Source organism: Heteronotia binoei, chromosome 14 (assembly GCF_032191835.1).
Source record: "Heteronotia binoei isolate CCM8104 ecotype False Entrance Well chromosome 14, APGP_CSIRO_Hbin_v1, whole genome shotgun sequence".
NCBI lineage: Eukaryota > Metazoa > Chordata > Lepidosauria > Squamata > Gekkonidae > Heteronotia > Heteronotia binoei.
The window spans coordinates 64,171,637-64,234,496 of record NC_083236.1 but is presented as its reverse complement, the minus strand read 5'-3'; the positions used below and the strand labels follow the sequence as shown (position 1 = coordinate 64,234,496).

At 47.6% G+C, this 62,860-nt stretch overlaps 1 protein-coding gene and 1 non-coding gene across 2 annotated transcripts; one reads left to right on the top strand and one right to left on the bottom strand.

The window, feature by feature from the left end:
* Positions 1–6,102: 6,102 nt before the first annotated feature.
* On the bottom strand, positions 6,103–57,119 carry LOC132582321 (calcium-transporting ATPase type 2C member 2-like). The gene is made up of 26 exons (XM_060253855.1): positions 57,090–57,119; positions 55,967–56,083; positions 54,985–55,074; positions 51,810–51,845; positions 51,665–51,726; positions 46,321–46,429; positions 42,801–42,950; positions 41,623–41,691; positions 41,251–41,326; positions 40,185–40,251; positions 36,756–36,880; positions 35,642–35,739; positions 34,322–34,423; positions 32,967–33,056; positions 29,451–29,552; positions 28,051–28,219; positions 23,494–23,664; positions 19,928–20,025; positions 19,768–19,818; positions 18,130–18,296; positions 12,021–12,089; positions 11,813–11,929; positions 11,137–11,284; positions 8,432–8,527; positions 7,418–7,559; positions 6,103–6,224 (listed from the first exon to the last, which is right to left on the bottom strand). The coding sequence occupies exons 1-26, from the start codon at positions 57,117–57,119 to the stop codon at positions 6,103–6,105; spliced, it is 2,673 nt and encodes an 890-aa protein (XP_060109838.1).
* Positions 39,512–39,578, top strand: TRNAV-CAC (transfer RNA valine (anticodon CAC)). Its single transcript has one exon. It is a non-coding gene; the product is annotated as a tRNA-Val (tRNA).
* Positions 57,120–62,860: the final 5,741 nt, after the last annotated feature.

The window sequence follows — 62,860 nt, the reverse complement described above, 5'->3', positions numbered from 1 at the left end:
CTGTAAGCTCCAGGAGGTTTGTCTACATTGGGGTGTGTGGCCTAATATGCAAAAGAGTTCCTGCTACAAAAAAACCCCCCTGACAATTATATTTCAAGTTTGTCTATCTTGAAATATAGAGGCCCGTGGCACAGAGTGTTAAAGCTGCATTACTGCAGTCCTCTGCTCACAACCTGAGTTCGATCATGGTGGAAGCTGGGTTCAGGTAGCTGGCTCAAGGTTGACTCAGCCTTCCATCCTTCCAAGGTGGGTCAAATGAGTCCCCAGCTTGCTGGGGGGAAAAGTGTGGAGGACTGCGGGAGGCAACGGCAAACCACCCCGTAAAAAGTCTGCCGTGAAAACAAAGCAACGTCACCCCAGAGTCGGAAACAACCGGTGCTTGCACAGGGAACCTTTCCTTCCTTATCTTGAAATGTCTGAGGTGTACTGGGCTTGAGTGACAGGCAAGACCTAAGTTCAAGACCCCTCTTAGGATGACTTTGGGTTAGTCTCCTTCTCTTTCTCAGCCTGGCCTACCTCACAGGGCTGCAGGATAAAATCCTGGAGAAGAGAAACACGTTTGCCACCCTGAGCCACTTTGAGAAAGGGTGGGATGGAGGCTTGCCAACTCCTGGCTGGGAAATTCCTGGAGATTTGGGAACAGAGCTTGGGGAAGGAAAGGCCTTTGCAGGGTATAATGTCATCAAGTCCGTGCTCCGAAATAAACCTTTTCTCCTGGTGGTCAGCTATAATTCTGGGAAATCTCTAGGCCTTGGCTGGAGGTTGGGAACTCTTGCAGGGATAACATGTGCTTGAAAGAAGTAGAAACTTTTTTTTTTAAAGGGGAACTTAGAGAGTTGAGGCTCAGATTGGAAATCCTGTTATGGTGCTAATCGCATTTTCACTTCTCCTTGGAATTGTTTTCTAATCATGTGTTTCAAAATCCAGGCAGTGCAATAAATAAAATTTTGGATGCTTCCTGTAACATTCTCTCCCCTGCAATTTCTTGTTCGGTTCCTTTCTCTTATTTGTGTGCCTTATGACACAGCCGGTGTGAGCCACCTGTGAAATGGGTGCAGTTCTTTTTGTCTTTTCCCGGGGTCTCTTCTAAAAAAAAAAGAAATGCACTGGTTATGAAAATGGCAGGAGCCTGATCTTATGCCGTGTTTTACAATCTGAGTCAGAGGAAACCAGTCGACCGCATGGGGAAGCGGCAATCACCCTCCGCTTCCCACACTTGTCGAGCTCTTTCTGCAGTCCTAACCAAGGTTCCCGCTAAGCTGCGGAGTCATGTGAGCAAAAGTTCTACTTCGGGAGTTACTGAAGAAGAAGAAGACGACCGCAGATTTATACCCTGCCCTTCTCTGAACCAGAGTCTCAGAGCGGCTTAAAGTCTCCTTTATCTCCTTCCCCCACAACAGACACCCTGTGAAATGGGTGGGGCTGAGAGAGCTCTCACAGAAGCTGCCCTTTCAAGGACAACTCCCATGAGAGCTATGGCTGACCCAAATCCATTCCAGCCGCTGCAAATGGAGGAGCGGGGAATCAAACCCGGTTCTCCCAGATAAGAGTCCGCACACTTAACCACTACACTCAAATGGCTCTTTCAGTCACCCTTTCAAGGACAACCTCTGCCAGAGCTATGGCTGACCCAAGGCCCTTCCAGCCACTGCAAATGGAGGAGCGGGGAATCAAACCCGGTTCTCCCAGATAAGAGTCCGCACACTTAACCACTACACCAAACTGGCTCTTTCAGTCACCCTTTCAAGGACAACCTCTGCCAGAGCTATGGCTGACCCAAGGCCCTTCCAGCCTCTGCAAGTGGAGGAGCGGGGAATCAAACCCGGTTCTCCCGGATAAGAGTCCGCACACTTAACCACTACACCAAACTGGCTCTAAGTCCTAACCAAGGTTCTCTCTAAGCTGTGGAGACGTGTGAGCAAAAATTCTACTTTGTGAGCTACTGAAGAAGAAGAAGACTGCAGATTTATCCCCCGCCCTTCTCTCTGAATCAGAGACTCAGAGCAGTTTACAATCTCCTTTATCTTCTCCCCCCATGACAGGCACCCTGTGAGGTGGGTGGGGCTGAGAGGGCTCTCACAGCAGCTGCCCTTTCAAGAACAAATACAGGAGCTATGGCTGACCCAAGGCCATTCCAGCAGGTGCAAGTGGAGTGCACACTTAACCACTACACCTAACTGAGCTACTGCATAAATTAGTTGGCTCTGGGGCCATTTTTCCTGAGCGAAGACAAAAATGTGTGAGCTGGGAGGCTAAAAAGCTGTGAGCTAGCTCACACTAAAAGCTTAGAGGGAACACTGGTCCTAACCTTACACTTCCAAGGCATTTCCCATCAGCCCTTTGTGCACCCTGTCATGTCCGTGATGTCCTTGAAAGCAGGAAAGAGGTTCCTCCAGCAAATTTGCTTGTCAGGAAGGAGGTTCCTCCAGCAAATGCTGCTGCAGTGATGATCGTGAGACATGAAAGTAGGGCTGGCCGGGCATCGGCTTTTTTTGTAGCAGGAACTTTGCGTATTAGACCACGCCCCCCTGATGTAGCCAGTCCTCCAAGAGCTTACAGCAGGACCTGTACAAAGAGCCCTGTAAGCTCTTGGAGGATTGGTTACATCAGGGGGGCGTGGCTTAATACGCAAAGGATTTCCGGCTACAAAAAAAGCCCGGCTGGACATGAAAACCTGCCTCTTTGTAGGAGCCATATTGGGGACAAGATGTTGACTCCCCGCGTCGGTGGGAGAGCTGAGCAGGCTTGTCTTGCTTCTGGCTTAAGGCTGTCCCTGCCAAACTGAGAACACACAGAGCTTCTTTTTCCACGGGGCCTTGTGTGGGAACCTCCTCCCTCAGTGCTGAGGGTTGCCAACCTCCAGGCGGTGTTTGGGATTACAACTGATCTCCAGGCGACAGAGTTCAGTTCACCTGGAGAAAACAGCCTCTTGGGACAATAGCCTTTATGGCATTTATGCCCTATTGTGAACATCTGAAGCTACCTCCTACTGAATCAGATCCTCGCTCCATCAAAATCAGTCTTGTCTACTCAGACTGGCAGCAGCTCTCCAGGGTCTCAAGCCGAGGTTTTTCACGCCTATTTGCCTGGACCTTTTTTAGTTGGAAATGCCGGGGATTGAACCTGGGACCTTCAGCTTGCCAAGCAGATGCTCTACCACTGAGCCACCGTCTCTGCCCTAACTGGCAGCGGCTCTCCAGGGATCTCAAGCCGAGGTTTTTCACGCCTATTTGCCTGGACCCTTTTTAGTTGGAAATGGTGGGGATTGAACCTGGGACCTTCTGCTTACCAACCAGATGCCCTACCGAGCCACCGTCCCTCCCCTAAAGTTGCTTTCTTCCCACCTCTTCCCCCCCATCTCTTTGCCTTCTTTCCTGACTCGCAACTCTCAAACATCTGATGTTCCTGCCTTGTGGCTCTCAAAAGTCTGATGTTTATTGGCTCTTTTGTTAAGCAAGTTTGGCCACCCCTGGTCTACTCAGACCGGTGGCAGCTCTCCAGGGTTTCAGGTGGGAGTATTTCGTATAACTCGCTTCCCGGTCCTTTCCACTGGAGATGCTGGGGATTGAACCTGGGACCTTCTGTGCGCAAAGCAGAGGCTCTTCCACTGAGCCACAGCTTTCCCCTCCCCAAACCACACCCTCCTCAAGCTTCACCCCCCCCCCAAAAAAAAAACCCACCAGGTACTTCCCAGTCCAGAGATGGCAACCCCCTTGTCTGCATTTTCCCAGCAGCAACTCAACGGCACGGTTAAAGAGTTGTCTGTTTGGACAAAATGCATGCTGGTTTGGCACAGGTTCGTAGCTGCTGTGGGGCCTGGGAGGGATCAGGGCCATCCTTTCCATCCCTCTTCCAACTATATATAGCAGGGGTGGCCAACGGTAGCTCTTCAGATGCTGTCTGGGGCTCATGGGAGTTGTAGGCAAAAAAACATCTGGAGAGCTACCGTTGGCCACCCCTGATATATAGGGTGTTTTTACATTCAGTTTGATCCAGAGTTTTAGAGTCTTCAAATCGCCTGCCACTGCCCCACTTTAATTATTTCTCTTTTACATTCAAGCGTTTCAATTTGACCGGGGGGGGGGAGCAGGGGGGTGGTCTCTGATCAGAGGGCAGCCGGAATACCAGCGCTTAGTTAACACTGCGAAAACAATACAAATTTAAATCACTAGATGAGGCAAGCAATGATATGTAAACATTTCAAGTGCTGTCAGTTCTCGTGCCAATTACTGCACCTTGTGGTGGCTTTTAGAGGAGTCTTTTAAAACGCAGGAAAACTTTTACAATGCAAGTTTGAAACGCCCGTAGAGAAAAGACCAGACCAAAACTAGTCTCGAGAAAAACGCTTTTGCGTCGTCGTCGAAACCCATCTCACTGAAACAAATGTACATGCCTCGAGAAACGACGATGCGAAATGTAAATGCCTCGAGAAACGACGATGCGAAATGTAAATGCCTCGAGAAACGACGATGCGAAATGTAAATGCCTCGAGAAACAACGATGCGAAACAGTTATAAGAACGTTATGTAACGTAAAAGGTGAGTTTACAATGCGGAGATAGAGAGTCGCAAAGTGCCAGTGTAAAAACACCCTATTGTGCTCAATTTTATCAGCATCTCAGCTTCAAATGCTCGTTACATTACAATTGCAATCATAAAACCTGACCCCCCCATCCTACTTTTTAAATGTTTTTCTGCTATGGGGACACAGCAGCATGATGAAGATTTCCATCCATCTGCTTTATACGTTTGGGTTGTTTTCCCATTTTTTGCGGAGGAGAAAATATCAGGAAGTTTGTCCAATCTTAAGAGTTCAGCAACGTTCTGCTTTAGATGGCCATCTGACAGCGAAGATCCTGTGAATTTAGGGGGAGGCGTTTGTGGGTTTCCTGCATTGTGCAGGGGGTTGGACTAGATGGCCCTGGAGGTCCCTTCCAACTCTAGGATTCTATTAGGAAGAACTTCCTGACCGTTAGAGCGGTTCCTCGGTGGAATAGGCTTCCACGGGAGCTGGTGGGCTCTCCTTCCTTGGAGGTTTTTCAACAGAGGCTAGATGGCTGTCTGACAGCGATGAAGATCCTGTGAATTTGGGGTCGGTGTTTGTGGGTTTCCTGCATTGTGCAGGGGGTTGGACTAGATGGCCCTGGAGGTCCCTTCCAACTCTAGGATTCTATTAGGAAGAACTTCCTGACCGTTAGAGCGGTTCCTCGGTGGAACAGGCTTCCACAGGAGCTGATGGGCTCTCCTTCCTTGGAGGTTTTTCAACAGAGGCTAGATGGCCATCTGACAGCGATGAAGATCCTGTGAATTTGGGGTACGTATTTGTGTGCAGGGGGTCAGACAGACAAGATGACCCTGGAGGTCCCTTCCAACTCTATGATTCTATGGGCCCTCCGTTGGAGGACTCCCAATCTGTCCCCTTTGCTCACTGCCACTCTGAACGAGTAGTAGCATTGTTGCTGGCCTTTTCGCTTTTCTCTCTCCCCTTCCCTAACACACCTTGCAGAGCAAAACGGGGGGGGGGGGAGTCAAGAGGTCTCTGTCTCTCTAAGAGAGGGGCACATAAGAAAGGGGTGGGGGGAGCAGAGCTGCTGTGACTGCCCAGGCACAAAGGGGCGGGGGGGGGCTAGCTTGTGGAACTCAAGGCAGCTTACAAAGCTAAGAGCCCTGGGCTGCCAAACCGGGTGGCCCCCCCACTCCTCCCAAACAACAAATCCCGCCGTGGGTCCCCTCCAAACATGAAATCCTGGTTTGGCATCTTTCATACGCCATCTTTAAAAAGAGACACGTTTTATTAACAAAAAGGTGCGTTGCAGTTAAAATAAATAAATGGATGGAGACGGTGCCCCGCTTTCTCTTTCCAGGTGACCCGCTCCTTTGTCTTCCAGGAGATGACAGTTTGTGGCTCAGGAATGCCCTTCATGGCCGGTTTTAATTGCTCCATGGTGCAACGAAGACACTGTCGGTCTGCAGTCATTTGAAAGGGATCAGAAATGCGAAAAAAGGAATAGTAGGTTGGACAGGTCCCACGTGAATCCTGCAACCGTGCAGTTTCACTGAAATCGCGTCCCAAACGTAGCAGAAGTGGGACGGGGTGCGTCGGTCACACGGCCGCTTCTTGTGGGCCCTTGTCTGCCTTTCTTCGGCAGCAAAACTTCTCACACACTTTGATGAGTTCCGAGAGGATGAAAACGTTGGAGGCCAAGCCGGTGAGGAACAACAGGTCTGCCCAGGAGGGAGAGGAGAGTAAGAAGCCATGGTCATTGCAGGGAAGAAGGATTTGTTGTGTGCCTGGATGCATTGTTACTGCAAACTAGCATCAATAGTGTTCCCTGATTTATCTGCCCTGTGCATCTTGGTGTCCCAGCCCATAAACAGCAAGTGATAAGAACATAAGAGAAGCCATGTTGGATCAGGCCAACGGCCCATCCAGTCCAACACTGTATCACACAGTGGCCAATAATTTTTATATATATATATATATATATATATATATATATATATATATATATATATATATATATATATATATATATATATATATATATATATATATATATATACACACACACACACACTGTGGCTAATAGCCACTGATGGACCTCTGCTCCATATTTTTATCTAACCCCCCTCTTGAAGCTGGCTATCCCTGTAGCCGCCACCACCTCCTGCGGCAGTGAATTCCACATGTTAATCACCCTTTGGGTGAAGAAGTACCTCCTTTTATCCGTTCTAACCCGACTGCTCAGCAATTTCATCGAATGCCCACGAGTTCTTGTATTGTGAGAAAGGGAGAAAAGGACTTCTTTCTCTACCTTCTCCATCCCATGCATAATCTTGTAAACCTCTATCATGTCACCCCGCAGTCAACGTTTCTCCAAGCTAAAGAGCCCCAAGCGTTTTAACCTTTCTTCATAGGGAAAGTGTTCCAAGCCTGTAATCATTCTAGTTGCCCTTTTCTGCACTTTTTCCAATGTTATAATATCCTTTTTGAGGTGCGATGACCAGACTTGCACACAGTATTCCAAATGAGACCGCACCATTGATTTATACAGGGGCATTATGATACTGTATAAATCAATGGTGCGGTCTCATTTGGAATACTGTGTGTGATATATAATATGCTTTTCGGTCTCCAATAGTTATTGCTGCTAGCTGTCACACCCACCCTGCAAATTCCTGAACAACTTAAATCCCGTCCACCACACGTTACAGCAAATGCGCATACATCCTACATGCATGTGTTTGTGTGTACATCTCTTTATAAGAAAGAGCGGATGTGTGTTCACTTTATAAATGAAATAGGGGACCAGTTCTGGGACATTCAGCTGTACATTTAAGAATTTAAATCCTCAAATTGCCACCCTCAGCTCTGATTTTAACTGTCCGTTTGCTTATTATCCCCTTCCCCCACTTACCCAGTGCCCCTAAATTCTCCGTCTGGAAGATCTTCTGCAAAGGGGGTACGTAAATGACAGCCATCTGGCCCAAAATAGATCCCAGCACAGAATACAAGAACATGCGGTTGCGGAAAACACCGATCTCCATGATCAGTTTCGTCTGGGGAAGAAGAAAAAGAGCAGAGGGAAATGAAACCACTTTCTTCAATGCCAGCTCAACCTGTCCCTCTTAAAGATCTTTATTAATAGGAAAGGGAAAGGAAAGGTCCCCTGTGCAAGCACCAGTCGTTTCCGACTCTGGGGTGATGTTGTTTTCACGGCAGGCTTTTTATGGGGTGGTTTACCATTGCCTTCCACAGTCATCTACGCTTTCCCCCCAGCTAGCTGGGGACTCCTTTTACCAACCTCAGAAGGATGGAAGGCTGAGTCAACCTGGAGCTGGCTACCTGAACCCAGCTTCCACTGGGATTGAACTCAGGTCGTGAGCAGAGGGCTCCGACTGCAGTACTGCAGCTTTACCACTTTGCGCCATGGGGCTCCTTCAATGTAGATAGGGAAGGAAAGGTCCCCTGTGCAAGCACCAGTCGTTTCCGACTCTGTGATGATGTTGCTTTCACAACGTTTTTACGGGATGGTTTGCCATTACCTTCTTCAGTCTTTTACACTTCCCCCTCCCCAGCAAGCTGGGTACTCATTTTACCAACCTCGGAGGGATGGAAGGCTGAGTCAACCTGGAGCTGGCTACCTGAACCCAGCTTCCACTGAGATCAAACTCAGATCGTGAGCAAAGGGCTCCGACTGCAGTACAGCAGCTTTACCACTTTGTGCCATGGGGCTCCTTCAATGTAGATAGGGAAGGAAAGGTCCCCTGTGCAAGCACCAGTCATTTCCGACTCTGTGATGATGTTGCTTTCACAACGTTTTCACGGCAGACTTTTTACGGGATGGTTTGCCATTGCCTTCCCCAGTCATCTACACTTTCTTTATTAATAGGAAAGGAGTAAAACCTACTTAAGACAACCTCTGTCTCACCTGCGAACGACACGTCAGGGCGTTGAAGAGGTCAAAAAACACGAAGCAGGTGAAAGTCATCGTCGTAGTTCTTGGTGTTATGCCGCTCTTGGGGATCTGACAGAGAGAGAGAGAGAGAGTCAGTTTAGGCTTTGGAGAATAAGTGAAGTCAGCCCTCCGGTCTCACAATAACCCTCTTGTCTATAAAGTCACAGATAACCCGGCCTCTCTTTTACAGAAAACTCAGCAATGTCAAGGAGCATGCATGGCCTTAAATAGGGTGCCAGATGGCAGAGAGGCTGTAGGAATACTGACTGTAGGGTGAGGGAGAAAGGAAGGTATGTTTTGCAACTGATTTCCACTCCCTGCAGTGTTGAGGAAGAACACTGTTGCTAGGTTTGGAAAGGGCATTAAAAGAGGAGGGCTGCGCAGCTGACTACCTTTCCTACCAAGGCTATGTTTATACGTTCCAGAAGACACACACCAGTTACTTCACAGTCAATGACCCACGTAGCACTGGAACAAGACTGCAACATTAAAGTGTATGTTGGACACTCTGTGTGGCTTCACCCAAGGAATTAGGAGCAGAACTAGATGTGGGGAGAGATACGTGGATGCTGCTGAAAAGGGCGTCTCTGCGGTTCCTCTTTTTCTTCCAGGAACCTTAAAAGGTAAAGGTAATCCACTGTGCAAACACCAAGTCGCTACCAACCCATGCGGTGATACCACATCGCATGTTTTCTTGGCAGACTTTTTATGGGGCATAATCTACACTTTCTCCCCAGCAAGCTGGGTACTCATCTTACCGACCTCAGAAGGATGGAAGACTGAGTCAACCTTGAGCCGGCTACCTGAACCCAGCTTCCGCCGGGATCGAACTCAGGTGGTGAGCAGAGCTTAGGGCTGCAGTGCTGCAGCTTTACCACTCTGCGCCACGGGGCTCCTTCCAGCCAGGGACATTGGTCCTACAAAATCTATGAGGTCATGTTAATGGATTGCAAGTCTTCCCACCCTTACGAGGAAACTCACGTTATGTTGGAATTCTGGTCACGAACCGGGTAGCAAGCGTCAGGACAAAAAGAGAACGATAAGACTCAGAGCTGCTGTTTTCAGCGGTAGCCTTGCGTCTCTTATCACATCTAGTTCAGGCCTAAAGGAGGAGTGTGACACAGAGCTCAGTCACCCCAACAGGAAAAACACCAATTGGCAACGAACTTTATTACCCATGGCGCAGAGTGGTAAAGCAGCAGTACTGCAGTACTGTGATCTGAACTGTCTGCTCACGACCTGAGTTCTATCCCAGCGAAAGCTGGTTCAGGTAGCCGGCCCAAGGTTGACTCAGCCTTCCATCCTTCCGAGGTCGGTCAAAGGAGTCCCCAGCTTGCTGGGGGGAAAGTGTAAAAGACTGGGGAAGGCAATGGCAAACCACCCCGTAAGAAGTCTGCCGTGAAAACGTTGTGAAAGCAACGTCACCCCAGAGTCGGAAACGACTGGTGCTTGCACGGGGGACCTTTCCTTTTCCTTTCCTTTCCTTTATTACCTTTTATGTCTATCCAGACCAAATGCCCAAGCCACACTGTTTTATCACGTGACCACAGTTTGCACTCTTAAACAACAAACTGCGTGTATTTCAGCCCACAGTACCTGATCCCCCTCGCCTGATGAAGCGTGCTTAGACAGCACACGAAAGCTGACGTTCTCAATAAAACGTGGTGGGTCTTAAAGCTGCAACTTGACTCCTGCTTTGTTCAACTGTTTCAGACCAACACGGCTGCCCTCTTGGATCTATCCCCAAAAGGAAGTTTCCTTTACCAGTTTTAAATCCAATCATGATGAAGACAAGACTGTGCAAGGAAGGTGGGGGAAAATGTAAGTAAAAGGGGGGGGGGGGGGAAATCCGCCTGCAGTTTTGGTCCTCACCCTGCAGTTTTGAAAGCATTTGGCTACCACCAGGGCTTTTTTTGTAGCAGGAACTCCTTTGCATATTAGGCCCCACCCCCCTGATGTAGCCAATCCTCCAAGAGCTTGCAGTAGGTCCTGTACAAAGAGCCCTGTAAGGAATTCTAGCAGGACCTCCTTTGCATATTAGGCCCCACACCCCTGATGTAGCCAATCCTCCAAGAGCTTGCAGTATGTCCTGTAAGAAGAGCCCTGTAAGGAATTCTAGCAGGACCTCCTTTGCATATTAGGCCCCACCCCCCTGATGTAGCCAATCCTCCAAGAGCTTGCAGTAGGTCCTGTAAGAAGAGCCCTGTAAGGAATTCTAGCAGGACCTCCTTTGCATATTAGGCCCCACCCCCCTGATGTAGCCAATCCTCCAAGAGCTTGCAGTATGTCCTGTAAGAAGAGCCCTGTAAGGAATTCTAGCAGGACCTCCTTTGCATATTAGGCCCCACCCCCCTGATGTAGCCAGTCCTCCAAGAGCTTGCAGTAGGTCCTGTAAGAAGAGCCCTGTAAGGAATTCTAGCAGGACCTCCTTTGCATATTAGGCTACACCCCCCTGATGTAGCCAATCCTCCAAGAGCTTGCAGTAGGTCCTGTAAGAAGAGCCCTGTAAGCTCCTGGAGGATTGGCTACATCATGGGGGTGTAGCCTGATATGCAAAGGAGGTCCTGCTACAAAAAAGCCCTGGCTATTACTGATATATTGCAGGAATGACAGCAAAGGATCTCGCAGAAGTGTGTTCTGAAGTGTTCTCCTGGCTATGGTGCCTCTCTCTTCCTCACCTCCTTCCAAAACACAAAGAGGGTCCCACTGATGATGACGGCGGCTGACAACAAGATCTTTAGAATCAGGGACTTGCTGAGAATCGTATCCGTGACGTTCCTGGGAGGATGTTTGATGGCGTCTTTGTCAACTGGCTCGACGCCCAAACTGTTTCCAGAGAAAGGCACATGGTTTCGTTAGAGCAGATGAAGGAGCATTTGAGAGCCAGTGCGGCAGAGTGGTTAAGAGTGCTGAGAGACCCGAGTTCGAATCTCTACTGGTACCATCAGGGGTGGGATTCTAGCAGGAGCTCCTTTGCATATTGGGCCACACGCCCCCCTGATGTAGCCAATCCTCCAAGAGCTTACAAGGTTTTTATGTAAGCTCTAGGAGGATTGGCTACATCAGGGGGTGTGGCCTAACAGTCAAAGGAGCTCCTGCTAGAACTCCACCCCTGGGTACCATGGAAGCCTGAACTGTAAAATATCCAGATTTGGAGATGTCGTATCTGCCTCTGGGATAGAAGTGGGCTCTGGGCAGAAGTATGTGGGTTAAATATCAATGCTACAATTTGCATTTGACACCCAACACCAGCAAAAACAAGAGTCTGAAATCAATATCTCATGTTTTCTTTTTCAAAAGGGAGTGACGGGATTCGAAAGGCTTTGAGTGCCAACTCTTTACCTCCTTTCTTACCTCTGAGCTGGAGGCCCATCCATGATAATATTGATCCATAAGATCTGCATAGCATTGAGCGGGTTGGGCAAATTGAAGACTGTTGACAGAGCAATTAAGCTCAGCGCTGAAATGCTCCTGTCGAGAATGCAAAAGAGGACATGTTTGTGAGTATTCCCTGGCCTTGAAATTGGCTTATTCTGATGGGTCAAACCCCAAGGCTACTTACGTGCTGAGCTGGAAACGGACAAAATTTTTGATGTTGTAAAATATTCCTTTCCCTTCCTCGATTGCATTCCTGTTGGGAAAGAAGTGGCATTTTATATCTATATATATATCTCTATTTCTGCATCTCTCTCCCCATCTATCACACACAAAAGATTGTAGATGTAGGTTTCTACCAATCATTAAGGAAGGAGGAGATTGGATTTATCCCCTGGCTTTGTCTCAGAGCAGTTTACAATCTCCTTCCCTTCTGTTCCCCACAACAGACACCCTGTGAGGTAGGTGGGGCTGAGAGAGGTCTTTCAAGAACTCCTGAGAGAACAGCTCTGAGAGAACTGTGACTGATCCAAGGTCACCCAGCAGCTGCATGTGGTGAGTAGGGAATCAAATCCAGTTCTCCAGAATAGAGTCTGCCACTCTTAATTACTACATAAAACTAGCTCTACACCAAAAGACCTTCATCTGCCCAAGACATGCGAGAGCTGCCACCAATCATAATAGATAACAAAGAGCTAGATAAACCAATGATCCCATTTAGTAGAGGCTAGATTCCTAAGTTTATGGCAGGGGTGGCCAAACTGTGGCGCAGGGTCCACACGTGGCTCTTTCACACATATTGTGTGGCTCTTGAAGCCCCCACCACCCCATCTGCCAATCTGGAGAAGGCATTTCTCTCTTTAAATCACCTCTCCAAGCCAAGCCAGCTGGTGGCTTGGGGAATGCATTTACAGTTGCTTTCTTTCCACCTCTTCATCCCTCCCTCCATTTGCCTTCCTTCCTTCCTGCTCTCAAACATCTGATGTTTATGTCTTGTGGCTCTCAAATATCTCATGTTCATGCCTTGCGGCTCTCAAACATCCGACATTTATTCTATGCTGCTCTTACATTATGCAAGTTTGGCCACCCCTGGTTTATAGGAACTTATCAGAGGACGGGTACTGGATTTCCATTGAAGATACTGGCAATTCCGAATAGTATGAAAAAACAAAGAATTTGTTTCAAGGAAGAAGTTCCTTGCGATGAAGCTGTTGGTTATGGTTGCCAGCCTTCAGGTGGGGTCTGAAGAGCTGCCCTCAGCCCGTTAGGGGAGGGCAGGATATAAATTTGATAAAATGAATAAATAAAAATCTCCCAGAATTACACCTCATCTCCTGGTGATCCATTCCACTGGAGAAAATGGCCGCCTCAGAGAGCAGACTGAGGCATCACTTCCTTTCTGAACTCCTTCCTTTCCCCAAACTCAGCCCCCAAATCGCAAGGGATTTCCCAACCTGGACTTGGCAACCTGACATTTCACTTCTCCAGCCTGTTTTGTGGAAAGTACAGTTTAGGGTTGCCAAGTCCAATTCAAGAAATATCTGGGGACTTTGGGGGTGGAGCCAGGAGACTTTGGGGGTGGAGCCAGGAGACATTAGGGGTGGAGCCAAGATCAAGGCTGTAACAAGCATAATTGAACTCTAAGGGAGTTCTGGCCCTCACATTTAAAGGGACGGCACACCTTTTCAATGCCTTCCTTCCATAGGAAATAATGAAGGATAAGGGCACCTTCTTTTGGGGCTCAGAATTGGACCCCCTGGTCCAATCTTTTTGAAACTTGGGGGGTATTTTAGGGAGAGGCACTAGATGCTATACTGAAAATTTGGTGCCTCTACCCCAAAAAACAGCCTCCTCAGAGCCCCAGATACCCACGGATCAATTCTCCATGATTTTCTATGGGAATAAATCTCCATAGGGAATAATAGAGTTCCCAGCAGACATTTCCTTCCCCTCCCCCCGCTTTCTGACGACCCTGAAGCGGGGGAAGGGTCTCCAAACCGGGGGATCCCCTGCCCCCACCTGGGGATTGGCAACCCTAGCACAGTTTTGTGCCCTTGGAACTGAGCCCCCAGAAGGGCCGCTGTGATCTAGAGCGGGGCACGGTGTGAAACGGTAACATCTGATAAGGTGCTACGGTTTAATTTTAGCACAGACACCTGTCTGTGGGTAAGAGACGGATGCAACCTGCCAACGCAATCTGCCCCAAAACTAAAAAAAACCCCATGAATGTAATAACTAATGAACTCTATTAGAATTTATATACTTTGGGGGGAAAAAGTCATGAAAATAAAGTACAATATGCGTAGTCATTCAAGAACAAAATCAGTAGCACATGCTAGACTCAATCTATTGTAGTTCAACTAGTAATGTTCCAATCTCATTTAAAGTGCTGATCTTCTGAAGTCATAGAATCATAGAACAAACCATAGAGTTGGAAGGGACCCCCAGGGTCATCTAGTCTGACTGCCTGCACGATGCAGGAAATCCCCACGTTTTTGTTGTTCAGTCGCACGGTCGAGTCCGACTCTTTGCAACCCCATGGACCAAGTCACACCAGGCCCTCCTGTCTTCCACCATCTTCCGAAGCTCGCTCAGATCAATGTTAGTTACATCAGTAACACTGTCCAGTCAGTACTCCCCTTAAATTTACAGGATCAGCATTACTGTCAGATTAAAAATCTCCAAGGAAGGAGAGCCCACCACCTCCCAAGGAAGCCTGTTCCACTGAGGAACTGCTCTAACTGTCAGGGAGTTCTTCCTTACGTTGAGCCGGAAACTCTTTCGATTTAATTCCTTTCAAGTCCAAAAAAGTGTTACAATAAACGTTGGTTTTTTTTTCTAGTTCTGTATTTGTCTTTGTTATCACAAAGGGATGGGCTGAATGTACTGAAGCCTCGGAGGACTGCTATGACCCTGTGGCATTCTACACACAAACTGTGGTTAATAGCCACTGATGGACCTCTGCTCCATATTTTTATCTAACCCCCTCTTGAAGGTGGCTATGCTTGTGGCCGCCACCACCTCCTGTGGCAGTGAATTCCACATGTTAATCACCCTTTGGGTGAAGTACTTCCCTTTTATCCGTTTTAACCTGTCTGCTCAGCAATTTCATTGAATGCCCACAAGTTCTTGTATTGCGAGAAAGGGAGAAAAGGACTTCTTTCTCTACTTTCTCCATCCCATGCATTATCTTGTAAACCTCTATCATGTCACCCTGCAGTTGACGTTTCTCCAAGCTAAAGAGCCCCGAGCGTTTCAACCTTTCTTCATAGGGAAAGTGTTCCAGCCCTTTAATCATTCTAGTTGCCCTTTTCTGCACTTTCTCCAATGCTATAATATCCTTTTTGAGGTGCGCCGACCAAAATTGCACACAGTATTCCAAATGAGACCGCACCATCGATTTATACAGATATTGTCGGGCCGGGCCAGGCTGTGTCGGGCTGGACCATGTGTGCCCCTATTTAAGATTAGGTAGCAGAGATATGAACTTTGAAAAGGACACAAACACGACTAAAGATTTTTTTTTAAAAAAAACCCTTTAAAATAAAACATGCTTAAAACATGAGCACTTGTTGGTCTTAAAGGTGCTTTCATTGTTTTCCTCCCATGGGATCCAGGGGACTGAGCAAAGGAAGCTCTGGCTCTTTCCCTCCCTCCCCAGAGGACCAGGAGGGGGAGGAGCCTCAGCCAATGGAAAAAATAGAGGCTTTGCTTTGTAGCTTCTGTGCAACCGAGCAAGCCTTGCAAAGGAAGCTGAAATGCAGAAGGAAGCAAGAGAGAGGGAGAAGGAAGCAGACAATTCGGCCCCTCTTCCGCATGTTTGACACCCCTACTCTAGAAGGTCAACCTAGGGTAGAGAGGCCTTCCTCTGATGTTGCCTCCTGGTGAAAGAGGCATACTGCCTCTGAAAGTGGAGTTTTCCTTTAGCCACAATGGCGAGTAGCCACTCCATGAAACTGTCTAATCTTCCATGGATTTATCTAATCCCCCTTTACAGCCATCTACCCCTGTGGCCCTCACGGCATCCTCTGGCAGCAAAGTCCACATTTGAATCCCTCCGTGTGTCCTGAATCTACTGCCCATCAGCTTTACTGAATGCCCATGAATTCTATCATCTAGTAATTAAAAGAGCCCTGTGGTGGAGAGTGGTGAAGCTGCAGTATTGCGGTTCAAGCTCCGCTCACGACCTGAGTTCGATCCCGGCAGAAGCTGGGTTCAGGTAGCCGGTTCAAGGTCGACTCAGCCTTCCATCCTTCCGAGGTCGGTCAAATGAATACCCAACTTGCTGAGGGGAAAGTGGAGATGACTGGGGAAGGCAAGGGCAAACCACCCCGTAAAAAAGTCTAGTGAAAGCTTTCTGATGCGATGTCACCCCAGAGTCGGAAATGACTGGTGCTTGCACAGGGGACGACCTTTACCTTTAATTAAAACCTGTGGTTTAAAAACAGGCTTTTAAAAAGCAATTAAAAGTCACTTCCAATATCTCATTTCACAAGAAGTTATTCCAGATGTAGTTAATGACTTTTCCTTGTGGAAGTGTTTATATTTTGGAGTTCAAAAATGCAGGAATTATTTTCATTCCTTATTTCTAAATTTAAATGAATTTCTTGTTCATTTTGTCTCATATTATTATTTGTAATTTTTTTTTTGGAGGGGGAGTTATCTGCAATATGTAATATGTCATTTTATATTGCATCAGTTCTTCGTCTCATATCTGTACTCTATGTATATTTTGTAAAATTATAATAAAATGTATTTGTAAAGGGTGGGGGAGTCACTTCCTATGGATGTGAATGGAGAAGAAGACCTCAGATTTATACCCCGCCCTTTTCTCTGAATCAGAGTCTCAGAGTGGCTTACAATCTCCTTTATCTTATTCCCCCCCACAACAGACACCCCGTGAGGTGGGTGGGGCTGAGAGGGTTCTCACAACAGCTGCCCTTTCATGGACAACTCCTACAAGAGCTGTGGCTGACCCAAGGCCATTCCAACAGTTGCAAGTGGAGGAGCGCGGAATCAAACCAGATAAGAGTCCGCACACTTAACCACTACACCAAACTGGCTCTTTCAACCACCCTTTCAAGGACAACCTCTGCCAGAGCTATGGCTGACCCAAGGCCATTCCAGCAGCTGCAAGTGGAGGAGTGGGGAATCAAACCAGGTTCTCCCAGGTAAGAGTCCGCACACTTAACCACTACACCAAACTGGCTTTCAACCACCCTTTCATGGACAATTCCTACGAGAGCTGTGGCTGACCCAAGGCCATTCCAACAGTTGCAAGTGGAGGAGCGCGGAATCAAACCATATAAGAGTCCACACACTTCACCACTACACCAAACTGGCTCTTTCAACCACCCTTTCAAGGACAACCTCTGCCAGAGCTCTGGCTGACCCAAGGCCATTCCAGCAGCTGCAAGTGGAGGAGTGGGGAATCAAACCAGGTTCTCCCAGGTAAGAGTCCGCACACTTAACCACTACACCAAACTGGCTTTCAATGACCCTTTCATGGACAACTCCTACGAGAGCTGTGGCTGACCCAAGGCCATTCCAACAGTTGCAAGTGGAGGAACGCGGAATCAAACCAGATAAGAGTCCACACACTTCACCACTACACCAAACTGGCTCTTTCAACCACCCTTTCAAGGACAACCTCTGCCAGAGCTATGGCTGACCCAAGGCCATTCCAGCAGCTGCAAGTGGAGGAGTGGGGAATCAAACCCAGTTCTCCCAGGTAAGAGTCCGCACACTTAACCATTACACCAAACTGGGCTCTTTCAGCCACCCTTTCATGGACAACTCCTACGAGAGCTGTGGCTGACCCAAGGCCATTCCAACAGTTGCAAATAGAGGAACACGAAATCAAACCAGATAAGAGTCCGCACACTTCACCACTACACCAAACTGGCTCTTTCAACCACCCTTTCAAGGACAACCTCTGCCAGAGCTATGGCTGACCCAAGGCCATTCTAGCAGCTGCAAGTGGAGGAGTGGGGAATCAAACCAGGTTCTCCCAGGTAAGAGTCCGCACACTTAACCGCTACACCAAACTGGCTCTTTCAGCCACCCTTTCATGGACAACTCCTACGAGAGCTGTGGCTGACCCAAGGCCATCCCAACAGTTGCAAGTAGAGGAGCGCGGAATCAAACCAGATGAGAGTCCGCACACTTAACCACTACACCAAACTGGTCATAGGGCGTAATGCTTCTCCATACTCAAAATGGCGCGTCAGGAATGCCACACATGGTAGAAAGCCCTGGGATCGGCGAGTCTTCAAATCCTTTTGAGTCCAACCCACCTGATTGTGGAGAAGTCGTCGTCCACAAGGATCATGTCGGCGGCTTCTTTGCTGACGTCTGTCCCGGCTCTTCCCATAGCAACCCCAATATCGGCAGATTTCAGAGCCACGGCGTCATTCACCCCGTCTCCCGTCATCCCAACGATGGCACCTGCCTTTTGCAAAGCCTGGGGAAGCGAGCATTGCACGCATTAATGGCATCCTGCTTCTTCCTGCAGATGTTAGTGTTTGCAGGGCCAAGCACCAAGTTGTTACTGACCCATGGGGTGAAGTCACATCATGATTTTTTTTTGGCAGACTTTTTACAGGGTGGTTTGTTACACTTATGGAGCCTGCGGCACAGAGTGTTAAAGCTGCAATACTGCAGTCCTAAGCTCTGCTCACAACCTGAGTTCGATCTCGGCGGAAGCTGGGTTCAGGTAGCCAGCTCGAGGTTGACTGAGCCTTCCATCCTTCCGAGGTCGGTAAAATGAGTACCCACCTTGCTGGGGGGAAAGTGTAGATGACTGGGGAAGGCAATGGCAACCCACCCCGTAAAAAGTCTGCCGTGAAAACGTTGTGAAAGCAACGTCACCCCAGAGTCGGAAACAACTGGTGCTTGCACAGGGGACCTTTCCTTTTCCTGTATTACCTTTTATGGCTATCCAGACCAAATGGCCAAGCCACACTGTTTTATCACATGTCCACAGTTTGCACTCTTAAACAACAAACTGTCGGAAACGACTGGTGCTTGCACAGGGGACCTTTCCTTTCCCTTGCTGTACTTTTCCCCCAGCAAGCTGGGTGCTCATTTTTCCAACCTCAGAAGGATGGAAGGCTGAGTCAACCTTGAGCCGGCTACCTGAACCCACCTGAACATGGACAAAGAGGCAAATCACCACATCATAGCCATTAGATTAGATTTTGGACTGCCAGTGGTGCAACTTCCAGCTAATGGAAAGAGCAGCCACCAAGACAGGAAACGTAGAAGAGGGCCATGGCTACCCTAAGTGAGGGTCACACTCCCCATTGTTGGGTCTTCCGATATTTAGAAGCAGAGGCAGGGTGCTCACTCCTCCCCCCCCCCCCCGCTTCATTTGACACAGTAAAGGACTAGCAGGCAGGTGCTCCCAGAAATTGTTGCAAGAAAAAGAAAAAAATGATACAGCCAGGGGTGGAAATCTAGCAGGAGCTCCTTTGCATATTAGGCCACACCCCCTGATATAGCCAATCCTCCAAGAGCTTCCAGGGCTCTTAGTACAGGGTCCAGAGATAGAATTCTAGCAGGGGCTCCTTTGCATATTAGGCCACACCCCTTGATATAGCCAATCCTCCAAGAGCTTCCAGGGCTCTTAGTACAGGGTCCAGAGATAGAATTCTAGCAGGGGCTCCTTTGCATATTAGGCCATACCCCCTGATGTAGCCAATCTTCCAAGAGCTTACAAGGCCCTTTTTTTGTAAGCTCTTGGAGGATTGGCTATATCAGGGGTGTGTGGCCTAATAGGCAAAGGAGCTCCTGCTAGAATCCCACCCCTGGATACACCAGAAGTCTCATTACGGCAATTGGACAAATCAGGAGCAAAGGAGAAGCCGCCAGGTCAAGTTGCTCAGGGGAAAGAAGAGAGACAAGGGCGCTGTTAACGTGAGGACTGTCAATACCTTTATGATTTTAAGCTTGTGTTTTGGGCTCGTTCGGAAGAAGATGGAAATCTGGATGGTGGGAAGAGAGAGAGAGAAAAAAGCAGGTCTAGCTGAAGCTGTTCGGGTTTTTGAGGACAATCGCAAACCATGTGTTCGGAACCCCTTCCAACTCCATTACGTTTTTGACTGTGGACGATAGTGCCGACTCTGTGATGGTTTCCAGTTCCTCCCCAGACATGGCTTTCATCTTTCCGTTGCAGAGACCGATCTTCTGGGCTGTAGGGAATGCATCATGTTCATTAATCAATTAACTATCGTACGGCAGTGGGTGTAGCATAGCCAACAAAGCTGAAGATTGTCTGGCAGCCTGAAACTCTAGCCCTTACTGTGGTGAGCTAGGTTTCTTTTTGTGGGCAGAGAGAATAGTGACTGACCCAAGGTCACCCAGCTGGCTACATGTGGAGGAGTGGGGAATCGAACCTGGTTCTCCAGATTAGAGACCTCCATTCTTAACCACTACACCAAGTTGGCTGTCTAACATCATGTTCCCATTGCAAAGACCGATCTTCCGGGCTATGGGGAATGCATCGTGTTAATTAATTGATTAATTTTTGTATGGCAGTCGGTGTGGTATAGCCAAGAGAGCTGAAGGTTGTCTGGCAGACTGAAACTCTAGCTCTTATTGTGGCGAGCCAGGTTTCTTTTTGGGGGCAGAGAGAATGGTGACTGACCCAAGGTCACCCAGCTGACTGTATGTGGAGGAGTGGAGACTCGAACCCGGTTCTCCAGATTAGAGACTGCCACTCTTAACTACTACACTGAACTGGCTCTCTAACATCATGTTAGTTGAGCATCACATCACAAACACTGACGAATCCAGAAGGCACTCCTAGTGACGCCAAAGGAAGCGTGCCACAGGTGCAGGTATGTGCAATATCACAGCATAAAAATTTACAATGAACTCAGTTGGATCTACCCAAAAGATCATACGAACATAAGAGAAGCCATGTTGGATCAGGCCAATGGCCCATCCAGTCCAACACTCTGTGTCACAGAAGAACATAACAGAAGCCACGTTGGATCAGGCCAATGGCCCATCCAGTCCAACACTCTGTGTCACAGAAGAACATAAGAGAAGCCATGTTGGATCAGGCCAGTGGCCCATCCAGTCCAACACTCTCCTTCACACATAATAAACATTGGTCATGCATGGTCAGCCAATCCTCAGTCCAACACTCTGTGTCACAGAAGGACATAAGAGAAGCCATGTTGGATCCAGGCCATGGCCCCAACTCTCTGTGTCACAGAAGAACATAAGAGAAGCCATGTTGGATCAGGCCAATGGCCCATCCAGTCCCACTCTGTGTCACAGAAGAACATAAGAGAAGCCATGTTGGATCAGGCCAAGGGCCCATCCAGTCCAACACTGTGTCACAGAAGAACATAAGAGAAGCCACGGTGGATTAGGCCAATGGCCCATCCAGTCCAACACTCTGCGTCACAGAAGAACGTAAGAGAAGCCATGTTGGATCAGGCCAATGGCCCACCCAGTCCAACACTCTGTGTCACACAGTGGCCAAAAAAACCAGGTGCCCTCAGGAGGTCATCAGTGGGGCCAGGACACTAGACACCCTCCCACTGTTGCCCCATTAAGGCACCTGTGTTTCAAGCCCTGCGTCTCATGCTGGCCAGCCAGGTACCCCAAAAGACCCTTAGATATGAACAGAGGTCAGAGTTTCCCCTGTTCTTTTCCTCACTAATTGACGTTCAGAGTAGAGTTGTCAGGTTCCTCCTGTCCACCAGTGGGGAATGGGGGGGGGGGGGGGGAGGGGGAGGGTTGCCAAATCCAAGCTGAGAAACTCTTGAAGATTCGGGGATGGATGCTGGGGAGGACAAGGACCTCAGTAGGGTATGGGGCCATAAAGTCCACCCTCCAAAGCATCCGTTTTCTCCAGGAGAAACTGATCTCTGTAATCTAGATGAGTTGTAATTCCAGGGGATCCCGGGGTCCCACCTGGAGGCTGGTAGCCCTAATTCGGAGGTGCACTGCCTCTGAAAATGGAAGTCTTGCTGTAAAAAGCAAGATGGAGCAGAGGACCATCAGTGGCTATTAGCCACAGCATATTGTTGGAACTCTCGGTCTGGGGCAAGTGATGCTCTGTATTCTTGGTGCTTGGGGAGGGGCAACAGGGTGAGGGCTTCTAGGGTCTTGGCACCACTGGAGGACCCCCTGATGGCACCTGGGGTTTTTTGGCCACTGTGTGACACAGAGTGTTGGACTGGATGGGCCATTGGCCTGATCCAACATGGTTTCTCTTATGTTCTTCTGTGACACAGAGTGTTGGACTGGATGGGCCATTGGCCTGACCCAACATGGCTTCTCTGTGTTCTTCTGTGACACAGAGTGTTGGACTGGATGGGCCACTGGCCTGATCCAACATGGCTTCTCTTATGTTCTTCTGTGACACAGAGTGTTGGACTGGATGGGCCATTGGCATGATCCAACATGACTTCTCTTATGTAATCCAGATTCTATGATTGCTTTGCTTTAGCAAAAAAACCGATCAAACCATTATGGAAAGGATTTCTTTCCAACCAGAACGCTGCTATGTTCTGTGATTATTAGGGTGATAAAGAGGGATGAGTGAAGATAACAGTGAATACACAGATGTAATTAATGGCCTCGTTCGCCTTTAATTACCATGTGTTTGGCTTTTGTCCTTATAAAAATGGGCTCTTTTTCCCTACCTCTCTGAAATTTGGCAGACATACTTCCTTGGGGAAGGATACAATCTCTAAACATTTCATCCACCCTTGGACGGAGAACAAAGATATTACAACTATACAATACTGAATCCTTTCCAAGTATCAGCCTGGAATTTGTTCAGGAGAGTTCTTTGGGCAAGGGATACTATAAACTGAGAATATCAGCCCCATTGAATAATTAGTCCAGTTGGATAATGATCCTTAGAAATTCCCAATCGCTAGAAACCATTCTATGAAATACAAAAGTGTTCAGGAAGAATAGATAAGAGCAGGGGTGTCAAACTCATTTGTTATGAGGGCCAGATTTGACATAAATGAGACCTTGAAGGGCCGGGTCATGTCGGGTTGGGCCATGGGCGTACCTATTGAAGATTAGGTAGCAGAGATATAAATTTTAGAAAGAACACAGACAAACGCAAATATATGTTTTTAAAAAACTTAAAACATGCTTAAAACGTTAGCGCTCATTGGTCTTAAAGGTGCTTTCTTTGTATCTCTCCCTTGGGATCCAGGGAACTGGGCAAAGGAAGCTCTGGCTCTTTCTTTCCTTCCCCAGGGACCGGGGGGGGGGGAAGCCTCAGTCAATAGAAGGAAGAGAGGTTTGACTCAGTAGCTCTGCTGTGTGATTGAGACAGCCTGGCAAAGCAAGCTATTCCTCCCCCTTCCTCCCCAAGGGAGGAGCCTCAGCCAATGGAGAAAATAGAGACTTTGCTCTGTAGCTCCTGTGCGATTGGGCAAGCCTGGCAAAGGAAGCTGTGATGCAGAAGGAAGCAGGAGAGAGGGAGAAGGAAGCAGATGACAGCCAGTTGCTCGGGGGCCTGATAGGAGCCCTCCGGGGGCCTGATTCGGCCCCCGAAATGCATGTTTGACACCCCTGGACAAGAGATTCAACATTATGCTCGGTGCAGTACAGCACTTCAACTTCCATCCTCAAAAGATGGAGGCTCACACTTCCAGGAGGGAATTCTGTTCACTCACCAATGGCCCAGGCTGTCTCCAAAGCATCTCCCGTTATCATTTTCACGGAGACGCCAGACTCGATGAGGATCTGAACAGCTTCCTTCACTCCGTCCCTTGGAGGATCGATAATTCCTACTAGACCCAAAAAGGTCAGTCTGCCGAGCTCTGGACCAGAAGCCAAGGCGAGTACTGGCAGGGGAAAAGCAGAAGACAGGGCAAAGTTCTCTCATGTGCCTGCTCACAAACAGAGCTGGATTAACAATTAGGCCAAGTAGGCACTGGCCTATGGGCCCCCATGCCTTTAGGGGGGCCCGGACCAGCTCTCCCCCCTCCCCAGTTTCCCCCCTGCTTGCAGCCCTTCCACCTTGCATGTGCAGCCAGCAACTGGACTCTTCTTTGCCCACCTTGCCTGGTGCAGCTGCTGCTGGCGTTGCCATGTTTGCTTCTCTGTGTCTCTCCCCTGCAGCTTAGTAAAAGGGGCTTTTAAGAAGGTGCCTGCAGGCTGGAGCTAGGCTTGCCAATCCCCAGGTCCCAGCGGGGGTTCTCCCACTTTCCCAGGCTCCTTCCCGCCTCCAATCAGCTGGCCAATGGGGGGAAGCCCCGCCCCCACAGCCGCCATGTGACTTTCCACCTCCGGAGGCTTCAGTCTCCGATTGAGAGGCTTCCTCTTGGGATGGTGTGTTGCTGTGAAGAAGTTGGCAGTGACTCGTGAATAGAGAGGTCAATCCCTCGCTTCGGAGTCGCCAGAAATGGGGCGGGGGGGAGGGAAATGTCTGCTGGGCACTTCATTATTCCTTATGTGGAGATCGATTCTCATAGGGTATAATGGGAAATTGATCTGGAGGTTTCGGGGGCTCTGGGGGGGCTGTTTTTTGAGGAAGAGGCACCAAAATTTCAGTATAGCATCTAGTGCCTCTCCCCAAAGTACCCCCCAAGTTTCAAAAAGATTGGACCAGGGGGTCCAATTCTATGAGCCCCCAAAGAAGGTGCCCCTATCCGTCATTATTTCCTATGGAAGGAAGGCATTTTAAAAAGTGTGCGGTCCCTTTCAATGTGATGGCCAGAACTCCCTTTGGAGTTCAATGATGCTTGTCACACCCTTGTTTCTGGCTCCACCCCCAATGTCTCCTGGCTCCACCCCCAATGTCTCCTGGCTCCACCCCCAAAGTCTCCTGGCTCCACCCTCAAAGTTCCCAGATATTTCTTGAATTGGACTTGGCAACCCTAGCTGTAACGGGGGCCCTGGGCAGCGCAGCGGGTGCTCAGACGCTGAGAGAATTTGCAAGGGGACCCCCAAGGTTTCGACTGCCCAGGGGCCTCCACGGGGTTTAATCCGGCACTGCTCACAAAAGGGCGAGCTTGCTAGTGGCTGAAGAAGGGTTGGCTGGATCAGACTGAGGGTCCAACTTGGAAGACTGTCTCCAGCCAGGGGGGGAGGTTCCCAGCAGGGACTTCTCCACAAAACGTGCAGATCTAAATTAGAGGAGGTGTGTGGCCTAATAGGCAAAGGAGTCCCTGCTACAAAAAAAGCCCTGATTAGGCCACACACCCCTGATGTAGCCAATCTAGGTTTGCCAAGTCCAATTCATTAAATATCTGGGGACTTTGGGGGTGGAGCCAGGAGACATTGGGGTGGAGCCAGGAACAAGGGTATGACAAGCATAATTGAACTCCAAAGGGAGTTCTGGCCACCACATTTAAAGGGACCGCACACCTTTTAAATGCCTTCCTTCCATAGGAAATAATGAAAGATAGGGGCACCTTCTTTGGGGGCTCATAGAACTGGACCCCCTGGTCCAATATTTTTCAAACTTAGAGAGTATATTGGGGAGAGCTACTGGATGCTATACTGAAAATCTGGTGCATCTACCTCAAAAAACAGGGCCCCCAGAGCTCCAGATACCCACAGATCAATTCTCCATTATTCTCTATGGGAACAAGCCTCCTTAGGGAATCATGAGTTCCCAGAAGACATTTCCCTCTCCTCCCCCCGCTTTCTGATGACCCTGAAGCTGGGGGAGGGTCTCCAAACCGGGGTATCCCCTGCCCCCACCTGGGGATTGGCAACCCTAAGCCAATCCTCCAAGAGTTTACAGTAGGCCCTGTACGAAGAGCTCTGCAAGGAGGATTGGTTACATCCGGGGTGAGTGGCCTAATATGCAAAAGAGTCCCTGCTGCAAAAAAAAAGCCCTGATTAGGCCAAACCCCCTAATGTAGCCAGTCCTCCTGGAGCTTACAGTAGGCCCTGTACGAAGAGCCCTGCATGCTCTTGGAGGACTGGCTACATCAGGGGTGAGTGGCCTAATATGCAAAGGAGTCCCTGCTGCAAAAAAAAAAGCCCTGATTAGGCCACACACCCCTAATGTAGCCAATCCTCCTGGAGCTTACAGTAGGCTCTGAACAAAGAGCCCTGCAAGCTGTTGGAGGATTGGCTACATCCAGGGTGTGTGGCTTAATACGCAAAGGAGTCCCTGCCACAAAAAAAGCTTTGAATGAACTGATTGTGGCACAAACTTTCGTGAAGGCAGAGCTCAAGTTTGCAAGATCCACCAAAGAAAGACAACTGAACTTCTTTGACAAATCAGTTGTGAGCAACTAGGATTGTCAATTCCAGGTGTAGACATTTCTGGAAATTTGGGTGGAGCCTGTGGGGGGGTGGGCTTTGGAGAGAGCTATACATTAGGGTTGCCAGCTTTCAGGTGGAAGTGGAAGATCCCCTAATTTGGGGGGCTCCTATTTGCTGCCAGCCAGCAGGCCAGTGGGGGAAAGCCCCACCCGTGCCAGCCATGACCCATCATGACATCTCCAATATGATGACATCACGCAGAAGTGACTCTAGAGCAGAGGAGACCAAACTTGCTTAACCTGAGAGCCACATAGAATAAATGTCAGGTGTTTGAGAGTCGCAAGGAAGGAAGGAAGGAAGATGGGGAAGGGAGGAGGGAGGGAGAGGTGGAAAGAAAGCAACTTTAACTTCAAATGCATTCTTCAAGCCATCAGTTGGTTTGGCTTGGAGAGCCACACAATATGTGTGAAAGAGCCACATGTGGCTCCCGAGCCACAGTTCGGCCACCCCTGCTCTAGAGTTTTGCCCCAAATACCAGAGAGTTGCCACACAACATTCCCTGTGACATCATCAGTGACATCGCTAGGGTTGCCAAGTCCAATTCCAGAAATATCTGGGGACTTTGGGGGTGGAGCCAGGAGACTTTGGGGGTGGAGCTAGGAGCAAGGGTGTGACAAGCACAATTGAACTCCAAAGGGAGTTCTGTCCATCACAATTAAAGGGACCTCACAACTTTTTAAATGCCTTCCTTCCTCGGAGGAGCAGCTACGGTGAAGCAGAGAAGAGGCGGCAGCTGCGCAGCGGCGTCGCCCGCTCCGAGATGGGGCGGCTCGCCACGCTCCTTGGCGCCGTTTCCCCCCTCCCCCCGCTTCCATTTTTTTGGGGAGCGGGGGAAGAGGCTGGGAATTCTGGGGTCCCCCGCCAGGGCGGGAGGGTTGGGAAGCCTAGAATCGCACATGGCAACATCGCCCAGCCCCTCCCCTTCTGGAAAGCTCCCTCCCACCCCACCCCCGCTGGTGAGAGCCAAGGACCCAGCAACCCTGTAGTTCACGCACCAAAGCAGCTGTTTTCTATAGTCCGGAGATCAGATGTGATATCAGTTTTCCAGGCCCAACCTGGTGGCTAAAAAGGCTACCGTGACTATAACTACTATGAACTACACTTTATCACAAAGAATAATACCGATTTAATAGCACTAAATAGAAAAGGTATACAGTTAGGAATTCATAGCGTTCAATATTTGATGTCGAACTTCGACAACAGTGTCCAAAATCGAAATTCACAGTAGGCAGCCCATTTCCATTCATCCCATGAAATCATAATATGCGACAGAAAGTCACGGCGTCAACTTTCACTTCCTGTTTCAATCATTTCCTCAGGCACTGGATTATTAAAAAAAATCCAAATGCCAATGAAGACACACATTTACAGAACTCCCATGGAGATGAAAGCAGACGGTCCTGGCGCATATTACGATTTCATGGGATGAATGGAAATGGATCACCTACTGTGAATTTCGATTTTGAACACCTTTGCTGAAGTTCGACATCAAATACGGAACGATATGAATGCCTAACTGTGTACCTGTTGTATTGAGTGTCATTAAATTTGTATTATTCTTTGTGATAAAGCGTAGTTCACAATAACTATAGTCACAGTAGCCTTTATAGGTCAGTGTTTGTCTTTAATTCTTTGTGATTTCTCTTATGTACATATGAAGCTGCCTTATACTGAACCAGACCCTCGGTCCATCATAGTAGGTATTGTCTACTCAGATGGGAAAGAGCTCTCCAGGATCTCAAGCTGAGGTTTTTTCATGCCTACTTGCCTGGACCCTTTTTAGTTGGAGATGCCGGGGATTGAACCTGGGACCTTCTGCTCACCAAGCAGATGCTCTACCACTGAGCCACCATCCCTTCTTATGGTATTGTTTTGCCAGCCTAGTGGCTCAGCACTGGTTGTGACTCAAGAACGGGTCAGCCTGCAAGGAGATGTGACCCTAAACTGACCCCGCAGGCCGAGGGACCCCATGTGCTTCTCCTCTTGAACGTAGACTGCCTTCTGCTGCGGCGTCAGTGGGAGTGAGATGCCACCGCTGTTGAACAGGGCGCAATGCTGCATGACTTCTTCAAAGGCCCCCTTCATGAAATATACTTCCTCCTCTTTCTCTTCCTCCTCCTGTGAGAAAAGGATGCAGGTAGAAACATACGGAGCGCTGAACGAACTGAAAGCCGAAGGCATGCCTGACTTGGCGTCTGCTAGCAAATATTTCTGTATCTCTATTAGGGCTTCCAAGTTCCCGCTGGGGGGGGTGGGGTGGATCCCCCGGTTTGGCAGGCCCCAACCTGCTGGGGGGATTCCCCACCCCACAAAGAGCCTGTTGCTGCGTGGCACAATGACATCACCTGGAAATTATATCTTGAAGATTTTGGATTTATAGATTTGGGATTTGTATCCTGCCCTATACGCTGAATCTCAGAGCGGTCACAATGTCCTCTACACCCCCCCCCCCAACAAACACCCTGTGAGGTAGGTGGGACTGAGAGTGCTTTTATAGCAGCTGCCCGTTCAAGGACAGCTTCTATGAAAGCTATGGCTGACCCAAGGCCATCTCAGCAGGTGCAAGTGGAGGAGTGGGGAATCAAACCCGGTCCTCCCAGATAAGAGTCCATGCACTTAACCACTGCACCAAACTGGCTCTCTATTAGAGCTATGGCTGACCCAAGGCCATTCCAGCAGGTGCATGTGGAGGAGTGGGGAATCAAACCCGGTTCCCCTAGATAAGAGTCCATGCACTTAACCACTGCACCAAACTGGCTCTCTATTAGAGCTATGGCTGACCCAAGGCCATTCCAGCAAGTGCAAGTGGAGGAGTGGGGAATCAAACCCGGTTCTCCCAGATAAGAGTCCGCACACTTAACCACTACACCAAACTGGCTCTTTCAACCACCCTTTCAAGGACAACCTCTGCAAGAGCTATGGCTGACCCAAGGCCATTCCAGCAGGTGCAAGTGGAGGAGTGGGGAATTAAACCCGGTTCTCCCAGATAAGCGTCCGCGCACTTATCCACTACACTAAACTGCGCCAGGCATGTCGTGCTGGATGCTCTAGGAATGTCCCTATGAGTTAGATTAGACTGAGGTCACCCCGGTTGCTGACTGGGGGTTTGAATAGAGGTCTTCCCAGTCCTAGTCTAACTAGTACTAGATATGGTCTATCTAGTCTGGACTAGAGACAGGCATGTACGCCATCCAGAGTTCACTGAAGGAACAATGAGATTTTTTTTTTTTTTAAAAAATGTGATGCGTCAATTATTTTAATCAGACGCTACTGACAAGGAGAACAAACGCTGACGTTTCCACAAAGGGTTCTTCAGGAGAGATAAAGTTGACAAATGCCTGCCTTGTACCTGATTTTTCAGGGCGCACTTGACAGCCATCCACTTCTGCTCCGAGCTAAACGGAATCTCTTTCTTTTTCACGTAATTATCTTTGCTATCGCTCAGTCCCATCTGCGAGGAGTGAAATAAAAGAGCCTTCTTGATGCATCTCTGCGGTCGCTCCGAAGCCAAACGTTCAATAACTGGAACAGTTTTCTGATGCTTCCCGTTTTGCTTTTCAAATACAACTTGCGTAGGGTTGCCAAGTCCAATTCAAGAAATATCTGGGACTTTGGGGGTGGAGCCAGGAGACTTTGGGGGTGGAGCCAGGAGACATTAGGGGTGGAGCCAAGATCAAGGCTTTGACAAGCATAATTGAACTCCAAAGGGACGGCACACCTTTTCAATGCCTTCCTTCCATAGGAAATAATGAAGGATAGGGGCACCTTCTTTTGGGGCTCATAGAATTGGACCCCCTGGTCCAATCGTTTTGAAACTTGGGGGATACTTTGGGGAGAGGCACTAGATGCTATACTGAAAATCTGGTGCCTCTACCCCAAAAAACAGCCCCCCCAGAGCCCCAGATATCCACGGATCAATTCTCCATGATTTTCTATGGGAATAAATCTCCATAGGGAATAACAGAGTTCCCAGCAGACATTTCCCTCCCCTCCCCCCACTTTCTGACGACCCTGAAGCGGGGGGGAGGAGGGCCTCCAAACCGGGGGATCCCCTGCCCCCACCTGGGGATTGGCAACCCTAAACTTGTGGGGGGGTGGGCAGGGGGGCTTTGGAGACAATATTAAGTATTAGCCAGCCAAAGCTCAGAGAGGCAATTTCAGAAAGGAACATTTTCATGATATAGATCCAGGGGGGCAGCCCTGTTGGTCCGAAGCAGTAGAACAGAGTAGGAGTCCAGTAGCACCTTTGAGACCAACGAAGTTTTATTCAGAATGGAAGCTTCCGTATGCAGGCACACTTCATCAGACAATGGGATGGGGTACAGTGAGCGGAGCTACATATAGCCGGCGGGCAGTGGTGAAGAATGCAAAGTGCAGAGTATTAAGGAGAATTGTTTTAAGATGATGTATAGGTGGTACATGACTCCAAAAAAGCTGGCTAGGATGAGTAAAAAGATGTCGGATAGGTGTTGGAAATGTAAAAAACACGAAGGTTCTTTCTTTCATGTGTGGTGGACTTGTGAAAAAGCAAAGGAGTATTGGAAGATGATACAACAAGAAATCTCCAAAATTTTGGGTTACGACTTCAAGAAAACTGCAGAGACTTTTTTGCTTGGATCACAATTAGAAAAATTTCCTAAGGAAGACAGGACTTTAATCTGGTATTTGCTCTCAGCTGCTAGGACATTGTATGCGCAGCTTTGGAAACAAGGAATAATACCAGAGAAATGGGATTGGATTGTGAAAGTTTTATCGTGGAGTGAGATGGATAAATTAACTAAAACTTTAAGAGACTATGACTTAGACTTATTCAAAAAGGAGTGGAAGAAATTCAAAGGATATATGGAGAAAGAGTGGAACGTAAAAAGACATTGGACAATTTTTTAGTATTAATCAAAAGTATTATATTTTGATAGATTAGTGGTACCTTTAGAATTAACTGGAAATTTATAATTTCGGGGAAGTCAATATTGGAGGGAGGGGGGGTGAAATATCATATGGTTCAGTATAAGAAAAGTTAATTAAATTAAATATTGTAACCATGTATTATTAATAAATTGTTAAAACACAAAGAATGCAAAGTGGTACAAAGTTAAAATGCATGTTACATGTTAAAAGGTAAATTAGTTGGACGGGAAAAAACTTCTGAGAAAGAAATGCCCACATTTTGGCCCAGGCTTATAACAATAGAGTGATTAGAAGACATTCTCACATTTTGACGTTACTGTTTTATTGGTTCCCCACGCAAATGCTACCCAGATCAGAGATTTGCTCAATTTGTTAATTTTGCTGTTCTGCCATTGGATTTTAACTTTGTACCATCTTGCATTCTAAACCATTGCCTGCCAGCTATATGTAGATCTGCTCACTGTACCTCATTCCTCGTCTGAAGAAGTGTGCTTGGAGCGCACGAAAGCTTACATTCTGAATAAAACTTGGGGCTCTTTAGCTTGGAGAAACGTCGACTGCGGGGTGACATGATAGAGGTTTACAAGATGATGCATGGGATGGAGAAAGTAGAGAAAGAAGCACTTTTCTCCCTTTCTCACAATACAAGAACTCGTGGGCATTCGATGAAATTGCTGAGCAGCTGGGTTAGAACTGATAAAAGGAAGTCCTTCTTCATGGCTTCTCTTATGTTCTTCTGTGACACAGTGTGTTGGACTGGATGGGCCATTGGCCTGATCCAACATGGCTTCTCTTATGTTCCTCTGTGACACAGAGTGTTGGACTGGATGGGCCATTGGCCTGATCCAACATGGCTTCCCTTATGTTCTTCTGTGACACAGAGTGTTGGACTGGATGGGCCATTGGCCTGATCCAACATGGCTTCTCTTATGTTCTTATGTGACACAGAGTGTTGGACTGGATGGGCCATTGGCCTGATCCAACACGGCTTCTCTTATGTTCTTATGTGACACAGAATGTTGGACTGGATGGGCCATTGGCCTGATCCAATATGGCTTCTCTTATGTTCTTCTGTGACACAGAGTGTTGGACTGGATGGGCCATTGGCCTGATCCAACATGGCTTCTCTTATGTTCTTCTGTGACACAGAGTGTTGGACTGGATGGGCCATTGGCCTGATCCTACATGGCTTCTCTTATGTTCTTCTGTGACACAGAGTGTTGGACTGGATGGGCCCTTGGCCTGATCCAACATGGCTTCTCTTATGTTCTTTTGTGACACAGAGTGTTGGACTGGATGGGCCCTTGGCCTGATCCAATATGGCTTCTCTTATGTTCTTCTGTGACACAGAGTGTTGGACTGGATGGGCCCTTGGCCTGATCCAACATGGCTTCTCTTATGTTCTTCTGTGACACAGAGTGTTGGACTGGATGGGCCCTTGGCCTGATCCAATATGGCTTCTCTTATGTTCTTCTGTGACACAGAGTGTTGGACTGGATGGGCCCTTGGCCTGATCCAATATGGCTTCTCTTATGTTCTTCTGTGACACAGAGTGATGAACTGGATGGGCCATTGGCCTGATCCAACATGGCTTCTCTTATGTTCTTAAACTTTGTTATCTTAAGGGCGCTACTGGACTCCTACTTAGTTCTGTTTTCATGATATATGAGCTGCTTGAAGAGCGGCCATATGCAATCCCTCAGAGAGGACTAAGCAAGTCTTAGAGAACCAGCCAAGGTCAAGTTGTTCGCCAGCTGACTTAAGTTTACAATACGGAGGTCACCACAATTCTTGCTTAATTCGCTTTTAGATCAATTACCAGATCAGATGTATGCTAAATTCTCTCTCTGTCTCTCCTTCTTGGCAACTATAGAAAGCGAACCATTGTTTTGCAAATTAAACACAACCTGATTGCATCTAAGACCAACGAGTGCCCGAGTTTCTACCTCCACCCTACCTTCATTGCAAGGGCTACCAGAGATCCTTCGGTTGGCTGTCCCATCACAGTGGTCTTTCGGATAATGGCATTGTTGGCAACACAGCCAGCCTAAAAGAGATCCAATTTTACATGTTATTGGCCGGGGAAGGTGGAAAGGGGGAATGTGCAAAATGCTATACCTTAAAGGTAGAGTTTGGAAAGTCTGCTCAGTTCAAGACAAGTTGGCAATTGAAAGCTCAAATAACTCCCAGTTTAGCTCCTTCCCCCCCCTCCTCTCCCAGGTGCACTGTCCACAATTAATAATTTTAAAGAGGCATATATACACAACAATGTGTTTTCCTCTGCCATCTGTTAAAAAAAAAAAGCCCACAAACTTTTTGAAATGGTAAATCTGCTTCAAAGACTGACAGGAAATGAGTCGGTGATGTCACATGTAGTGGCCAATAGACACCCTCACAGAAGCACTTTGTACTGTACCATACCAGAAAGCCTGTGGAACTGGTGGGTTAAAAAGTGAAAATGCACTGTTTAGAACAAGCAAAACTGCTTCTTCAACTCAGGAAGCAATGTCATATATTCTCTCTTAGATGTTACCATTTCTAGGATGGAAAACCACCCCCTTCCCAAGATTGCCCTGTATGGCGAACTCTCCACCGGCCATCGAAATAGAGGGGCACCAAAGAAGAGGTACAAGGACTCCTTGAAGAAATCCCTTGGCGCCTGTCGCATCAACCATCACCAGTGGTCTGACCTAGCCTCAGATCGCAAAGCATGGAGACACACCATCCACCAGGCTGTCTCTTCCTTTGAGAACGCACGCATAGCTGGTCTTGAGGACAAAAGGAGATTGAGGAAGAATCGCACTGCTACAGCACCAATCCTAAATCAGACTTTTCCCTGCAGCCACTGTGGCCGGACCTGCCTGTCCCGCATTGGTCTTGTCAGCCACCAGCGAGCCTGCAGCAGACGTGGACTATTGCACCCTTCTTAAATCTTCGTTCGCGAAGCCAAGCCGAGAGAGAGAGAGATGTTACCAGGATTCCGTAACTCTTATTAATAGTACCTTAATCAAACAACTTAGAAGAAGAAGAAGAAGATATTGGATTTATATCCCGCCCTCCACTCCGAAGAGTCTCAGAGCGGCTCACAATCTCCTTTCCCTTCCTCCCCCACAACAGACACCCTGTGAGGTGGGTGGGGTTGGAGAGGGCTCTCACAGCAGCTGCCCTTTCAAGGACAACCTCTGCCAGAGCTGTGGCTGACCCAAGGCCATCCCAGCAGGTGCAAGTGGAGGAGTGGCGAATCAAACCCCGTTCTCCCAGATAAGAGTCCGCACACTCAACCACTACACCAAACCACTACACCAAACTTACCTCCACTAGTTTTCCCACAGAAATATTTGAAAATTCTTTGATGATTTCTTTGGATGGCAGAAGGTATACATTTCCCTCTCCGTTGTATCCGACCCCACTCACCTGGGAAAACAGAATTCATGGAGTTCCAGGATCCCGTTTTAGAACCGAGCTCTTCAACAACAATGGTATGTTTAGCAGAGAGCTGTCCTATCCCTGAGCACAGAGGTCAATGTACAAAACCAGGGGGTTTTTTTGTAGAAAAAGCCCAGCAGGAACTCACTTACATATTAGGTTACACCCCTTGATGTCACCATTGTTTCACACAGGGGATTTTGTAGAAAAAGCTCAACAGGGACTCATTTGCATATCAGGACACACTCCCTGACACTGCAACAGCCGGAACTGCATTCCTGCTCAAAAAAAGCTCGCAGAAAACCATGGAACTGGATCCAAAAATACCTTTCCGCTTACTGAAAAGTTCTTTACCGAAGGTAAAGATGGAAGGGGTCTTCCTATAAAATGGCTTCCTTTGGATCCAACCCCATAGTTTGGATGGAACTCCTACTTTATAGAATGAAAGTAAGGAAAGGAAAGGTCCCCTATGCAAGAACCAGTCGTTTCTGACTCTGGAGTGACGTTGCTTTCACAACATTTTCACGGCAGACTTTTTACGGGGTGGTTTGCCATTGCCTTCCCCAGTCATCTACCCTTTCCCCCCAGCGAGCTGGGTACTCATTTTACTGACCTCGGAAGGATGGAAGGCTGAGTCAACCTCGAGCTGGCTACCTGAAAACCCAGCTTCCGCCAGGGATCGAACTCAGGTCATGAGCAGGACTGCAGTGCTGCAGCTTTAACACTCTGCGCCACGGGGCTCTTTATGAAAGTAAATGGAGGTATTAATCCATGTTACAGGATATCGATATTCTGGGACTGAATGTTGGGAAGGGGGGGGGTTAAAAATGTAACGGGGACATGTGGTGGGGAGGGGAATCAGAATTATAGAATCATGGAGTTGGAAGGGATCCGCAGAGTCATCTAGTCCAGCCCCCTGCACAATGCAGGAGATCCACAAATACCTCCCCCTAAGTTCACAGGGTCAGCATCTGTAACCCTCTTGGAGCCCTCCCTTGCTAGATATCGATGAGCAGAGCCAATTTATAACCTTATCAGATGTGGGATTGATGGGTTTACTAGAACGTATGTATTTTTTTTTAAAAAAAGAACAAATAAAAATAAGAGGTCAGCTAAGAGCATGACAACTTTAAACAGATTGTCAGGATCAGGTTTGTCTTGTGTTGAAACTGTCAACACTGTGAAACAGGAATTCTCAGGCCACACCTCAGCCTTGAAGCCATCCGAAGTGACAAGCTGAGTTACTGTCATCTCGTTGGCCGTCAAAGTCCCCGTCTTATCGGAGCAGATGATGGTGCAGCAACCTGAGAAGGAGGAAGGATCTGTCAAAGTTAACACCAAAACCAGTCCCTTGGCGTAGGGAAGCATTCAAACACCAAGTCTCCTTTACCTTCCCTCCCCCCCTGTTCTGAAGTGGCGCAGCCTGTACCGTGCCCAGATGTAGATCAAAACCCGGGGAGATCCACTCATTCTCCCCCCCACAAGTGGCAACCACCACCATCTCAGTCTGAAATGAACTCCCAGTAGCCAAAATAAAACCAAAGGAAGCCAGTAGGGGGCCGGGCCGGGTGGGGGTTCTCCCACCCTGGAGGTTCCCAACCCACTGCCCCGGGTTGGCGGGCGGAACCTTCCCCCAACATTGCTGGTGCAATGATATCACCCGGAAGTAACGTCATCATGCCGGCGAAGTCACGTGCCTGCCGCTCTAGGTTTTTCCAGGAAAACTCTATGGTTTTCCCAGAAGCTCTAGCGATTTGGGAGGGAAAACTCTATGGTACAATAGGTACCATAGAGTTTTTCCCTCCCAAATCGCTAGAGCGTCCGGGAAAACCGTAGCGTTTCTGCAGAAACGCCAAGAGCGGCTGGCGCACGGTGTTGCTGGTGTGATGACATCACTGCCAAAAAAAGCCCCCCACCGGAGGCCGCGGTGGATTTGGCAACCCTACAGCAGATAGATGAAGAAGAGGAGAAAAAATTGGATTTATACCCGCCCTATGCTAGCCAAAGGAGTCTCAGAGCAGCTTACAAATCTTCTTTCCCTTCTCCTCCCCACAAAAGAGACCCTGTGAGGTAGGTGGGGCTGATAGAGTTCTGAGAGGACTGTGGCTGACCTGAGGTTGCCCAGCTGGCTGTTATGTGGAGGAGTGGGGAAATCAAGCCTGGTTCTCCAGATCAGAGTCCACTGCTCTTAACTACAGCACCAAACTGGCTCTCGCAGGATCACTTGAAAAGGTGAACTGATGGGTTCAAACAATTTACGCTTCTGTCCACAACAGAAACGGATTTGGTTTTAGGCCCCCCCGACCATCACCGGCCTTACCGAGAGCTTCGACAATCGGCAGCTTCTTCACAATGACACGTTTCTTGGCCATTCTCAAGACACCCAATACTAGCGTCACAGTGACCACAATGGGCAGGCCCTCCGGGATGGCAGCTACCGCCAAGCTGCATAACAGACAGTCGTTTACCACCAATGTTAATATACCATCACCATTACTAACTCCTGTCAAGAATTTTATCCACGTCAACGGAGAACGGGACCACAAAGGCAAGGAGAACTGTGGAATAACGAGACTCTCACTCCGTGTAGAAAAACTGTGGAATAACGAGACTCTCACTCCTTCTGTCATATGTTTTATAGCTCAGTGGGTAGCATGATGGGAGACGGTTGGTTTTGAGTCTTAGGGGGTAGAATCAGAGCTAACTTTTTGAAGCAGGAACTCTTTTGTATGTTAGGCCACCCCCCCCCCCGATGTAGCCAATCCTCCAAGAACATACAGTAGGCCCTGTAAGAAGAGACCTATAAGCGTAATATGCAAAGGAGTTCCTGCTACAACAAAAGCCCTAGGTGGGAGCAATGGATAGGGGAAAACACTCTGAAATACCACACGTTAATGTCTATTCTACTTCTCAGTTCCTCCTTTTCAATCCAGTCTGTCCTGAATCTCCCATAACCCCATTTGTTTTCCATTCAGCTTCTGGATAATCCAGTCTTGCCCTCAGTTTATAGCTAGATTCGAATCCAGGAGCATCTTAAAGACAATTAAGATTGTGGGGAGATGAGCTTTCAAGAGTCAAATCTCCCTTCATCAGACAGAAATACCTAGACCGGCTCAATTCAGGGTTGGATTGTTTTAATCTATTTATTTTGGCAGAGGCGGGAGACTTATATAAGTAGCCCAGTTCCTTAAAGCCATCGAATCCCACTTTGAAATATCGCACCGTTTATTGTCTTTGACAAGAGGGCCATGCCACATCAAAATTCTACATGCTGGACCAGCCTTCCAGGGTTGGGGAGATACAAGGGCTGACAAAGTTAATATTTGTAAGGGAAACAGATGGTTTCTGGCAAGCCCAGAGGGAAGGAAGGGTGTCGGCACTTCCTGCTGAACAATCACCCGGAGCTGTGGTAGGAGTGCAGGGGGACAGGAGGGTCTTTTCCCAACCGTGTGTGGTTACCTATGTCGAAACCAACAACCACCCACCATGTGCTGTTATTAGCGAAGGAAGGAAGCTGGGCAAAACTAGAGTTTTCCACCCTTCTGGGAGGAAAAGAAGGAGCAAGATAATCAGGGTTGACAGGGGAATCCACGGGGGTACGGAAGGATTAAACTCCGCAAACCCTGTTCCCCTGCAAGAGTTTGCATCTACTGCTCCCTTGACCAAGCTCCTCTTGCATCCTGACTTCATCTCACCCAGGGCTGGCCCTGCCACTAGGCAAACTAGGTGGCTGCCTAGGGCGCCAGCCTTCTGGGGGAGCAGAATTGGATGCTCCCCATGTGACTTGGTGATGTTATCAGTAGGGTTGCCAAGTCCCCTGTGCTTGCCAGAAGCGATGGCATCGCCCGGCAACGTCGCGTGCGGACGCTCTAGGCGATTCCGGGAAAACTCTACGGTTTTCCCGGATGCTCTAGCCATTTGGGAGGGTACCTATGGTACCATAGAGTTTTCCCTCCCAAATGGCTAAAGCGTTTGGGAAAACCATAGAGTTTTTCTGGAAACGCCTAGAGCTCCTGCCATGCAACATCATCAGCGCGATGATGTAACTTCTGGGTGATGTTATCGCACCGGTGAAGTAGGGCGAGGTTCCTCCCGCCAACCCCCACATGACCGGGGGCTTGGCAGCCCTCATTATCAGGGCGGGGGGAGGAGGCACACCAGAACTTAGCCATGCCTAGGGTACCAGACAGTCTAGAGCCGGCCCTGATCTCGCCCTGCCTCCAAATTGAATGAATAAAGTCCAACAGTGGCTGCACAGTTAGAGAATCAAACAAAAAGTCAACTGTGCCAGAAAGGGCAAAAACCAAGTCTTTAGGAAATCGTACAAATTTATATCAGAAGTTCTCAATTCACGCAATAAAAGAGATCCCACACATATGCAGGCCACAAAAATCCATTCTGATATGTCGACTCCTGAAGAAATTCACAACTCCAAAGTGGTCAAAAAAACCTCCTTCTTCTTTACAGCACACAAGGAGACCAACCAACGACGTCGGCCGACGTAGAAGCCGACGTTGTTGGTTGGACTCCTTGTGTGTTGTAAGGAAGAAGGAGGTTTTTTGACCCATTTGGAGTTGTGAATTTCTTCAGGAGTCGACATATCAGAATGGATTTTTGTGGCCTGCATATGTGTGGGATCTCTTTTATCGCGTGAATTGAGAACTTCTGATATAAATTTGTACGATTTCCTAAAGACTCGGTTTTTGTTCTTTCTGGCACAGTTGATTTTTGTTTGATCCAAACTGAATGAAGCGAGGCTCTCCAAGGCTCGTGTAACTTAACAATTACTGCCCAGGCGATAAATAGCTTGTGCAAATACAGCAATGACTTTCAACTGGTTCTCCAAGCAGCTGCATATTCTGCCAGGGTCAACACGCCCTTGGCTGTAACCCAACAAGGGCGACGTTGATTGATACTAGAGGATCACCTCAGTCTACCTTGGAAGCTTTTGGCATTGTATCTCATAAGACTTCTATGCCACAGGTCAAAATTTTTTGGAACTAACATTGGGAGACACAGGCCAACGTTCTTGCTTCCCAGGGCTTTTTTTTTTTTGTAGAAAATATGGGGAGGGACGGTGGCTCAGTGGTAGAGCATCTGCTTCACAAGCAGAAGGTCCCAGGTTCAATCCCTGGCATCTCCAACTGAAAAGGGTCCAGGCAAATAGGTGTGAAAAACCTCAGTTTGAGACCCTGGAGAGCTGCTGCCAGTCTGAGTAGACAAGACTGACTTTGATGGACTCAGGAGGGTCTGATTCAGTAGAAGGCAGCTTCATATGTTCTTATGTCTAAGGGGAGGGACGGTGGCTCAGTGGTAGAGCATCTGCTTGGTAAGCAGAGGGTCGCAGGTTCAATCCCTGGCATCTCCAACTGAAAAGGGTCCAGGCAAAGAGGTGTGAAAGACCCTGGAGAGCCATGATATAGTGGCCAATGCCCGATGTGCAATGATGTCACTTGCAAGTGATGTCATCATGTCCCCTGCCAGAGGCCACGGGGGATTTGGCAACCCTAGTTATGCCTGAACCCAGCCAGTAATTGTGTAAAGCACGGGGCAACTTCCGCAGTAATCATTGGCACATAAGTCTCACAAGCATGTGCCCATTTTTTTTTTCATTTGCAGAACTTTGGACTTAAAAAAAAAAAAAAGATGCTTATTGAGCATGCCATCTGTTCAGATGCAGTACATTCACTTCCTTCCACCCAGCCTCCAGCGACAACATATGTTTTAAAGATGCGTTTCCAGCCCTCACCTCACACCAATTGTGAACATGCTCAAGAGATGCTTCCCTTGCAGCCAGCCGATCAGCATGAGTAAACCTGGAAAGAAAACACCAACGCCTGCTGGATTAAGTCACGGCGGGCCAGGATCCAAAGAAACACCCGGCTGCTTCTTGAGTTCAAGGAGACGATTGATTTCAATCTTATGTTTCTCCCTCCTGGCTGATATCGTAGCACTTCCCATGCCTTGCGGGGGTTAATTAGTTCAGCTAAGCTATATCCTTAAAAAAAAGTTCCTTAAAACTTTCCAGTGCCTCTCGTCAAAACACCCTCCAAGTGTCAAAAAGATTGGATGAGCGTGTCCAATTCTATGAGCCCCAAAAGAAGGTGCCCCTATTTTTCATTCTTTCCTATGGAAAGAAGGCATTTAAAAAAGTGTGCGGTCCTTTTAAATGTGATGGCCAGAACTCCCTTTGGCATTCAATGATGCTTGTCACACCCTGGCTCCTGGTTCCACCCCCAATGTCTCCTGGCTCCACCCTCAAAGTCTCCTGGTTCCACCCCCAAAGTCCCCAGATATTCCTTGTATTGGATTTGGCAACCCTATACCCTGACAAATGTTTGTACAGCCAACTGTTTAAAGATTGCCAGTGAGGGGGAGCTCACCGCCTCCCCAGGCAGCTGATTCCACTGCTGAACAGCTCTTACTGTAAAAAAAGTGTTCCCTAATATCCAGCTGGTACTTTCCCACTAGGGTTGTCAAGTACCTTGACCGTTCTAGGGGATTCCGGGAAATCTCTAAGGCTTTCTCGGACGCTCTAGCCATTTGGGAGAGGGAAAACTCTATGGTACCATAGTGCGGGTTGGGAACCTCCCGGGCAGGGGAAACCCAGACTGAACATTCCAAAGTCTCTCAGCCTTTCTTCACAGGGCTTGGCCTCCTTGTCTCTGTCTTCTGCACCCACTCCATTCTGCCCACCTCCTTCTTGAAAACGGACGCTCTCCCACTGAGCCCCAGCCCCCTCCCAGAGATGGCGCTCCACTGGCAAAGAGGACCCTATGATCCAAACATTTGGCCCAGCGGGTGGTCGAACTCACCAATGATGCCAAAGGAAACGAGCGTCAGCTGCTTTCCCAGCTTATCCATATTCTTCTGCAGAGGAGTCTTTGGGGTCTTGATGCATTCATCCAGAGGGAAAGAAGAGGAGGGAAATATTTTAATGCAGGAACAAAGCTGTATCCTATGGGTGTTATGCAAGATCAACAGGAGCTATGAGAAGTGAAGGTCTTTGCCCTGGTGACTTGCAACTGACAGGGTTGCAACAGTTCAGCAAAGTGCACGGAAAACTCATCCAAGACATAGCAGTGAAACTCTCTGCCAATATATACAACAACAAAAATCTCCTTCCCGAAACTTTGCTTAAAATCCTTGAAGACCACAGGCCCTGCGAGGACACCAACAGTCCTTACCTCTTCCTCTTGCATCATTTTGAAGACCTCTCCAAACTGGGAGTTTTCACCTGTCCCAATGACGACGCCCTGAAAAGACAGCAAGAGAATACAGGTGGAAAAAGCTGTTCAGATAATGTTTTCTAAACTTTTGATTCCCCAAGACACATTTTTATGTGAATTAAAATGGACAGTAGCCTTTACTTCTTCTGCCTGGAAGGGCTTACTTTTAAAATAGGAAAACATTCACTTTTAGCGAATTTAAGGTTTCAACATTACCCATTCTTAGTGGAGTTTGCCACCTATGTCTCTGCATGAGTATGTGCTTTGAATGTGGATTGGGAGAAGCCCGGAATAGTGACGCATGAGAGTGAGGCTCTGAGAGTGGCTTCTTTTGGTACCTGTCTACACTGGGACGACCACGAAATGCACTTGCTACAACAATATTTCCCACCCTACAAAGAGGAATGCGTGAAGGAGGCCAAGACTCTGATTTGTGGTCCTTTTCTGGGGCATTTTTGGTTGAAACAGCCCAGCAAGAACTCATTTGCATATTAGGCCACACCCCCTAGCAGCACTATTGTTTCATGCAGGGCTTTTTTGGGGTGGAAAAAGTCCAGCAGGAACTCATTTGCATATTAGGCCACACCCCTGATGCCAAGCCAGCCGGGACTGCGTTCCTGTGCGTTCCAGCTCGAAAAAAAACCCCTGCCCTTTTCTATTGTGACCCTATAGCCGGAATGCCCTCTCCAAACATGGGCATCTAATAATGCTTTTCACTGTTTGAAGTACCAGGTCAGGCTCTTAATGGAATATACCAGGGGTGGCCAACGGTAGCTCTCCAGACGTTTTTTGCCTGCAACTCCCATACTGGAGAGCCAGTATGGTGTAGTGGTTAAGTGTGCGGACTCTTATCTGGGAGAACCGGGTTTGATTCCCCACTCCTCCACTTGCACCTGCTGGAATGGCCTTGGGTCAGCCATAGCTCTGGCAGGGGTTGTCCTTGAAAGGGCAGCTCTCAGCCCCACCCAGTTCACAGGGTGTCTGTTGTGGGGGAGGAAGGGAAAGGAGATTGTGAGCCGCTCTGAGACTCTTCGGAGTGGAGGGCGGGATATAAATCCAATATCTTCATCTACTTCACAAGGTGTCTGTTGTGGGGGAGGAAGGTAAAGGAGACTGTGAGCCCCTCTGAGACTCACCTTGGCTTTGCCGTACCTCACGAGGGTCCCCATGAAAGCAACGTTGCTGAGGGTCATCAGGTCTCCGGCTTCTGTCAGAATGCAGTCGTTCTTACTGCAAGGTTCGGCCTCCCCTGTAAAGCTGGACTCATCCACCAGAAGGTCTATAACCTAGTGACACAGAAAGGCCAGGACTGAAGGAGCAGTACCCCTCCTTACAGTAAACCACTTTTGAAACAGGAAAGGGGAGGCTTTTAAAAGCAGAAAGCAGTACAGAATGGGATTATGCGTGGGATGGAGAAAGCAGAGAAAGAAGTCCTTTTCTCCCTTTCTCACAATACAAGAACTCGTGGGCATTCCATAAAATTGCTGAGCAGTCAGGTTAAAACGGATAAAAGGAAGTCCTTCTTCACCCAAAGAGTGATTAACATGTGGAATTCACTGCCACAGGAGGTGTGGCGGCTACAAGCATAGCCAGCTTCAAGAGAGGATTGGATAAAAATATGGAGCAGAGGTCCATCAGTGGCTATTAGCCACAGTATATATATATGTGTGTGTGTGTGTGTGTGTGTGTGTACACACACACACATATATTGGCCACTGTGTGACACAGAGTGTTGGACTGGATTGACCATTGGCCTGATCAAATATGGCTTCTCTAATGCTCTTCTGTGACACAGAGTGTTGGACTGAATGGACCATTGGCCTGATCCAACATGGCTTCTCTAATGTTCTTCTGTGACACAGAGTGTTGGACTGGATGGACCATTGGCCTGATCCAACACGGCTTCTCTTATGTTCTTCTGTGACACAGAGTGTTGGACTGGATGGACCATTGGCCTGATCCAACACGGCTTCTCTAATGTTCTTCTGTGACACAGAGTGTTGGACTGGATGGACCATTGGCCTGATCCAACACGGCTTCTCTAATGTTCTTCTGTGACACAGAGTGTTGGACTGGATGGACCATTGGCCTGATACAACAGGGCTTCTCTTATGTTCTTCTGTGACACAGAGTGTTGGACTGGATGGACCATTGGCCTGATCCAACACGGCTTCTCTAATGTTCTTCTGTGACACAGAGTGTTGGACTGGATGGACCATTGGCCTGATCCAACACGGCTTCTCTTATGTTCTTCTGTGACACAGAGTGTTGGACTGGATGGACCATTGGCCTGATCCAACACGGCTTCTCTAATGTTCTTCTGTGTCACAGAGTGTTGGACTGGATGGACCATTGGCCTGATCCAACATGGCTTCTCTTATGTTCTTCTGTGACACAGAGTGTTGGACTGGATGGGCCATTGGCCTGATCCAACAGGGCTTCTCTTATGTTCTTCTGTGACACAGAGTGTTGGACTGGATGGGCCATTGGCCTGATCCAACAGGGCTTCTCTTATGTTCTTCTGTGACACAGAGTGTTGGACTGGATGGACCATTGGCCTGACCCAACATGGCTTCTCTTATGTTCCGTGACACAGAGTGTTGGACTGGATGGACCATTGGCCTGATCCAACATGGCTTCTCTAATGTTCTTCTGTGACACAGAGTGTTGGACTGGATGGACCATTGGCCTGATCCAACACGGCTTCTCTAATGTTCTTCTGTGACACAGAGTGTTGGACTGGATGGACCATTGGCCTGATCCAACACGGCTTCTCTAATGTTCTTCTGTGACACAGAGTGTTGGACTGGATGGACCATTGGCCTGATCCAACACGGCTTCTCTAATGTTCTTCTGTGACACAGAGTGTTGGACTGGATGGGTCATTGGCCTGATCCAACAGGGCTTCTCTTATGTTCTTCTGTGACACAGAGTGTTGGACTGGATGGGCCATTGGCCTTATCCAACATGGCTTCTCTTATGTTCTTCTGTGACACAGAGTGTTGGACTGGATGGGCCATTGGCCTGATCCAACATGGCTTCTCTTATGTTCTTATGGAAGAGGACCTGGTAGTTTTTCCCTCTCTCCAAATATTCAAACTCGAGAGCATCCAATGAAGCTGATGGGTAGTAGATTCAAGATGGACAAAAGGAAATACTGATTTACACAGCATGTGATTAAAACATGGAATTTGCTGCCAGAGGAGGTAGTGATGGCCACAGCACAGATACCTTTAAAAGTGGATTAGATAGATAGATTCAGGGGTTTTTTTGTAGCTGGAACTCCTTTGCACATTAGGCCACACAGCCCTGATGTAGCCAATCATCGTGGAGCTTACGGGGCTCTTAGTACAGTGTAAACTCCAGGAGGATTGGCTGCATCAGCTGTATGTGGCCTAATAGGCAAAGGAGTTCCTGCTACAAACAAAAAGCCCTGGGTGGATTCATGGGGGACAGGTCTTTCAGCAGCTGGTAGCCACGGTGACCAGAGGGAGCCTCTGTGTTTAGAGGCAGTCAGCCTCTGAATCCCAGTGCCAGAAGACAGCATTAGGGGAAGACCTCAGCCTCTATGCTCTGTTGTTGGGCCTCCAGAGGAATCCATTAGCCACTCTGTGAGGCAGGATGCTGGACCAGAAGTTCTGATCCAGCAGTGCTCTTCTTGCGTTCTTAAGGACAAAAGCGTTAGCAGAAGTGTTACACCCTTCTCTGTCCAAGGAAGTTGGAATCGTTTAGGATCGCACTGTTAAAAAAAAAAATCAAGGGGAGACTCGAGCATTTGCATGTGACTAAGGCAGCCTCCCCAGCTATCTTGTTTTACCCCTTCCTTCCTCAAAGGTGCTCAGAACAGAGGACATGGGTCTCCTTCCCTTCATTTTGTCCAGCCCTGTGAACAAGGTTAGGCTGAGTATGTGCTTGTGTGTGTTCCAAGGTCCTCCAGTGCCTGAACAGGGATTTGAACCCAGACCCTAGTCAGACACTCAATTCCCTACATAACACTGGCATTAGGGGACTATGACTCAATGACAGAGGCCGTGCTTTGAATGTAAGAAGCCTGAGGTTTCATCCCTGGTGTCTCGAATGGAAGGATCTCAGGGAGTTGGTGCTGGGAAAGACGCCCCTCCGTCTGAGTCCCTGTGCTGCCAGTTTAGCAATGACTATGCTGAGCTAGATGAAATCAGGGTCGAACCAGGTCTAATGGGACTTATGGGGCACAAAACCCCCTACCTGCTCCAGGATATCATCCTGAACAGGTATGATCTCAAAGTAGCAATTCTAAATATCGCTATGAATTATCTGTTACCATCAGGTCTATATGTTTTAAAAAGGGATCTAGATTCTTCTTTAAGGTAATCTAAACTTTGCCTCCTGGACAAATTATTCAAATGAATGTAGTTTAATGTATTTAAATTAATATATTTACAAACCACTAGAGCCCTTGTTCTCTCACTCCGTAAAGTTCTGTTTCCCACTACCTTTAGATTCAGAGAGATTTTACAAGAACCCACTCACATATTCTTTATCATATCTTCAAACTCATAAGAGCCAGAAGCCTGAGATTCTGTGGGCACTAAATTTTAAACCATATATCAAATCAGAATGAAGACGACACCCAAATCCAGAATACACACAAAGTCCTGGATTCCCTGCGTCCATTACCTCTGTGAGTCGTATATCTGCCGGCACCCGATCTCCCATGGAAAGACATACAACGTCCCCAGGTACAAGTTCTCGGGCCAGAAGATGGTGCAGCTTTCCTTCCCTCACACTGTATTTTCATAGACAAATTGAGGGGGGGGATTAATAGGAGTACAACAGAACTGTTGAAGGACTTGTGATGGGCTTTGCAGTGGTCCTCAAATATCTCACGCGTTCCATCCATTTCCAATGGAAGGAAGGAAGGAAGGAAGGAAGGAAGGAAGGAAGGAAGGAAGGAAGGAAGGAAGGAAGGAAGGAAGGAAGGAAGGAAGGAAGGAAGGAGATAAGTAGATGGATAGATAAATTACAGGCAGAGATAGATAGATAGATGATAGATAGATAGATAGATGATAGATAGATAGATAGATAGATAGATAGATAGATAGATAGATAGATAGATAGACAGACAGACAGACAGACAGACAGACAGACAGACAGACAGATGGTGGATGGTGGATGGTGGATGGTGGATGGATGGTAGATAGATGGTAGATAGATAGATAGATAGATAGATAGATAGATAGATAGATAGATAGATAGATAGATAGATAGATAGATGATGGATGGATGGTAGATAGATGGTAGATAGATAGATAGATAGATAGATAGATAGATAGATAGATAGATAGATAGATAGATAGATAGATAGATAGATAGATAGATAGATGATGGATGGATGGTAGATAGATGGTAGATAGATAGATAGATAGATAGATAGATAGATAGATAGATAGATAGATAGATAGATAGATAGATAGATAGATAGATAGATAGATAGATAGATAGATGATGGATGGATGGTAGATAGATGGATGGTAGATAGATGGATGGATGGATGGATGGATAGATCGATGAGAAAGAGAGAGATGATAGATAGATAGATGATAGATAGATAGATAGATAGATAGATAGATAGATAGATAGATAGATAGATAGATAGATAGATAGATAGATGATGGATGGATGGTAGATAGATGGTAGATAGATAGATAGATAGATAGATAGATAGATAGATAGATAGATAGATAGATAGATAGATAGATAGATAGATAGATAGATAGATGATGGATGGATGGTAGATAGATGGATGGTAGATAGATGGATGGTAGATAGATGGATGGATGGATGGATGGATGGATAGATCGATGAGAAAGAGAGAGATGATAGATAGATAGATGATAGATAGATAGATAGATAGATAGATAGATAGATAGATAGATAGATAGATGATAGATAGATGATAGATAGATAGACAGACAGACAGACAGACAGACAGACAGACAGACAGACAGACAGATAGATAGATAGATAGATAGATAGATGATAGATAGATAGACAGACAGACAGACAGACAGACAGACAGACAGACAGACAGACAGATAGATAGATAGATAGATAGATGATAGATAGATAGACAGACAGACAGACAGACAGACAGACAGACAGACAGACAGACAGACAGACAGACAGACAGACAGACAGACAGACAGATAGATAGATAGATAGATAGATAGATAGATAGATAGATAGATAGATAGATAGATAGATAGATAGATAGATAGAGGAATTAACAAAGCTCAGAGCTATGATCTGGATCAAAACTAACTTGTGATATTCAGGGCTTTTTTAATAGCAGGAGCTCCTTTTCATATTAGGCCACACACACCCCGATGTAGCCAATCCTTCAAGAGCTTACAGGGCTCTTCATACAGGGCCTACTGTAAGCTGTAGGAGGATGGCTACATCAAGGGGCTGTGGCCTAATATGCAAAAGAGTTCCTGCTACAAAAAAAGCCCTGGTTCATACTGTAAACTCCTTTGGGAAAGGAGTGGTTTGGAGAAGGGGGGGGGGGAGTCCCAAGGCATTCTTACAATACCACTAGCAGCACCTAACCTAGAGCTGCCAGCTCCTGGATGAGAAAGATTTTGGGGCTGGAGCCTGAGGAGAACAGGGTTTGGGGAGGGCAGGGACTTCAATGGGGCATAAATCCACCTTCCAAATCCACCATTTGTCTCCAGGAGAACTGATCATGAAGTTGCTACTAGACTCCGATTTTGTTGTGCTACTACAGACTAATGCCCCGACCCGTATCCCCCAGGCTAGCTTGATCTTGCTACGTCTAGGAAGTTAAGCAGGGTCAGCCCTGGTCAGTATTCAGAAGGGAGACCACCAAAGAAAACCAGGGTTGTGACACAGAGTCAGGCAATGCCAAGCCACCTCTGAACATCTCTTTCTACAGGGTCATCCATCGTAAATCAGCTGTAACTTGATTAGGGTTTCCAAGTCCAATTCAAGAAATATCTGGGGACTTTGGGGGTGGAGCCAGGAGACTTTGGGGGTGGAGCCGGGAGCCAGGATGTGACAAGCACAATTGAACTCTAATGGGAGTTCTGGCCATCACATTTAAAGGGACTGCACACCTTTTAAATGCCTTCCCTCCATTAGAAATAATGAAGGCTAGGGGCACCTTCTTTTGGGGCTCATAGTATTGGACCACCTGGTCCAATCTTTTTCAGACTTGGAGAGTGCTTTGAGGAGAGGCACCGGATGCTATGTTGAAAATCCAGTGCCTCTACCTACAAAAACAGCCCACCAGAGCCCCAGATATCCACTGATCAATTCTCTATTATATCTTATGGGAATCGGTCTCCACTGGGAATAATGGAGTGCCCAGCTGACATTTCCCTCCCCCCCTCCTGCTTTCTAATGACCCTGAAGTGGGGGGAGGGCCTCCAAATTGGGGGATCCCCTGCCACCACCTGGGAATTGGCAACCCTGAAACAAACAAGCAAAACTACAGACTAAGACAGTTACCTACTTGAAACAAAGTTCTAAACAGAAGAGCGATTAACGCTGTTTTTGCATTTATGTTTCCAGTACCCATTAATACACTTAACAAGCCAGGAAACAACACACAGTATATTTGAAGGGGGGAAAGGACAGCTAAGAATCTCTGAGCTGAAATTACTTCCGGGATACCCTCATTGTGATGTACTTGGAGACAAGACGTGGAGAAGGCAACTCGATTTATTAACAGCGCGTCACCGAACAGAACAACGCACGTGGGCCAGGACCCGCTTTATATACATGTACCCGGAACGACCTCCCAAGCTGGCCAGTCCAATCCTGGCCAGTCAAACTTCCCGCCACTGATGGTGATTGGCGGGGCCTTTCGCGCGCTGTGCTGAGTCGCCTGGGGACTTCCCCCCAGTCGCCTCTGCTCAGCGGTCGCGTGGTGCTTGGGTTCAACACAATACACTACACTCATCAATATTAAAGATCCAATTTACTATATTAGTTTTGACCAAGCATTTGATAAGAGATTACATTCCCCGCTCTAAAACCCAATCAAGACCAGGTGGAGGGATTGTGGTTTTAGGTTTCCATCCTAAAGCACCTTCAAGCTCGCAAGCTGCCGTCTAACAGGAATTCTTGCGCTGGCTGGAACTTCACACGCTTGGCTGAAAGCCAGTCTGTGTGAGCATTTAGTAGACTCAGGCACTTGGCAGGCTCTGGGAAACCATGAAATTATATTTGGCAATTTGAAATGTGGTTACTCAAAACAGATTGTCTTTCTGTCTTGAAGGTGTGTCTGGATGTGAAACTCACGGGAAGGAACAAGGAAGGTGGGGACAGAATCAAACGGAGCGTTCTTTGACCTTGAAAGACAAACAAATTGCCTCTGAGTCGGACAGAAATAACCACCACAAAAGGCAGTAAGTATTTGCACTGGCCTTTTTAAAAGCACATTTTCACCTGATTGTCAAGGAGGAAACAGGAGCTAATCCCGGGTTCAGTCAGAAAGATAAAACATAAATAGCCAACAGAGTTAACACAGGATCACCTTTGTAACTAACATTTGCATTAAGCAGGGCTTTTTTTGTAGCAGGAATTCCTTTGCATACTTGGCCATACACACCTGATGCAGCCAATCCTCCAAGAGTTTACAGGGCTCTTAGTACAAGGCCTACTGCAAGCTCTTGGAGGATTGGCTACATCAGGGGGGAGTGGCCTAAGATGCAAAGGAGTTCCTGCTATGGAAAAAGCCCTGGCATTAAGCAAGCAGACTCGTTAAAGGAGATGAATCGACAACAATGAGCAGATCCGCTGGGTCTGACCGAAAGCTGATGTCTGTTTCCAGATGTTGGAAGGGATGACTGCAAAATGTATCTAATGCAAGTGTGCAACTGGCAAAATGCATGCATGCATGCACAGGACCAGTTTCCTCCCTTCGCCAACCCCTAGACTTCACAAAAACTGGAAGAGAAAGGGAGTAACCTACTGAGCACGATAGTGAAACAGAAGGTAGATGGGAGCTTATCTTTCCCGTAAATTACTCTTTGCAATCTCTTCCAACAGGACTTCCTGGTAGGGTAAATGGGAATTGACGTTTATGTGTGGCTCCAAGACTCAAATAGAGATAGCAAAGATGATAGCTCACTGTTGGTCTCTAGCCTAGAAGGTGAATGGTGCATATGAGCCATGATTCAGACTAGGGTCATGAAGGTAGGGGGCTTTAACCCTTCGGTCCCCGTTCCTTTTTGCTGATTGAAACTGGGATGGATGCCTTCACCATTGTCAGAATTTTAAAGGGAAAAGATGCAGGGGTGGAATTCTAGCAGAAGCTCCTTTGCATATTAGGCCACACACCCCTGATGTAGCCAATCCTCCAAGAGCTTCCAGTAGGCCTTGTACGAAGAGCCCTGTAAGGAATTCTAGCAGGACCTCCTTTGCATATTAGGCCCCACCCCCCTGATGTAGCCAATCCTCCAAGAGCTTCCAGTAGGCCCTGTACGAAGAGCCCTGTAAGGAATTCTAGCAGGACCTCCTTTGCATATTAGGCCCCACCCCCCTGATGTAGCCCATCCTCCTGGAGCTTCCAGTAGGCCCTGGACGAAGAGCCCTGTAAGGAATTCTAGCAGGACCTCCTTTGCATATTAGGCCCCACCTCCTGATGTAGCCAATCCTCCAAGAGCTTACAAAAAAGAGCCTTGTAAGCTCTTGGAGGATTGGCTACATCAGGGAGTGTGGCCTAATATGCAAAGGAGCTCCCATTAGAATTCCACCCCAGAAAAGATGTATTGTATTTTAAAGGGTCTTTACAATGCTAACCACAATGATCTAATGAATTGTATATTCTCATTTTAATGACATTATGTAACTTTTTAATGCATCATGGCTACTGCTGTATTTCTGAGCTGGTCTTTGACCATAATAAATTGTTCATTCGTTCATTCATTCGTTCGTTCGTTCGTTCATTGAAGACATTTGTCCAGTACAAGAGACAAGGTCATTAACAGCTTACCAGCTGCACTCTGGCGGGACCAACTTGTTAAGCTCTTGCAAAGATTTTTCAGAACGATGTTCCTAGGAAAGAAGGTGTCCCCAAATCAGTTTGCATTTGCGAAGGAAGAAAAGATGTACAAGCTGTTTATCAAAAAAGAGCATACCTGAATGAAAGCCACAGTTACCACAATGATCACAGCCTAAGAGAAGGGGAGAAAGAGAAAAGATGAGGAAACATTATAAAATGCTCCTGATAGGTTGCCAGCTCTGACTTGGAAATACCCGGAGATTTTGGGGGTGGAGCCTGAAAAGGGTGGGGCTTGGAGAGGGGAGGAACCTCAGCTAAAGTCACAGAGTCCACCTTCCAAAGCTGCCATTTTCTCCAGGAGAGCTTATCTCTTTACCTGGAGACCAGCTGTGCTTTCTGTACCATGAATCTCTTTTGCCTGTAACCAGGCCTTGAATTCAGCAGGAGCTCACAGGAGCACAGCTCCTGAACCTTTTTGATGCCCCCCTTCTTCTCCCCACCTACCTACCTTGTCCATTGAATAGTAGGTGCAGCTGCATAACAATCCCTGGATTAGGAGAGAGGGCAGTCAGCCAGCCAGCGGTGGCTTCGCCACACACCCAGCAGCCCTCATTAAGCCCTGGAGAAGCCTGTGGCACCCTGTCTCCACCAGGGGTGGAATTCTAGCAGGAGCTCCTTTGCATATTAGGCCACACACCACTGATGTAGCCAATGTATGGTCTAGGACCTGCCTACCTGAGGGACCGTCTCTCCCCGCATGTTCCCCAGAGAGCACTGAGATTGGGATCTCAAAATCTTTTGGTTGTCCCCGGGCCAAAGGAAGCCCGCTTGAAGATCACAAGGGACCTGGCCTTCTCTGTAATGGCTCCATTTTCGTGGAACCAGCTGCCGGAGGAGGTAAGGGCCCTGCGGGATCTCACCCAATTCCGCAGGGCCTGTAAGACAGTCCTCTTCCAGCTGGCCCACAACTAATGGCCCTGTATACCGACTACTGAATACTGAATACTGTATACTGTATACTGAATTTGTATCTGAAGCTGAATAGAGTGTAGCTCCACGACCGCTGTCTGTTTTAATGATGTATAGTTATAACAAATGTTTGATTTTAATTATATATTATGAAATGTTAATTTTAAAGTGTAATTTTATATTTTTATGTTAGTTTTATATATGTTGTAAGCCGCCCTGAGCCACTCGGTGGGAAGGGCGGGATATAAATCCCAGATAAATAAATAAATAAATAAATCCTCCAAGAGCTTACAAAAAAGAGCCTTGTAAGCTCTTGGAGGATTGGCTACATCAGGAGTGTGTGGCCTAATATGCAAAGGAGCTCCTGCTAGAATTCCACCCCTGGTCTCCATTTCTTATGTGATTTTGGGCAGTGGGTGGCTTGCTGGCCTTTGGACTTTGGACTGTGTGTGGGGGGGGCGGCCCAGGAGTTCCCCAGGTGAGCAAGGCCTGCTTGGGCTGGCAAGATCTCTAGCTAGCCCAAGCAGGCCTCACTCATCTGGGGCTCTCCTTCTTGCATCGGGTTGCTTTTGAACATAGGAAAATATGAGAACATAAGAAGAGAAGCCATGTTGGATCAGGCCAATGGCCCATCCAGTTCAACACTCTGTGTCACACAGTGGCCAAATATATATACACACACACACACACACACACACTGTGGCTAATAGCCCCTGATGGACCTCTGCTCCATATTTTTATCTAACTCCCTCTTGAAGTTGGCTATGCTTGTAGCCGCCACCACCTCCTGTGGCAGTGAATTCCACATGTTAATCACCCTTTGGGTGAAAAGTACTTCCTTTTATCTGTTTTAACCTGACTGCTCAGTAATTTCATCGAATGCCCACGAGTTCTTGTATTGTGAGAAAGGGAGAAAAGGACTTCTTTCTCTACTTTCTCCATCCCATGCATTATCTTGTAAACCTCTATCATATCACCCTGTAGTCGACGTTTCTCCAAGCTAAAGAGCCCCAAGCATTTTAACCTTTCTTCATATGGAAAGTGTTCCAACCCTTTAATCATTCTAGTTGCCCTTTTCTGGACTTTTTCCAACGCTATAATATCCTTTTTGAGGTGCGGTGACGAGAATTGCACACAGTATTCAAAATAAGACCACATCATTGATTTATACAGGGGCATTATGATACTGGCTGATTTGTTTTCAATTCCCTTCCTAATAATTTCCAGGATGGCGTTGGCCTTTTTTATTGCAATCGCACACTGTCTTGACATTTCAGTGAGTTATCTACCATGACCCCAAGATCTCTCTCTTGGTCAATCTCTGCCAGTTCACACCCCATCAACTTGTATTTGTAGCTGAGATTCTTGGCCCCAATGTGCATTACTTTGCACTTGGCCACACTGAACCTCATCTGCCACGTTGACGCCCACTCACCCAGCCTCAACAGATCCCTTTGGAGTGCCTCACAATCCTCTCTGGTTCTCACCACCCTGAACAATTTAGTGTAATCTGCAAACTTGGCCACTTCACTGCTTACTCCCAACTCCAAATCATTTATGAACAAGTTAAAGAGCATGGGACCCAGTACTGAGCCCTGCGGCACCCCACTGCTTACCGTCCTCCACTGCGAAGACTGCCCATTTATACTCACTCTCTGCTTCAATTAATTAGCAAGCTTTTGATCCACAAGAGGACCTGTCCTTTTACTCCATGACTCTCGAGCTTTCTAAGGAGCCTTTGATGAGGAACTTTATCAAAAGCTTTCTGGAAGTCAAGGTAAACAACATCTATCGGGTCTCCTTTGTCCACATGTTTGTTCACCCCTTCAAAGAAATGTAACAGGTTACATATGAAGCTGCCTTATACTGAATCAAACCCTCAGAGGTCCATCAAAGTAAGTATTGTCTACTCAGACTGGCAGCGGCTCTCCAGGGTCTCAAGCTGAGGTTTTCCACACCTATTTATTTGAACCCTTTTTAGTTGGAGATGCTGGGGATTGAACCTGGGACCTTCTGCTTGCCAAGCAGATGCTCTGCCACTGAGCCACCGTCCCACCATCCTTTGGCTGGTGGGGGAGGTGGCATATGCTAATGAGTTATGTTAATGAGCTCCGCCACCTATTTTTCTACAAAACTACCCCTGCCTGTAACCCACTTGGAGACTGGTCACCCTAGGAGGGCTCCCTGAAGGTCTTTTACCATTCATCGATCAGATCAAGACCACCTTAGCCAGATAACCAAATTGGGCATTTTCCAAACCGGAAGCCTGGTCTTCAAAATCTGTCATGGTTTGAAGATCCGTAACACCAAGTCTGAATATGTAACAGTTGGAAATCACCTACCATGGTGATGCTGACGGCATCTTCATATTCTTTAGTGATAACACTGACCAAAGCAGAGGCCAACAGCAGAAGGATGAGGGGGTTCTTGAACTAAAACAAAAGGGAAAGAGCTTTGAGTCACACCCTTCCCTGTACTTCACACTAGCTGAAAAGTTGCCCCCATTTCATTCATTTAAAACATTTTCTAAGCTCTCATTACACTTCCCCAGGGGGCTTTACTCTCAGGCAGCACTTCATTGAAAGAAATGTGTGTGTGGTGTCATCAAGGCCCAGCCGACTTATGGGGATCTTAGCAAGGGGCTTTCAAGACAAGTGGGAAGCAGAGATGGTTGGCCATTGCCTTCCTCTGCAGAGCCTTCCTTGGTGGTCTCCCATCCAAGAACTGACCCCAGCAAGGGGCTTTCAAGGCAAGTGGGAAGAAGAGATGGTTGGCCATTGCCTTCCTCTGCAGAGTCTTCCTTGGTGGTCTCCCATCCAAGTACTGACCTCAGTAAGGGGCTTTCAAGGCAAGTGAGAAGCAGAGGGGGTTGGCCATGGCCTTCCTCTGCAGAGCTTTCTTTGGTGGTCTCCCATTCAAGTACTGACCCCAGCAAGGTGCTTTCAAGACAAGCTGGAAGCAGAGGTGGTTTGCCATGGCCTTCTTTGCAGAGCCTTCCTTGGTGGTCTCCCATCCAAGTACTGACCCTAGCAAGGGGCTTTCAAGGCAAGTGGGAAGCATAGATGGATGGCCATTGCCTTCTTCTGCAGAGCCTTCCTTGGTGGTCTCCCATCCAAGTACTGACCCCAGCAAGGGGCTTTCAAGGTCAGTAAGAAGCAGAGGTGGTTTGCCATTGCCTTCCTCTGCAGTCTTCCTTGGCGATCTCCATTTCAACTGTCAACCCTGCTTAGCTTCTGAGATCTGATGAGATTGACCCATTGCACCCCACCTTCCTTTCCATTTAAACAAAACCCAGAGGGAGACTATAAACCTGAAGGTCTTTACCTGGTCCAGATATTTCTTCCAGATCGGTTCTGTGTTGTCTACCACAAATTCATTCCAGCCATGCTTGACTCTACGTTGGAGTACCGAGAATTCGGATAGACCTGTTTCTAAATCCACCTGAGAGGCGTTCAAGAGAGAATTGGCATTAAAGTTCCAAGGGAGACTATTTTATTTATTTATTTATTTGGCTTATATTCTGCCCTTTCTCATAAATGGGCTCAGGGCAGATCACAACGTAAACTAACAACGGTAAAAACCTACAATTCAGAGCTAAAAACAGTGATGATGATGATGATGATGATGATGAAGATATTGGATTTATATCCCGCCCTCCACTCCGAAGAGTCTCAGAGCGTCTCACAATCTCCTTTCCCTTCCTCCCCCACAACAGACACCCTGTGAGGTGGGTGGGGCTGGAGAGGGCTCTCCCAGCAGCTGCCCTTTGAAGGACAACTTCTGCCAGAGCTATGGCTGACCCAAGGCCACTCCAGCAGGTGCAAGTGGAGGAGTGGGGAATCAAACCTGGTTCTCCCAGATAAGAGTCTGCACACTTAACCACTACACCAAACTGGCTCTCTCTTATTTTCTTCAATCTTAATCTGCATTAAGATTGAACAAAATAAGAACGATAGAACAATAAATAAAGGGCATCGCAGGTGGGAAAGGCACATTTTACAGAATAAACGGTTATCGGCCCAAAAATAAAATGATGGTGATAATAGGTGAGACAGCACCATAGTAAAGTATGATGTCACAACATGGTAGGCCAACTGATGGAATAGAAGCTGGAATAGGATGTCCGCTGCCTCAACCAACAGCCTGGAGGAATAGCTCCCTCTTACAGGCCCTAGGAAACGGTAGTAGCTTAGATAGGGCCTTGATCTCCATAGAAAGCTGATTCCACCAGGCAGCGGCCAGGGTCGAGAAAACCCTGGCCCTGGTTGAGGCAAGTCGAATCTCCTTTGGGCCAGGGGTGGTCAGGAGGTGTTGTGTAGCAGATCACAATGACCTCCGGGGCGTATATGGGGAAAAGCAGACCCTCAGGTATGTAAATGCATAAGAGTTATCTCGTAGACAAAAAATAATATGGACTACTGAAAAAACTTTTGATGTCATCCCTCACCAAAGGCTTGTAAGCAAATTTAGGGGTCATGGGGTAAGAGAGCCGGTCCTTTTGTGGATTAGAAATGGATTAAAACATGAGGGAGCAGAGAGTTGGTTCTTGCAAAGGAAGAAAGCAATGGGGATCCATGGAGATCCGTTTCAAGAGGGGTCTTTTATTCATCAATATTTATCAGATTTTAATTTTCCTGAGCCTTCAGCCTTCTCTATTAAGGATGGGCATGAACTTGACATCAAAAGCTTTTTTTGTCATGAATTTTGCCCTGTTCGTGGTTTGTGATCCAAAGTTCACGACGGATCTACCATCACAATCTTCCATGAACTTTTAAAGAAGTTCATGGCAGTTCATGGTGATGTGTGAATAGATTAGGAAGCAGGGGTTTAAAGGGACTCTTGAGTCCCTTTAAAACCCTGCTTTCTGTTCCCCATGAAAGCTGCAAACTCAGGTGAGTGGAGTGGACCTCTTCAAGCCTCTCATCTATTTTTCAGACTTTCTTGTTTAGTCCTTTTAATGGAACGGCACAAGAAAGCGAAACAGCTGAGTGGAAGGAGCAGACTATTCCCCACTTCTCAGCTGTTTTTAGGGCTTTCTGCGAGCCTTGTTTAAAGGGACTATGATCCCTTTCAATGGGGTTTGTGGAGTCGTGAACTGGATCGGTTTGCAAACAAACTTCTCAGCTGGGTTCAGGGATCAGCTATGAAGCACGAACCAATGTGAACCATATTTTCCTGGTTCATGCCCATCCATTCTTGCTGGTTCTCCTTAAACATTTTTATTTCTATTGACCTTTATTTGATCTCTATTGACCTTTAGCACTACTTAGCAATGATTTTATCCATTAGAGGTTCTTTGCGCTCTGTGTTATTGCTGCTTTTCTGCTAATTTTTGTGCTCAGAAAATAGACATTATTGTACTTGCTTCATAAAGCAAACCTATTGAGCTATTCCAGTTTAAACTCGCTGGTTTCAGGCCAAGTCTGCATAGAACAGTGCTTTTATTCTCTTCCTTAATCCTGAAATCTGATTCAGAAATAGGATCATTAGATACCAATATTTTAAATAAATAAATATAAATAAACATCACGGACACCTAAGAAATAATGGATGTCTTTGGTTGGTCAGGCAACTGGTCCCCTGTCTTTCCTCCCATGACCTAGCCACAGTGATCCATGCCATGGTCACCTCCAGGTTGGATTATTGTAACTTGCTCTACATTGGGCTGCCCTTGAGTATGAATCAAAAATTTCAGCTGGTTCAAAATGCAGCAGCATGCCTCCTGACTGGGACATCCTTGGAGACACGTATACAGCCAGTTACACTGGCTTCCAGTTGAGTACCGGATTATGTTCAAGGTTATGGTATTAAATTTCAAAGCTTCTGTGGCTTGGGGCCAACAGGTCTACAAGTCTGTCTCTCTCAATATGTCCTCTTGGGTTGTCAAGTCCCTCCTGTGCAGAGCGATGACATCAGCTGGAAGTGACGTCATTGTGCTGGGTACATTGCGCCGGGGACACTCTAGGATTTGCGGTAAAAACTCTATGGTACCATACAGTTTTATCGCAGATCCTAGAGTGCCCCCACCATGACACTCTAGGACTCATGGTAAAAACTCTATGGTACTATAACGTTCCCCCATGCATCCTAGAGTGTCTCTGGCGTGATGTGCCCGGCATGATGACATCACTTCTGGGTGACATCATTGTGCAGGGCACGTCATGCAATGACAGTGCCCTTTGGGGGTGGGGATCGCCCTGGTGGACTGCTCTGTGTCGGTGGGCTGGGGCCCCCCAAGCCAGGAGATCCTCTGCCCCAGAGGGAACTTGGCAGCCCTACTGTCCTCTGAGGAGCTCTACATTTGGCTGAACAATGTCTTTCGGGAATCCCCAGCCCCAAAGACACCTGTTGAGCCTTGCCCAGGGCCAGAACCTTTTCAGCTGTGGCTAGGGTTGCCAAGTCCAATTCAAGAAATATCTGGGGACTTTGGGGGTGGAGCCAGGAGACTTTGGGGGTGGAGCCAGGAGACATTAGGGGCGGAGCCAGGAGCAAGGGTGTGACAACCATAATTGAACTCCAAGGGAGTTCTGGCCATCACATTTAAAGGGACTGCACATCTTTTTAAATGCCTTCCTTTCATAGGAAACAATGAAGGATAGGGGCACCTTCTTTTGGGGCTCATAGAATTGGACCCCCGGTCCAATCTTTTTGAATCTTGGGAGGTATTTTGGGGAGAGGCACTAGATACTATACTGAAAATTTGGTGCCTCTATCTCAAAAAACAGCCCCCCCAGAGCCCCCGATACCAGCGGCTCAATTCCCCATCATTCCCTATGGGAATCGTTCATGGTGGTGCATGATGGCTCCGGGGGTGGGGCTTCCCCCGCCGGCCAGCTGGCTGGGGGAGGGGGGAAGCCTGTAAAACCGGGGGATCCCCCTCTGGGACCTGGGGATTGGGAAGCCTAGCTGTGGCTTCAGCCTGGTAGAACGCTCTACCTAGCGAGATCAGGGCCTGCAGGCCTCGTTACAGTTCCACAGGGCCTATAAAATGGAGTTGTTCCACCAGGCTTTTGGGCAAGGCTGCAGGTGTCAAATTGCATCAGCCTTCCCTGCCCTAATTCACCTTCATTCACTTTGTACTTTCACTTTACTAAATTGTTCTCCTGGCAGCCACTTTGTCCATTTACCTAATATGCTGGCCCTTGGAGACATACACAATGTACACCTGGGAGCATTGTGTATTTTTAGCTTGCCATCATGTCCCATACCATTGGGTTTTATAGCTTTTAAATTGTAAGTACGATGTGTCAGTTCTAATGTTTTATTCCTTGTTGTGACCTGCCCCCTGAGCCTGCTTGTAGAAATGCCATAAAAATAAAAGAAATAAAATGAAACATGTTCCTGTTCTTCTTGTTCCTTTTTCCTGTTACCCGTTCTTCTTTTCTTCCTCCTCCTCCCCTCAATATTTCCTCTCCTGTCAGCATTTTTTAGATTGGAAGCTTTTGGGGGCAAAGACTTTCTTTTTCACTTATGCTAGTTTGTGAAATACTTTAAACATAAATGGCCTACCGTTATTATGAGGACAAATGGTGATAGCAAATATCCCCAAGTGACTACCTGGGACAGAGCCAGTAAATTAAAATAGATCAAATAATGCAATCTAAAATTCGTCATTGTAACCAATCCCAGAAGCATTCTATCTACTGTAGCAAAACCAGCAAAGAATTTCATGCACTTTAAAACCAAAGATTTCCATGTAGGGTCTGGAAGGCTAACATGTCATGCACCGTATAGAAGTGGGTTATATTCCATGAACATTCCGCAATGAAACCCTCTAGTTCAGGGGTGTCAAACTCATTTGTTATAAGGGCCGGATCTGACATAAATGAGACCTTGTCAGGTTGGGCCATGTCGGCTTGGGCCATGTATGTACCTATCTAAAATTAGGTAGCAGAGATATAAACTTTATAAAGGACACAAACTTTAAACATGCTTGAAACATTAGCACACGTTGGTCTTAAAGGTGCTTCCTTTGTATTTCTCCCATGGGATCCAGGAAACTGGGCAAAGAAAGCTCTGGCTCTTTCCTTCCTTCCCCAGGGGACCAGGAGGGGGAGGAGCCTCAGCCAATAGAAGGAGGCTTGGCTCAGTGGCTCTGCTGTATGATTGAGAGAGCCTGGCAAAGCAAGCTCTCCCTTCCCACCTTCCTCCCCAAGGGCGGAACCTCATCAAATGGAGAAAATAGAGACTTGGATCTGTAGCTCCTGCGTGATTGAGCAAGCCTGGCAAAGCAAGCTGTGATGCAGAAGAAAGGAAGAGAGAGGGAGAAGGGAGCAGATGGCAGCCAGTTGCTGGGGGGGGGGCTGATAGGAGCCCTCCGGGGGCCTGATTCGGCCCCCAGGCTGCATGTTTGACACCCCTGCTCTAGTCCTTAGCCATGAGACCTTTTTGTCTTTCTTACTTATTTTTATCAAATTAATTCTTCTGTCCAGGCCGATCATGACAATGTTAAATAAGTCTGAAACCTTCCAGGTGGGGAGGTAGGGTTGCCAAGTCCAATTCAAGAAATATCTGGGGACTTTGGGGGTGGAGCCAGGAGACATTGGGGTGGAGCCAAGATCAAGGCTGTGACAAGCATAATTGAACTCCAAGGGAGCTCTGGCCATCACATTTAAAGGGACGACACACCTTTTCAATGCCTTCCTTACATATGAAATAATGGATAGGGGCACCTTCTTTTGGGGCCCACAGAATTGGACCCTCTGGTCCAATTTTTTGAAACTTGGGGAGTATTTTGGGGAGAGGCACTAGATGCTATACTGAAAATTTGGTGCCTCTACCCCAGAGCCCCAGATACCTGCGGATCAATTCTCCATGATTTTCTATGGGAATAAATCTCCATAGGGAATAATAGAATTCCCAGAAGACATTTCCCTCCCCTCCCCCCGCTTTCTGACGACCCTGAAGCGGGGGGAGGGCTTCCAAACCGGGAGATCCCCTGCCCCCACCTGGGGATTGGCAACCCTATGGAGAGGGGTTCCTCACAACCAACGCCACCGCTAAGCTGTGTCATCTTGTGAGCAAAAATTGTACTTCATGATCTGCTAGCACTAAAGTTGTGAGCGAGTGATTTGGCTCCTGAATCAATGAGTGTGCTCTGGGACCATCCTTCCTGAGCTAAGACATAAATGTGTGAGCCAGAGGCTAGAAAACTGTGAGCTAGCTCACACTCACTCAGCTTAGAGGGAGCACTCAACAGTCCTTTCATTTGCTCTCCTAGAAGTTACACAGCTTGTCAATTTTCTGTTGCTGACAACAGTTACCCTGAATGTCTGGGAGACAGCGCTGAGCCTTCTGTGAGTTTAAGTTGTTGTTGTTTTTAGACAGGGTTTTTTTTTTGTAGCAGGAGCTCCTTTGCATATTAGGCCACACACCCCTAATGTAGCCAATCCTCCTGGAGCTTACAGGGCTCTTAGTACAGGGCCTACTCTAAGCTCCAGGAGGATTGGCTACATCAGGGGTGTGTGGCCTAATATGCAAAGCAGTTCCTGCTACAAAAAGCCCTGTTTTTAGGCATGGAAATCAAGAAACAATATGATTCTCCAACATCGCTTTCCTCCAGGTGTTGTAGAGCCCTTGGTGAGAACTTTACGAATTTTACCTGGAATATTTTCGCCAAGTCATCTATTTGGCACTTGCAAGCTTCTTTGGGAGGAAGGGCGGTGATTTCTTTCTCCCGTTCCGCTGCTTTTAGCTCTGATTCTTCTTCAAGCTGCAGATGGGAAACAAATTTTCAGATGATTGCTCGACTGAATTCGTTCGTTTATACCTTCCCTTTCTCCCTCGTGTAGGGTTGCCAAGTCCAATTCAAGAAATATCTGGGGACTTTGGGGGTGGAGCCAGGAGACTTTGGGGGTGGACCAGGAGACATTGGGGCGGAGCCAGGAACAAGAGTGTGACAAGCATAACTGAACTCCAAGAGAGTTCTGGCCATCACATTTAAAGGGACAGCACACCTTTTTAAATGTCTTCCTTCCATAGGAAATAATGAAGGATAAGGGCACCTTCTTTTGGGGCTCATAGAATTGGACCCCCTGGTCCAATCGTTTTGAAATTTGGGGGATACTTTGGGGAGAGGCACTAGATACTATATTGAAAATTTGGTGCCTCTACCCCAAAAAACAGCTCCCCCAGAGCCCCCGAAACCTCCAGATCAATTCCCCATTATACCCTATGAGAAGACGTTTCCCTCTCCACCCCCTCCCCCCCCCCCCCCCC

What these genes read in the sequence shown, in the direction of transcription:
- LOC132582321 (XM_060253855.1), bottom strand. Translation starts at nt 57,119, where the DNA reads ATGACCCCTAAATTTGCTTACAAGCCTTTG. An exon ending in GTCCGTTTCCAGCTCAGCAC is followed by an intron (nt 11,930 to 12,020) that starts GTAAGTAGCCTT and finishes CATTCTCGACAG; the next exon opens with GAGCATTTCAGCGCTGAGCT. An exon ending in GATGGGCCTCCAGCTCAGAG is followed by an intron (nt 11,285 to 11,812) that starts GTAAGAAAGGAG and finishes CTCTGGAAACAG; the next exon opens with TTTGGGCGTCGAGCCAGTTG.